The sequence below is a fragment of the Oncorhynchus masou genome, chromosome 5 (genome assembly GCF_036934945.1).
Source record: "Oncorhynchus masou masou isolate Uvic2021 chromosome 5, UVic_Omas_1.1, whole genome shotgun sequence".
Taxonomy (NCBI): Eukaryota; Metazoa; Chordata; class Actinopteri; order Salmoniformes; family Salmonidae; genus Oncorhynchus; species Oncorhynchus masou.
Genome location: NC_088216.1, coordinates 73,323,551 through 73,386,120, shown reverse-complemented (window position 1 = coordinate 73,386,120; position 62,570 = coordinate 73,323,551). Strand labels below are relative to the sequence as shown.

The following is a 62,570-nucleotide window of genomic DNA, read 5'->3' as shown; positions in this document are numbered from 1 at the left end:
GTCATTGTTCATTCATGTGTACAGTTTAGCTGCTGGGGTGACTTGTAGGGAAGAGATTTTATATTTTTGCTCGTAGAGGCAGCAGTACAGTAAGCCCCTGCAGAAACTCCATATTGATTGGAGAAGAGGAGATTGGTGGCTAAACGAGGGACTCACCGCAGCGTGCAGGAGGAGTGATTGATTCATCTGGCATGAATGGAGGAGTGCCGTCAACACAGCTCAATACCATCAGCTGCCTGCGTCTCGGGGGCGTGGAGCGAAAACAAACAAGGAAGCACATGTCAGGCAGATGGATGAGGGCTCTGTGTGTAGCGGAGCACGGTAGCTGTTCGTTTGAGAGAAAAGAGCTCCCCGAGTCAGCGCACAGATGGAGAAGCAGAGGGCCAGAGAGCAGGCAGAGACAAACCACCACTCCATACATACCGATGCACAGTGTGACTGGGATGAGACTCCAGCCCATTTTTAAAGACACCTCCATTCTGGGGACTGTGGGGCCCTGCGGGCTGCTTCTCCACTGTGGTTTCACATTGATTAAGTGACAATAGCTGTTTTTCATCTTAAAGTGGCTCGCGTGTCCCCCATAACCGCAGCCTTCTCAGAGCTCGATGAAGTATTAGTCTGAAATTCATACTGTTCACCCATGAGTTTTTCAAAGGACTACCCTGGCAGTATAAGTCATGTGCCTTATAAATTATACAAGGTGTTAATTAATTGAATGTGTATGCTGTGTTTTGACAGAGATGTAATTACTAGGCCTACTTTTCGGTAACCAAAAGATCTCTGGTTCAAATCCCTGAGCTGGCAAGATCTGTTGTCCTGCCCTTGAGCAAGGCAGTTAACACCCAACAACAACTACTCCCCAGGTGCCGATGACCTGGACATCGATTCAGGCAGCCAGCCGTGGGGTTAAATGCAGAAGATACATTTTTGTTGAATGCATTCAGTTGTGCGACTGACTAGGTATCCCCTTTCCCCTTCTGTGGCAGTGTGCTTGCCCTTTGACCCAAGTGAGGTCAACACACTGCAGTAATTACTCTCTTCTCTGGGCTAATGACAGAGATTTCCCCCTATAGCTGCCTGCCACTTATCCATCACTGCTGAAGATAGATAGGATAAGACCCGAATATAGTTGGCGAGTAAGTAAGTAGCCTTACACAAGCCTTGGGTGAACCAGAACGGCACATCGGAGCAGGAGTCTATCTCCTGTTTCTGTAGTGTGAGGCAGCTTAATGTACAAGTAGCCTACATCCCCAGGACAGGACGCTAGTCTAACGCAGGGCCTTACACCCAATCTATCTACTTAATGCTAAGTGCCACGCAGAGACATATCGGGTCCAATTTTTTGTCTTTGGTACGACACGGCCGAGGATTTTAACTCCAACCTGAGGGCGGACACTCTAACCACAAGGCCACTGAGTTGGCTTTGTGTGAGTATGTGGTCAACAGGGCTTGAACAGAGGATCTACAGTATCATGGATGTCTTGGGTCAAATGTCTCTGAAGACACGTTTTGCCAATGGTGGATACTTACAGATAAAGCAGCTTACTGTCACTGCTAAAGCTTATTTGCTGAGACCTTGTTGCTCCTCAGTACTAAGCACACTGCAACGGTGGAAATTCCTACATGAAATCCACCTTATAAGTATTATCCTGACAGAAAGCACTTTTTTTCAATGGCAGGGCAGGGGGGCAAGGACAGTATAGTCACAATCCTTCTCTCCCACACACAGAGCAGCGGCTCTTGGTTCATACTAATATAAAACTCAATCTTGTCTCCCCTTCCTGAGAGGCAAAGTGATTCTGGTGCTTGAAAAGATGAATAGCCCTCAAGAAGAAATTAATCAGGTGGTCTCCAGGACTTGACTCCTCCAATGGGTGTGCAAATCTAATTTATTTTGTGCTCACTTGGTGCTCTGTGGCGTGGGCAGGCAGGCATGCGGCTCCGTTCTCCCTTTGTGACCCTGGCCTACTGTATTATGTTTCCCCAGGCTGCATGGCGCGGAAACTAAGTGCAACTCCAGCTTCAGAGCACAGGAAAGGAGTCAGGTGTCCAGTCAACTACCTCGTTCTGTCATACTTTGTATTCCCACAAGACATGACTGACATGAGCATATGTGACCTCAGGAAAGTGAGGTGTCTGTCCCTCTCAGCCATTCTGTAGCCTTTCACAAGGTTTTCACTGTGATACCAATATGCTATACTTCAGTGTTGATATACAGTATAGGCCATGATAGAGCACTGAACTGTTGGCTTTCTACAAGTAAAGTTTATTGCACTTCTTTTGATTTAATATGGAATGTTGGTAACAGGATACCCCTATCCATTGTGTGTGTGTTTTGACAGGTCCTGAATACACTCGTCTTCCGCAGCGCTGCCTCACTGATTCACCCTAATTTGTGTGAGCAATGTCTGTTAGCACTCTTCCATTGAGAGTGGGGAGTGATTTATCAGGTCGCTTAATGCAGCAAATTACCTCTGCTTTTCGTCGGGTGTGCACTTGCACAGCATCTCACTCCTCTCTCATCATTATACCCCTTCAACACTGTCAATCTCCTTTAACACCATGCTTTGCCTGGCTGTTCCTGAGAAACAGACATGAGGTGGAGGTGCCAGCTAAGTTATTTTCCTCCAGGATAGGTCATAGGGTCATATTAACATTCTACCTGGAGTGTTTTAAATGTTGCCCCACTGAATATAATATCCCTCTTGTTTCTATTTTTGATATTCCCAGTCCTTATCTTAGCCTGTCCATAAATGGTGATGACAGTCTGTGTGTATTATCCAAAAAACTACCATCCTTTATTTGTTTTTATAGTTTTAAACAGCTGTCATATTTTAGCATGAGATACTACTGGGGGGAGCCAGTAAGTGTTGAGGGAGTTGGAAACAACAAACCAAAGCTGTTCCGATGTTCTCTCTCTTCCTTCCTCTGTCTTCTCCTCTGCTCTGATTTTTCATTGAACAGAGTGCTTCTTTTATGAGTCCTGAAATGAACTAGCGCCTATAAATGAACTATATTTTAAAAAAGGAGCTCTTGATGTATCACTTAATTTTAAGCTGAGCGCCGGATTTACAATCATCATAAAGGTGCTTACATGTTTCAACACATACTTCTCCCTCAAAGCAAAAACTCTGCTGGTAGCACTGAGCAAGAGCCCGGTCATGTCACATGTCAGCTTCAGAGGCAGCCAGCATAGCAGGGGCTGTGTTTGTTCTGTGGCTGGTGTGACCTCTGACCACTCTCTGAAGTGCCCTGCTTGTTTTCCCCTACACTCTGCGCTCAGCACAGACCTGCCTGCACTTTAATGATGCATCATGGACGTAAGCATGTAGCTAACAGACCAGGAACAAAGACTCTCCACACACACGTATCCCTACGCGCTCTGCAAACGAGATCCCTTGACACTCTAAACACAGGCTTTTGGTGTTGATAGCGGATTCTACACACATACACACTCTGTAAATCCGCTCTACAGTAGAGTCCATGTCTGTGCCACTGCGGAAATCAAATTAGCATAATAGCAAATGCCCTTACAAATCAGTCTGTTCAAGCTAGAGATGTGTTTTTTTTTTGTATGGGCTACTCTCAATCCATCATATCCGCCCATGTCGGTCTTTTGTATCTGCGTACCCGCCCATGTCGGTCTTTTGTATCTGCGGTGGGAGGTGGCAGAGCTACTGAGGTGTTTGTCAGGCCATGAGACATCCCGAAAATCAGTCTTCTCACAAAAATGTCTGAAGCGTCCGAACGAACTAATATGACCGCTCTTTGGAAAGATGAGACTCTCGAACACAACATTTTGTATATATGGAAGTAGTTTAGTACCTAAAAAAAGTGGTTAAATATGTATCAAAAAATATATGGTGCCTTCAGAAAGTGTTACAGCCTGAATTAAAAATTGATTAACACCCACATACATACAATACCCCATAATGACAAAGTGAAAACATATTTTTAGACATTTTTGCTAATTTATTGAAAATGAAATAAAGATATATCTAATTTGCATAATTATTTACACCCCTGAGTCAATACATGTCAGAATCACCTTTGGCAGCGGTTACAGCTGTGTGTTTTTCTGTGTAAGTCTCACTCTGATAATAATCCACATTCAGTATAACATGAGTGCTGTGTCTCTAGAACCTCACTCTCTAAACTCAGGCTGTCTCTCTCTCTCCCAGTCTCTCCCTTTTATTAGCCTCTCTGTATATCTCTCTCTATTTCAATTTAAGGGGCTTTATTGGCATGGGAAACATATGTTTACATTGCCAAAGCAAGTGTAATAGATCATAAATAAAAGTGAAATAAACAAAAAGAAGTAACAGTAAACATTACACTCACAAAAGTTACAAAATAAAAAATCAAATGTCATTATGTCTATATACAGTAGTGTTGTAATGATGTGCAAATAGTTAAAGTACAAAAGGGAAGATAAATAAACATAAATATAGGTTGTATTTACAAAGGTGTTTGTTCTTCACTGGTTGCTCTTTTCTTGGGGCAACAGATCACACATGTTGCTGCTGTGATTGCACACTGTGGTATTTCACACAATAGATATGGGACTTTATCAAAATTGGATTTGTTTTCGAATTCTTTGTGGATCTGTATAATCTGAGGGAAATATGTGTCTCTAATATTTGTCAGGAGGATAGGAAGTACAGCTCAGTTTCCACTTCATTTTGTGGGTAGTGTGCACATAGCCTGTCTTCTCTTGAGAGCCAGGTCTGCCTTTGGCATCCTTTCTCAATAGCAAGGCTATGCTCACTGAGTCTGTACATAGTCAAAGATTTCCTTAATTTTGGGTCAGTCACAGTGGTCAGGTATTCTGCCAATGTGTACTCTCTGTTTAGGCCAAATAGCATTGTAGTTTCCTCTTTTTTTTGTTAATTCAAGTAGTTATATTTTTGTTTTCTCATGATTTGGTTTTAGGCTGGGTTTCTGTACAGCAGTTTGAGATATCAGCTGATGTACGAAGGGCTATATAAAATCGATTTGATTTGATTTGATATGTTTTTGCTGTGCTTTGTTATAGAGACAAAAAGATTGGAGAAGTGGTTTATCCATACATTTCCGTCTTTGTTGTTTGTTTAGAGTTTTCCAATTTTCCCAGAAATAGTTAGGTTCTATGGATTCTTTAATTACATTGAGTTCCTTCTTTTTCCATAGTGTATTTCTGTACTGTTTTAGTGTCTCCCCATAGTGAAGGCGAAGGTACAGGTTTTCTGCATCTCTGTTTTTGGTTGGATAGAAAGAAATTTAGAAACCTAAGGTGTTTGTATTCTTCATCAAACCATTTGTCATTGTTGTTCATTTTCTTAGGTTGTCAACTTGACATTTTTGAGATGAGCGGTTAAATAAACTGTTTAGGTTTTCTACTGCCAGGTTTACACTTTCACTATTACAGTAAAACCTTTTGTCCAGGAAATTGTTTAGAAGGGACTGCATTTTTTGTTGCCTAATTGTTTTTTGGTAGATTTCCACACTATTTTCCTTCCACCCATGTCTTAATATTATTCAGTTCTTTTGACTTTGCTGCCTAAAGATTGAGCATAACTCTGTTCAAGTAGAGTGTGATTTTGCAGTGATCTGACAGAGCGTTCACAGTCAGTCCACTGACACCCCTAAGTGACCCCCTGTTTGACACCTGGTAGTTTGGTGGATGGGACTACCAGCTCTCTGTAACCTAGAGGGTAACCAGTGGGTCCGTCTCCTTTATACCATGTTTCTTATAAGATTACAATGTCTGTATTTCCAATTTCTTTTATAAAGTCTGGGTTTCTGCTCTTTAGGCCAAAGGCAGATGACCTTAGATCTTGTAAATTGCAGGATGAGGTAGTAAACTCTTTGTGTTCCATAGTGTCTAGTGTTGTTTTTTTGTGGTATAGGACCATCACAGTAGGTTTGAGCATAGCATGTTGAGCATCTGATACGTACCTCTTAGGCTAAGGGATGGGGCTTGGGTGGGTATAATAGCGGGGGTTGGGCCTGTTGTTCTGCTCACACACTGGGCATATATCCTGCTGTCATGTTGAGGTCCTTGCCGCAGGGGCGGGGGGCATGGTGTGGGCAGATGGGACATAGGTCTGATATGGGGGGGGGGCTATATAAGGTGTGCCCAGGGTTTGCTTGGGGTGTGGCTGGTGATGCTGTGTTCTGGGTGTAGGTCCTCTTGGCATGGGTTCTCTCGATGCAGGCCTGTGAGGGGGTCTCACTGGTCTGGGAAGGGTGTCCGTAGCTCCTGTGTGAGGCGCTGGGGCTACGGTTGAGGGTGACGTCCTTCAGGATCCTGGGGTTGGGATTGCCGCCTTGTAGAGGTGGACCTGGTCCTAAAGGCTGTTCAAGTCCAGAGTGGAGTGGTGGGCCAGGTTTACAGGTTTTGAAGCACAGTTGTTGTGCTGGTCTGTTTTGTGGGTATGTTCTGTCTGGATTGTGTGGACTAGCTCTCTGAGCTCTACAATGTCTCTCTCCAGCTCTGTGAATTTATCACTCTCAATTATGGAGGAGCAATGCAGTTGTGGTGCCTGTGTGTGTTCAGTGCTGGGGGTGACTATCCTCGTCTGCAGGACAGTTTGAAGAGGTGTGATCTGACTGAGTCAGGATGGGGGAGTCGTCACAGAGGGAGATCTTTTCCTGCTGTGCTTGCTCTTTGATCCTGTAATAGTTCTGCTGAAACTGCATGAGTATGCCCTGCACCATTACTGTCCCAGACTTGTTTCAATTTCCGCAATGTCTAGTATTCTGAGTTTCTACCCTGTGAAACTCTCCTGCCATTGTTAGGCTCAAGAGTTTTCACACATCTGACTTCACACTTCAGTGCTAATTGAAGGTGCCTGCAGGTCGGTTCTGTAATAGCAGCTGGGTAGCTTAATATGCGTATTTACTTAGCTTTATATAACAAAATTACCTAGATATTGTCTTTTACTTTTTGGCTTCAGAAGTAGCATCAGACTGAATATTACTCACTCAGTTTTGTGTTGGATGGTATTTCCAGGTTCCGCTGTGTTTCTTCTGCAAGTTTGTTAAAGGTTTTCTCTTGATAGTTCTTAGTAGTAATAGTCCATTCAAGTAATTTAGTCCAAAATCAAAGTTTTAGGTATGGAATTTTGATTTCGAGTGAAGGTTTTATTGTTGAGGTTATTATCCTGTATAAGTCCTTGCGAGAAAAAAACTACTTTATCTACATTTATCTAACTCTAATTCAATATTTTTTTGCAGAAGAACTCAGGAGCCCATGAGCTCACTCTCTCTCTTTCTCTCATGCTCGCTCTTTCTCAATGTCTCTCACTTTCTCTCACCCCTCCCTCTCTCTCTCTCTCTCTTTCATTCCCTGTCTCCTGGCCTCTCTCACTCCAATTCTCGACATCTCACACTGTCTCTATCTCTGTCTCTCACTCCCCCTCTGTCTCTGCACCATGCCATGAGTCTGGCTGTCACATGCCTGCAGAGTTCCGTTGCCTCTGTTTCACCCCTGTGCGCATCACAAGAGTCGCCATCACCGCAGTCCCCTGGGACACCATGTATGAAAGCAGATCTCCTTACGTGTCGCTACGCCAAGCCTGCCTGTCACCGAGGAGGCCACCCTCTGCGATTCATTGCTGCTCACAGCACTAAGAGGTGTAGATTACATCTGCATGGCATGCAGAGAGCCTCCCAGCTGACACACAGCAGCCGCGGAAAGGGGGAGAGTGGGAAAGGTTTAGACAGACAGAGAGAGAGAGAGAGAGAGAGAGAGAGAGAGAGGAAATAGGTTTAGACGGGGGGAGGAAATGCGGGAGGAAATGTGGGAGGGAGCAGCAGATTTCCATCAGCGTGACATGTCATTACAGCATGTCACATGACTGTCTGGGGCCTGCTGATGCTCATCAAAGGATTAGACCTGAGGCAAAATAAAACACTCAAATAAGCATGTTAGGAGAAAGACAGGAACGACAAAAAAGATTGGGACGTCAGCTCTTTAAGTATTCTGGGTGGTAAAGCACAGACCTCTGTTCATCTGAGTACAGTACTGTATGTCTACTGTGGTGTGATTGGCAGTTCATGAAATGTTCCTGACATCACAGGAATGGAATACCCATGTATTATGCTAATGGTGTTTGAGCCTACATTGTGTCACGCCCTGGAAAGTGTGTCAGATGAGATAAAGAGTACTAATGGGTAATAAAACTGCTCTGTTTGCTGTAAGAGCTCCACTGGGGGAACAGGCTCTTACATAATCAAACAATAACGTAATTGCCAGCTGGAACTGACCTTTAGATGGGCCACTCAATAGTGCTTGTTGATAATTAAATGGGCCTGTGGGTGATTCTCTTTTTTGTTTATGGGGGTAGTCTGAGGATTGCATTCCTCACTTGGACTATTGAATGTTTTAAGCTGTTTTTATCAGGGTGAAATATGGGTCAAAAGCTGTTCTATTTTCACCAGTCAGCATTGTCCAGCTGAGCACAGCGGATTGTGGTGTGATTGTGTTGTTAGAGGAGTATGCAGTGCTTGAGATCCAATGGCAGAGGTGGTGACTAAGCAGTAAGCACTAGGTAGAGCTGAGGGGAGAGGCAGGGCTGTGATGGTGGCAGGCATCACAGCCCACAGCTCTGCGATCTATGCAGTGGAATCCTCTCTGTATCCATGCAGCTTAACACTGTGCTACCACAGACACAAGTCCTACAAGTCCTTGCTGCATGGGACCAGACCAGTCCAACCTCTGAGCTGGAAATGGGAGGAATTTGTACTGTGGCTGAAGGGGTATGTTCCACTCTAATATATCCACTCTAATAAATCAAAATAAATTTGATTTGATTTGATATCCCATCCCTGAGTGTGTAACCTTAATATGCACTAATCAATTAGGTGCCCACCCACACACCATTCATCTCCTGTGGTGGTAGACTGTGGGCTCCCAGTTTAAAGTCAGGGGAAACTCCAGCCTCCTCACATCTGTACGGTGTTAGCAGCACTCCCAGATTTATTAGAACCACAAACGAACATGGACACACCATCCCTTCCCCCCAGTCCAGCTGCATGGGGTAACGCAGGGACACTTTCTACTGTACGTAGTACACACATTATGGAGCTTGTGGAAAGGTGCAGCATACAGAACAGGTGTAAATAATTTTGAATGGTATTCAAATGTCACATGCTGTTGTTAGATTGTTACACAGACAACAATGTATCTGAGTTGTGTGTCTGCTGAACAGATGATCTTAGTTAAGAGCATTAACATTATGTAGGTTTACTTTTGTCAAGGGTTCAAGATTTTGAAATACAACTGACAGCTACAATTCCAGCTCTTGGCAGGCTGCAGTGAGTCAATCCATGAGAGGATGATTGTCTTTGTCTGTGATAGATACTCTGTCAGAGGGTTTGGTGCCAGAAGTTGCTGTAGGCCTGGCGCTCTGACTGTCCCATTCTTGGAGGTGCTCAGCTTGTCAGCATTCGGGTCAGCCTGAACAAGAATGTGAAACACTGAGCACATTGTGACAGCCTCTAATCATAAACAGAACTGATTTTAAATCACTATATTGAGAGAAGACGAGGCATGTTGTCATCTGCCAAGCGGTGGGAATATCTATTTAACATCTATTAAACATGAATCAAGTCAATGACGAGCTCTGTCAATGTAGCTGATTGATGCTCATAGATTTCATTTGATGAATCTGGTTAGGCACTTGGCAGCAGCCATTGTTTGAGTTTGAGATTTTACAACTGCACTTACAGCACATGGATCAATGCATTACACATGACTTGCCCTAGGCACATGTTTTACTGTGAAAACACCCACTCCATTGGACATGCCACAACCCTCCCTGACTCCTCTGACCACTGGTCTGTGTAAAAAGCCCTTTTCTGTCTCCTGTCCAAATTGTGATGGTACGCTGTTCAAAATGAGATTTTCTTTTCACATTGTAACGCTATTGTGTGCATATATGCAATGAAAATGGGTGGAGAATGATTTGGGCCCTTGCTTTATTTTCCTTAGAAGAAAGGTTGACATTGGTCCAGTATCCATATACTGTTGAATATCCACTATCCTTCTCCATAGTTTGGTGTATTTGACAATTACCCTTTTCAGTGTGTATTCATTGTCCAATTCTAGACTCCAAACTCAGGAGTCAGTGGTAATAACAACAACTGGTGAATTGTATCATGTATCAGGCACACACACAGTGGCAAGCATCATTTCCCCTCACACAGGAAAGGGCAAACTATCACCTCAGGCAAGTAAATGCAGGTGTATTAAGAAGTCAATGAGAAATTCATGTGTGGATAATTTCACAGTGAGCCAATGTGACCTTTGCCAATGATGCCACTCAAAGCTGTAGGTGGTGTTTCACTGACTGCTAAATTAATTCCCAGGAGACCACAATGCACTTCAACACTACAGTGGCTCACACCTTTCATTGTGTAAAACAGAGTAACACGCAGGAACGTGGATTCAATCTTTAGGAGATCAAAATGAGAATATTGTCCAAGACGGGCTATATCTGAATTAAAACTATTTCTAGCAGGTTGCTTGTGAGGTGCTCAATTATTAAGATTTCCAACATTTTTATTCATACAGAAGTACCGAATCGACCTAATTATTCTTGACCCTGTTTTGAACAGTCAATTGTGCAAAGAGTTTTTCAAGTTTAGAGGAGACACAATGCTTTTTCAATTACTGCATATGCCACTTACGGGAGAACACAAAATCCTCTGTGCTGCTTTTGTGATGAATCACTCTTGAGATGATTATCAATTAGAGCTCACAATCTGTTAAAGCTGCATGCAAAGTCAACCATACACATCAAATAGTTTTCTGCTGAATAAAGATCTCCTCACACTCTATCCATAGAGCCTATTAAAGGAGAGGTAGAGGTCCATCCTCTGAACCTCATCCTCTCATCTCCCCATTCCATCTCCTGTACCTACCTCCTATTACTGCCAAGCGCTCAACCTCTAACTCTCTCTGCCCGTAACCCCTTTCCATCTCCATCTTCCTTTCCCAGCACCCTTCTTTCCTTACCCTTTCTCTTTCCCTCGCCTCTCCTCTTACTCTCAAGCCTCTCTGCATCGTGTCCAGTATCATAAGAATCTAATGTGAAGGCTGGTCACTCTCCCCCTGCTTAAATCTCTACATAATAGAACCCAAGGGTATCTGAAATTGAGTGTGAAGACTGCATCAAGGTCGTTTACTCCATCCACCCTGCTAGATAGTGATGGATGTCTTGTCTGATTTCTTGATTTGGCTGTCCTACTTGGGGTAGGCACACCCCTTAGCAGTTGGTGAGAAGGGGAGAGTGTTTAGTTTCAGAGGACAGCTAGATAGCCATTCCTGTGGGGGGGGGGGGTAAAAGATACAACACATGAGTGCCCGTGGAGGGAATCGTTCCTGGGTTACTGTATCAGTGCTTTAAGTAAACACTTAACAAGTATGCATTGATTGCTGGTTGGATGTTGCTCTGTCTGTCAATGCACTAATCTGCCAAATTGATTGCATCTCTGCAGCATTGTGTGTGACCAAACAGCTGGATCCAGTCTAAACACTGTAAACACTATCCATACTTGGCTGAAACCTCGCCCTAGGGCCGGTGATTTATAGTCCAGTAGATTGTGTGTACTTCTGGGAATTACTATATAAGAACATTGCAGAAAACCCTTCCAATCTCTCTCCCAATGCTTAGCCAGCGATGACCTGATGCACATACTGTACACCGGAGATGCATTGGTCATATTTTCATGTTTTGACATTTGACTATGGTTGACTATTCTACCTAAAATATGTGTCTCTCTTGGCTCATTACTCACCTATTTTTGAAAATGCAAATTGCATGATCTTGTGAATTTGAGATAATGGAGTAGATGTAATATTTAATCTCTTTGATGTAAGGGAATTTGGGAAACGCAAACCACCCACAAATGAAATCACCATCTTATTCTTTATCATCAGGGAGGTAATTGACAAGTGATGCATGATTGTCTTATTCTTTATTCACCATTTCTGGGTTAACAAACCGTGAGATTGGGCCGTGCCTCTGCATTGCACATTCTCAGCTTGCAGGCCTTTTGTACTGCTGCCTTTTGTGGAGGCTTCCCTAAATTCACTGAAACTCTCTATTGCTGAGTGAGCTGAAGAATCATTTTTTCACATTCTCACACACACACGCACGCAAGCTCGCGCTCTCTCTAAGATGCACAAAGACTGAAGCGCTGCCAGCATTTCATGGGATAATCTACCTTCCTGAAGGTTTGGCAAAGCCTCCCCCTTCTCCTTATCGGTGTAGTGTGAGCAGCATGTGGTTTCCTGCCAACATATTGGGCTGTGAGCTGCCTCTCCAAACAGGAACATGCATGGAGACATTCCTCTGCTGGAGGAGGAAACTGTCCTCAGCCACCGCCCCCGAACCCCCTCCCTGGACACATTGCACACAACTCTCAACACAACCCTCAACTCTTCAGGGTCCTGACCACACTACAATCTCCCCACACCCACACTGTCCGGGCATGGAGATGTCAATGGAGAAGGAAGGTGTGTGTGTGGGGGGGTTCTGGTTTCCATTTTGTGTGACAGCCATAAATAATAATAATAATAATATAATATATAATAATAAGTCCTGTCCTCTCACTGCCTGCAAAGATGCCCACAGATTTCAAGTGATCAATAAAAACATGCACTACCGTTCAAAAGTTTGGGGTCACTTAGAAATGTTCTTGTTTTTGATAGTAAAGCAAAAAATGTTGTCCTTTAAAATAACATCAAATTGATCAGAAATACAGCGTAGACATTGTAATGTTGTAAATGACTATTGTAATTGGAATATCTACATAGGCATACAGAGGCCCATTATCAGCAACCATCCCTCCTGTATTCCAATGGCATGTTGTGTTAGCTAATCCAAGTTTATCATTTTAAACGGCTAATTGATCATTAGAAAACCCTTTTGCAATTATGTTAGCGCAGCTGAAAACTGTTGTTCTGATTAAAGAAGCATTAAAACTGGCCGTCTTTAGACTAATTGAGTATCTGGAGTATCAACATTTGTGGGTTTGATTACAGGCTCAAAATAGCCAGAAACAAAGTGTCACGGTTTTCCTCCTCTTCGTCTGAAGAAGAGAGGCGAGGAGGACCAACACAACTACAAAAACCGTGAAACCTGAACCCAGTCCCGTGTGGCACAAACACTGACACAGGAAACAATCACCCACAAAATACCCAAAGAATATGGCTGCCTAAATATGGTTCCCAATCAGAGACAACGATAAACACCTGCCTCTGATTGAGAACCACTCTAGGCAACCATAGACTTACCTAGACAACTAAACTGAACATAACCCCATTAATCTAATAAAACCTCTAGACAAGACTAATAAACACAATAAATCACCCATGTCACACCCTGGCTTAACCAAAATAATAAAGAAAACACAGATAACTAAGGCCAGGGCGTGACACAAAGAACTTTCTTCTGAAACTCATCAGTCTATTCTTGTTCTGTACACAACACTGTGTACTACTGCCTTCACAGAACAACACAAACTGTTTCTAACCAGAATAGAAAGAGGAGTGGGAGGCCCCGGTGCAAAACTGAGCAGGACAAGTACATTAGAGTGTCTAATTTGAGAAACAGACACCTCACAAGTCCTCAACTGGCAGCTTCATTAAATAGCACCCGTTATAAAACCCACGAATGCTGATGCTCCAGATACACAACTAGTCTATAGAAAGCTAGTCTAAAGAACTAGTCTAAAGAAGTTTTATTGCTTCTTTTATATATATATATATATATATATATATATATTTACCTTTTATTTAACTAGACAAGTCAGTTAAGAACAAATTCTTATTTTCAATGACGGCCTAGGAACAGTGGGTTGACTGCCTTGTTCAGGGGCAGAACGGCAGATTTTTACCTTGTCAGCTCAGGGATTTGATCTTGCAACCTTCCGGTTACTACAGGTGTAAAGTGAAATGCTTACTTACAGGCTCTAACCAATAGTGCAAAAAGGTATTAGGTGAACAACAGGTAGGTAAAGAAATAAAACAACAGTAAAAAGACAGGCTATATACAGTAGTGAGGCTATATACAGCAGCGAGGCTATAAAAGTAGCGAGGCAACATACAGACACCGGTTAGTCAGGCTGATTGAGGTAGTATGTACATGTAGATATGGTTAAAGTGACTATGCATATATGATGAACAGAGAGTAGCAGTAGCGTAAAAGAGGGGTTGGCGGGTGGTGGGTGGGACACAATGCAGATAGCCCGGTTAACCAATGTGCGGGAGCACTGGTTGGTCGGCCCAATTGAGGTAGTATGTACATGAATGTATGTAGTATGTACATGAATGTAACCAACACTCTAACTACTAGGTTACCTGCTGCCCCTTTAATTAGCACAACAGTTTTCAGCTGTGCTAACATAATTGCAAAAGGGTTTTCTAATGCTCAATTAGCCTTTTAAAATGATAAACTTGGATTAGCTAACACAACATGCCATTGGAACACAGGAATGATGGTTGCTGATAATGTGCCTCTGTACGCCTATGTAGATATTCCATTAAAAATCAGCCGTTTCCAGCTACAATAGTCATTTGGTGGTGAAGCCCACGTGGTGAAGCCTGATTTCATAGAAGGTGGGGTTATTTTCAATAGGCCAATCATTTTCTTAATTACCATGTAAGAAACAAAATAAAAAGAGGCCAATAATTTTATCAATTACCATGTAAGAAACAAAATAAAAAGAGGTGCTATAATCTCAGTGAGCATAATTTAATATATAAGTGAGTGATCATGGCAGAACACCTGCTTTTTATGTAATTGAGCCCTCTGTAATCCCTACATATCCGTATAGTAAATGAAGTAAAAAAAAAAACAGTTTGATGTCTTCTGTGCCCATATGAATGACCCCTGTGATGTAAACTGCAATGATGAGACAGATGTTCTTCTTCTTTGTTTTTATACTGTCATACTGTGTTCGATCTTACCTAGCCATCTTGTTTCAAAAGAGGACCACAATGGAAATAATTCCCAGACTTTATTGTGTGTTATCGTCCATGATTTCACTCATGTGCATGTTTGGCATTTTAAAGTTATGTGTGCTTGTTTTTTTAAATGGTCAAATGAATAAACTAAACTAAATAGTCTCTTATCACACTACAGTAAACTCAGAGTTAAACACATTTTACTGATCAAACCAGAACTCCCGTGTTTAATTGCTAAATTGTAATTACTTTGTCACTACGGCCTATTTATTGCCTTACCTCCCTGATTTGCACAAACTGTATATAGATTTTTTTCCTATTGTGTTATTGACTGTACGTTTGTTTATTCCATGTGTAACTCTACCAACTCTACCATCAATAACCTACTCAACAAATTGGATGCAGTCTATCACAGCGCCATCCGTTTTGTCACCAAAGCCCCATATACTACCGACAATTGCGACCTGTACGCTCTCGTTGGCTGGCCCAAACTCACTGGCTGAAGGTCATCTACAAGACCCTGCTAGGTAAAGTCCCCCCTTATCTCAGCTCGCTGGTCACCATAGCATCACCCACCTGTAGCACGCGCTCCAGCAGGTATATCTCTCTGGTCACCCCCAAAACCAAGTCTTTCTTTGGCCGCCTTTCCTTACATTTACATTACATTTAAGTCATTTGGCAGACGCTCTTATCCAGAGCGACTTACAAATTGGTGAATTCACCTTATGACATCCAGTGGAACAGCCACTTTACAATAGTGCATCTAAATCATTTAAGGGGGGGGGTGAGAAGGATTACTTTATCCTATCCTAGGTATTCCTTAAAGAGGTGGGGTTTCAGGTGTCTCCGGAAGGTGGTGATTGACTCCGCTGTCCTGTCGTCGTGAGGGAGTTTGTTCCACCATTGGGGGGCCAGAGCAGCGAACAGTTTTGACTGGGCTGAGCGGGAACTGTACTTCCTAAGTGGTAGGGAGGCGAGCAGGCCAGAGGTGGATGAACGCAGTGCCCTTGTTTGGGTGTAGGGCCTGATCAGAGCCTGGAGGTACTGCGGTGCCGTTCCCCTCACAGCTCCGTAGGCAAGCACCATGGTCTTGTAGCGGATGCGAGCTTCAACTGGAAGCCAGTGGAGAGAGTGGAGGAGCGGGGTGACGTGAGAGAACTTGGGAAGGTTGAACACCAGATGGGCTGCGGCGTTCTGGATGAGTTGTAGGGGTTTAATGGCACAGGCAGGGAGCCCAGCCAACAGCGAGTTGCAGTAATCCAGACGGGAGATGACAAGTGCCTGGATTAGGACCTGCGCCGCTTCCTGTGTGAGGCAGGGTCGTACTCTGCGGATGTTGTAGAGCATGAACCTACAGGAACGGGTCACTGCCTTGATGTTAGTTGAGAACGACAGGGTGTTGTCCAGGATCACGCCAAGGTTCTTAGCGCTATGGGAGGAGGACACAATGGAGTTGTCAACCGTGATGGCGAGATCATGGAACGGGCAGTCCTTCCCCGGGAGGAAGAGCAGCTCCGTCTTGCCGAGGTTCAGCTTGAGGTGGTGATCCGTCATCCACACTGATATGTCTGCCAGACATGCAGAGATGCGATTCGCCACCTGGTCATCAGAAGGGGGAAAGGAGAAGATTAATTGTGTGTCGTCTGCATAGCAATGATAGGAGAGACCATGTGAGGTTATGACAGAGCCAAGTGACTTGGTGTATAGCGAGAATAGGAGAGGGCCTAGAACAGAGCCCTGGGGGACACCAGTGGTGAGAGCGCGTGGTGAGGAGACAGATTCTCGCCACTCCACCTGGTAGGAGCGACCTGTCAGGTAGGACGCAATCCAAGCGTGGGCCGCGCCGGAGATGCCCAACTCGGAGAGGGTGGAGAGGAGGATCTGATGATTCACAGTATCGAAGGCAGCCGATAGGTCTAGAAGGATGAGAGCAGAGGAGAGAGAGTTAGCTTTAGCAGTGCGGAGCGCCTCCGTGATACAGAGAAGAGCAGTCTCAGTTGAATGACTAGTCTTGAAACCTGACTGATTTGGATCAAGAAGGTCATTCTGAGAGAGATAGCGGGAGAGCTGGCCAAGGACGGCACGTTCAAGAGTTTTGGAGAGAAAAGAAAGAAGGGATACTGGTCTGTAGTTGTTGACATCGGAGGGATCGAGTGTAGGTTTTTTCAGAAGGGGTGCAACTCTCGCTCTCTTGAAGACGGAAGGGACGTAGCCAGCGGTCAGGGATGAGTTGATGAGCGAGGTGAGGTAAGGGAGAAGGTCTCCGGAAATGGTCTGGAGAAGAGAGGAGGGGATAGGGTCAAGCGGGCAGGTTGTTGGGCGGCCGGCCGTCACAAGAAGCGAGATTTCATCTGGAGAGAGAGGGAGAAAGAGGTCAGAGCACAGGGTAGGGCAGTGTGAGCAGAACCAGCGGTGTCGTTTGACTTAGCAAACGAGGATCGGATGTCGTCGACCTTCTTTTCAAAATGGTTGACGAAGTCATCTGCAGAGAGAGAGGAGGGGGGGGGGGAGGAGGATTCAGGAGGGAGGAGAAGGTGGCAAAGAGCTTCCTAGGGTTAGAGGCAGATGCTTGGAATTTAGAGTGGTAGAAAGTGGCTTTAGCAGCAGAGACAGAGGAGGAAAATGTAGAGAGGAGGGAGTGAAAGGATGCCAGGTCCGCAGGGAGGCGAGTTTTCCTCCATTTCCGCTCGGCTGCCCGGAGCCCTGTTCTGTGAGCTCGCAATGAGTCGTCGAGCCACGGAGTGGGAGGGGAGGACCGAGCCGGCCTGGAGGATAGGGGACATAGAGAGTCAAAGGATGCAGAAAGGGAAGAGAGGAGGGTTGAGGAGGCAGAATCAGGAGATAGGTTGGAGAAGGTTTGAGCAGAGGGAAGAGATGATAGGATGGAAGAGGAGAGAGTAGCGGGGGAGAGAGAGCGAAGGTTGGGACGGCGCGATACCATCCGAGTAGGGGCAGTGTGGGAAGTGTTGGATGAGAGCGAGAGGGAAAAGGATACAAGGTAGTGGTCGGAGACTTGGAGGGGAGTTGCAATGAGGTTAGTGGAAGAACAGCATCTAGTAAAGATGAGGTCGAGCGTATTGCCTGCCTTGTGAGTAGGGGGGGAAGGTGAGAGGGTGAGGTCAAAAGAGGAGAGGAGTGGAAAGAAGGAGGCAGAGAGGAATGAGTCAAAGGTAGACGTGGGGAGGTTAAAGTCGCCCAGGACTGTGAGAGGTGAGCCGTCCTCAGGAAAGGAGCTTATCAAGGCATCAAGCTCCTTCCAGTTCTCTGCTGCCAATGACTGGAACGAACTACAAAAAGCACTGAAACTGGAAACACTTATCTTCCTCACTAGTTTTAAGCACCAGCTGTCAGAGCAGCTCACAGATTACTGCACCTGTACATAGCCCATCTATAATTTAGCCCAAACAACTCTTTCAACATCTCTTTCCCTACTGTATTTATTTTATTTATTTATTTAGCTCCTTTGCACCCCATTATTTTTATTTCTACTTTGCACATTCTTCCACTGCAAATCTACCATTCCAATGTTTTACTTGCTATATTGTATTTACTTTGCCACCATAGCCTTTTTTTGCCTTTACCTCCCTTAACTCACCTCATTTGCTCACATCGTATATAGACTTGTTTCTACTGTATTATTGACTGTATGTTTGTTTTACTCCATGTGTAACTCTGTGTCGTTGTATGTGTCGGACTGCTTTGCTTTATCTTGGCCAGGTCGCAATTGTAAATGAGAACTTGTTCTCAACTTGCCTACCTGGTTAAATAAAGGTGAAATACAAAAATACATTTGAAAAAACTTCACCACCATGTCTATTTGCCACCATGTGAGATTCAGTCAAAGGAAATGTATGTCAGAACTATGGTGCATTTTTGGATGTTGACAGTTTAGTAACATGACAAATAACAGATGATTTTTCTGAACAATAACAAGATTCGGTGAAGGGAATTGGAACACTGATGTGGGTAGAGCTGTTTCAGTCACACTCTTGTATTGCCTAATGCACAGTACTATTTATCGTCTCTGTTTGGTATGATTCCTCATCCTCCCCTCCCCCCAATTCTCTTTTCACTGTTTCTTTATCATGTCTCCCTTATTGGGGTGGCAGGTAGCCTAGCGGTTAGCACATTGGGTCGGCAACCGATAGGTTGCTAGTTCACAAGGTGAAAAATCTGTCGATGTGCCTGCCCTTGAGGAAGGCACTTAACCCTAATTGCTTCATGGTCTCTGTTGATAATGGAAGGCCGTGACTCCACTCTCAGGGGGAGTTGGGATATGCAAAAAACACATTTGAAATAGTACAACTATAAGCACCCACATTATTATTGTTACCGTATGGTCAAAAAGCCAAATTTTCACTTGAATTAATGACAGAATCAACCAGGCAACACTTAATGTTGTTTTGATTTAAATCAGGTTATCAGTAGCATGATGACCCTCTATTACAGCGGCATGCTATGAGCTAAGCAGACAGCAGTACATATACTCTTCTCTCCTCTTGGTGAACAGAAGAAGGGAGGGCTTCACAATAGGTCCTGGAGCCGTAGCAAGAGGCTAATGAGGCTACATGATTCACGCTTCATCTCCCCCACAGAGAGCCTTGTCCTGAGCAGGAGGGAGGGAGGCCTCCAAAGAGTGCAACGTTTGCCCCCACACATTCCGTGATGAAGTAGCCCACTAAAGCCAGGAGCACAGGCAGATTATATCCTCCAAGATGTCTGGAATTTTGATGGAAATTAAGAGCAAGAAGGACATTTGTATCTGAATACAAATGTTAATTCAAGGTCAATGTTTAGTATCTGCAGTGCTTGACTTGGACTGAAATAGTTTCCAGTACTCATTTTGGGTGCTGCTACTGTTTATATTTAGGTGCAGGAGCTCCACAATACTTTTGAGCTAATATTGTATAAGAGAAACAGAAGCTCAAGCAGTAGAAAATGTGAGGTGTCGGTACTCAGCTCTGGTGAGCCCCTGCCCAAGTCAAGCACTGAGTATCTGAGATTCCTTAGCATTCCTTCCTTCCATCTCTGAAACATTAGACAATCACTAGTATCTTGAGTCCTTTCAAATGTTGTCAAGTGGACACTACAACCACAGAGAATGAAAAAACTGAAACATTTCCGTCTAAATGCAATGACAGTAGGCTAATTATTGGAACAGGTGTTTGTCCCATGCAGCCCTTACTACACAGTGTGTTACATCTGATATTTTATTTAACTCGTCAAAGTCAGTTAAGAACAAATTCTTATTTACAATGATGGCCTACCAAAAGGTAAAAGGCCTGTGGGGATGGGGGCTGGGATTAAAATGTATTTATATAAAAATAAATAAAAATATAGGACAAAACACACATCATGACAAGAGAGACAACACAACACTACATAAATGGAGATCAAAGACAACAACATAGCATGGTAGCAACACAACATGACAAAAACATTGTAGTGACACAACATGGCAGCAGCACAAAACATGGTACAGACATTGTTGTGCACAGACAACAGCACAAGGCCTAAGAGGGTTTTTATAAATAAGCAACAACCAGTGTGTCTTGCGACGTTTATACAGATGACCAGTTTACAGAAGAGTATAGAGTGTAGTGATGTGAAGTGTCCTATAAGGAGAATTGGTGGCAAATCTGATGGCCGAATGGTAAAGAATACCTAGCAGCTCGAGAGCTTTCACTTAACAATTACTTTTGCATTTGGTTAGTACACAGACAGCAGTTAGATTGAAAGGGGATGGTGATGAATAACTTTCTATGCAGCAGTGTCCCAATATAAACTTCACCACCATCTTCAGTACGAATCTGCATAAAATACAACTATATTCAGTACGAATCTGCAAAAAATACAACTATATTCAGTATGAATCTGCATAAAATACAACTATATTCAGTACGAGTCTGCATAAAATACAACCATCTTCAGTACGAGTCTGCATAAAATACACAATGACATACGACCCAGCTCATGCTGTAGCACAGGAATGTATGACACGCATAAATCCTGAGAATGCGCTATTCTACATTTCGACTATGTAAACCACATAATCTAATTGCAAAATGGGATATTATGGGAATATTCTAGCAAGCTACCCATTTTTCTTATTTCCAACCAGACTTTTAAACCGAGGCATGCGGTGATTGGGCGTCATGGAGTCACGCGGTGTTCAATCGCTCTGCCCTACCTCGAGCAGTCGCTGAACGCGATCTTGTCTGCCAGCTTTAGCAGCGGTTCTATCTGGATCCTCCGTACACAACCTACGACAATCACTGATAATTACTGAAGACCTTTTCTTCTTTTGGAAGACCGTTCTCACCATGGGCGACAAGAAGAGCCCTACCAGGTATTTAACCGTGTACCCCAGTCCGTTTTGTGTCGATTTAGACTTGTTTTGCGAGAATTCCGTGCCGTTTGGGGTTGATATTCGGATGCTTTCTCAAGGAGTGTTTCTCCTTTTTTCAGTTTGTATGCCAGAGCTAGAATAGTGCACAGGCACTATGGCGGCTTCTCGCTCCCTACTCTACCAGACACTCTCAGACAAAGGGAAAATTTCTGTGGATACGCCTGGCATTCTAGGAAATGATATTCAGTGTCAACAGAACTCGTTCGAAGCTCAATGTCGAATGGACATTATTTGACATTCGTTTTGCGAGCTAACATGCTTAGCCCCGAGCTAAAATATGTAGCTAGTCTGCTTGCTAGCCAGACTAGCGATGCAACCAAATGTTGTATCTAGCTAGCTAACTGGCTAACCAACATCATCTAGGTCGCTTGATTTTAGCCAGTGATGGATTTATTCAAGAAGCTCGCGCTGGTTAACTATTATTAGGAATTCGAATGGATAATCTGACAACCAACCAATATTTTTATGTATTAGTTTAAGTTTGCTCATGTAAAGGTGGGGGCACTGCATGTCATCACCACTAACAGTCATAACTAATCATATAAATGATATGTAATCAACTCACTTGACATGTCTCTTTTTCTAAGGCCGAAAAGACAAGCTAAACCAAGTGCTGACGACGGATTTTGGGACTGTAGCGTCTGCACCTTCAAGAACAGTGCAGAGGCTTTTAAATGCAGCATCTGTGATGTGAGGAAGGGCACATCGACAAGGTACGTCTAAGGTTATTTTCTTTACTCCTGCTGTAAAGCATAGCAATTTATTGAAATCGAATTTAATCGGTTACCAATTTTTGTATTAATGTTTGGACTTTTTGATTGTTGTTGTAGACATGTTCCAGGGTGACCATGCAATTCATTATTGTATGGATACTAGTGACTGAATGTAGTCGGCTAGGTGTGCTGCCGGTTGCCTCCGTAGCACAGAGAGGGGTGGGAGGAAGATGAGGGACCTTACTTTATAATGGCTGTAGAGCTGCTACAATGAAAGCTCTGAATTTGACTTCAATCAACGGGTCGAAACAAGAATTCTGCTGCTTTAAATATCTGTTAGAATGTATCACATACCAGTAGGATTAAATACCATACCATGGAAACTGTTATTAAGTTGTTGGTACTCTCTGATTGATCTATGAAATTAATGCATTTTTCTTGACAACCAATTAGTGTTACTAACTACTACATTGCCTACTTGAGACCTATCATAGATCTAAAATATCACTGCAGTACATGTCTTGATTAGTATTTTGCTGGCTGGATATTGGTGTTATGAGTATTTTTTTAAATTTATTTCACCTTTATTTAAGTAGGCTAGTTGAGAACAAGTTCTCATTTACAACAGCGACCTGGCCATGATAAAGCAAAGCAGTGCGGCAGAAACAGCGATACAGAGTTACACATGGAATTAACAAGCGTACAGTCAGTAACACAATAGAAAAAAGCAAGTCTATATACAGTGTGTGCAAATGGCATGAGGGGGTAAGGCAATAAATAATATATGATTGACATGTTAATTACTTATTAGAAATCCTTTCCTTTAGTTGTCATACTTCTGATCAGTCATATGCATACCACAGCTGTACAAACCCCTGATGGTTTGTTGTCGACCCCCCCCCCCGACAGAACCAATGTTTGAGTAAAATAGAGCCCCTCTGAGGAGTCACAGTGAGAAACCTATTTCATGGCTGTCAGAAGGCCCTCTGTTATGGGAACCTGAGATGGTACAAACAAGATATGCATTCTGTATTTGACATGATTTCATGTTTACCACTCACACTTGTGTTCTGGGGAATGATACTGCCGATAAGTTGTCTGTGTCAGGGTGTGAGTTCAGTCACTTCTAATCAGCTGCCTGATGAGATCTAGAGATGGATGAGTCATTTGTGAGCCTGCAGAAGAGTCCCCTACCTTTCCAGCTGTGTTAGAATGAGTGCTCTGCTGACAGCTTAAGTCTGCCACTGGTAAAACGCTGACTGGTTTTACCACTAATCGAAAGTTGTGGGTACTGTATTTACATTTTTTAAATGTTTTGTCTCCTTTGATTTATTTATTCTAACTAAATTGTTGCCTGCAGCTGATACTGGTAATATGTCACAATGTGGGTTAGCATGCTTTGTTGTTAATGGCAGGAAATGATGAGAAGCATGTCAAAACCCCTTACTATTGAGCTTTTGGCAGCAGCCCAATTGCCTCTTATTTGTTAAATGGAATCGCATGACATCACTGAAGTGGTTTGTGACATCCCCATTTGTTCTCAATTGTTCACCTTTGATGCAATTGTTTGCTATTTGTAACTCTGTCTCTTATTTATAATGAGCACTAATTGGGCATATTTTCTCTGTTTGATGTAATCCAGTGGAGCATGGGGAGAGCAGCTTGCTCTCAGCCAAGTGATCCACACTTTAGGAGTGTGTGTGGTGGTGGTTTGTCTTTACTCCTTTTATCTAGCTAGTTAGTTTGCCTGAAGGGGCCTTTGTGTGAAGATGACGTAATAATCTGCTCACTAATTACAGTATATCTTTGCTGGTGTCGAGAGTTCAAAGAAAGCAGGCAGACTTATTTGCTTGGATGCGCACACTCATTCAGATTGTCGTTATTTTGTTTGTTTTAAAGCTAGAATCCTCGTCTTTAACTTATAAATAGCCATTGATTCTTGAGGAATATAACTTATAAATGCCTCGAGCTTAGTTCAACTGTCGTATTCCTTAAGAACCCAAAAAACAGTGCCTTCAGAAAGTATTCATACCCCTTGACTTGTGCTACATTCTGTTACAGCCTGAGTTCAAAATGGATTACAATTTTTTTAAATTATTATTATTTTTTTAACCCATCTACACACAATACACCATAATGAAAAAGTGAAAACATGTTTTTATAAATGCTTATAAATACATATTTAATTTACATAAGTATTCACACCCCTGAGTCAATACTTTGTAGTCACACATTTGGCACCTGCGAGTCTTTCTGGCTAAGAATTTTCCACACCTGGGTTGTGCAACATTATTCTTTTCAAAACTTTTTGTTCTGTCATTGATTTTTTATCATTGCTAGACAACCATTTTCAGGTCTTGCCATACATGTTCAAGTATATTTAAGTCAAAATGTAACTTCGCTACTCAGCAACATTCCCTGTCTTCTTGGATAGCAACTCCAGTGTAGATTTGTTCTTGTTTTAGGTTATTGTCCTGCTGAAATGTGACTTCATCTCCCATTGTCTGGTGGAAAGCAGACTGAAGCAGGTTTTCCTCTAGGATTTTGTCTGTGCTTAGCTCCATTCCATTTATTTGATCATGAAAGACTCCCCAGTCCTATACGATTACAACCATACCCATAACATTATGCAGCCACCACTATGCTTGAAAATATGTAGTGGTACATATGTTTATTTGAATTTGCCCAAACATAACACATTGTATTCAAGAGAAAAATGTATTATTTTGCATTATTACTTTACTGCCTTGTTTGCAGTATGCATGTTTTAGAATACTTTATTCTTTACTACTATGCACTCTGTCAATTAGGTTAGTATTGTCGAGTAACTACAATGTTGTTGATCCATCCTCAGTGTTCTATCAGTCATTGAACTCTAACTGTTTTAAAGTCACCATTGGCCTCATGGTGAAATTCCTGAGCGGTTTCCTTCCTCTCCGGCAACTGAAGTAGGAAGGGACGCCTTTATCTTTGTAGTGACTGTGTGTATTGATACACCATCCAACGTGCAATAACTTAACCATGCTCAAAGGGATATTGAATGTCTGCTTTTTTCTTTACACATCTACGAATAGTTGCCATTGGAAAATCTCCCTGGTCTTTTGTAGTTGAATCTTTGTTTGAAATTCACTGCTCGACAGAAGGACCTTAGAATTATCTGTATGTGTGGGGTACAGGGATGAGGTAGCCATTCAAAAATTATGATAAATACTATTGCACACAGTCAGTCCATGTAACTTATGTGACCTGTTTAGCAAATTTGTACTACTGAACTTATTTAGGCTTGCCATAACGAAGGGGTTGAATACTTAACCTGTCTAGGACTGGGGTTCCGCTAGCGCCATTGAAAATGTAGGGCGCCAAATACAAATCAACAGAAATCTCATAAATCAAATTTCTCAAACATACAAGTTTTAGGCACCATTTTAAAGATGCAATTCTCGATAATCCAGCCACAGTGTCTGATTTCAGAAAATGCTTTACAGCGAAAGCTCCACAAACGATTGTTAGGTCACCACCAACTCACAGAAAAACCCAGCCATTTTTCCAGCTGAAGAGAGGAGTCACAAAAAGCACAAATAGAGATGTAAATTAATCACTAACCTTTGATCTTCATCAGATGACACTCATAGGACTTCATGTTACACAATATATGTATGTTTTGTTCGGGAAAGTTCATTTTTATATCCACAAATCTCATTTTACTTTGGCGTATTATGCTCAGTAGTTCCAAAACATGCAGTGATTGTGCAGAGAGCCACATGAATTCACAGAAATACTCATTAGAAATGTTGCTGAAAATTCAAGTGTTATGCATGAAACTTTAGATACACTTCTCCGTTACCTCTTATGGCTGCATCCCTTGTTCTCAATTCCTGCCTGAAGACACCCTAATCTAACTGCCTGTAGCTCAGCCCCAGAGGCAAGGATATGCATATTCTTGGTATCATTTGAATGGTAACATTCTGAAGTTTGTGGAAATGTTAATTTAATGTAGGAGAATATAACACAGTAGATCTGGTGGAAGAAAAGAAAGAGCATACATTTTCTGTTTTTTATTCTTGTAGCATCATCTTTCACATGTACTAGAATAGGATGCTGGAGATAATTAGAAAATAAATATTTAAAAAAAACAGTAGACCCTTGAAGTCCTCTACACAATATTTTGCTGCCTGTGCCATGTCCCATAGCAGTCTCTTTCTGATGTAAAGCAGAGGCAAACTGAACAAGTGGTGCATTTCATGCTGTGCCCTTTTGGCCCTGAGGCAGTCATGCCTGCAGTAATGAACTGTGGCATATGAACACCACTAGAGGTAGAGCGGGCAGCTTGGCACCGGGGGCTCCCAGTCGGAGTTGCTATCACTGTGAAAGAAAACATTTTAAAAAATGTATTGTGTTTATCATCACATAATAAACATTAATGTATTGTATAGAGCAGAGGGAGCAGTCACTAAGGTGAACTGCTGTTCCATTCAACTCCGGCCATTGTTGTGGGCCTGCCCTCCCCCAAACAGCACCCAATGACTATTTCATATGGAAATTGAGAGGAATAGCAGGCGCAGTGGCCATGTGTGTGTTTGCTGTTTTACTCCATTCCATTTGAATAAAAAAAATGGAAAATATATATATATATACATACACACACACACACACACACACACACAGGTTATGGGTCGTACACATACACACTATAGCCAATGTGTACTTTACACATTTCATTGATATATATATATATAATAGCTCAAATAAAAACACTTAAACAACACAATGTAACTCCAAGTCAATCACACTTCTGTGAAATCAAACTGTCCACTTAGGAAGCAACACTGATTGACAATAAATTTCACATGTTGTGCAAATGGAATAGACAACAGGTGGAAATTATAGGCAATTAGCAAGACACCCCCAATAAAGGAGTCGTTCTGCAGGTGGTACCACAGACCACTTCTCAGTTCCTATGCTTGCTGGCTGATGTTTTGGTCACTTTTGAATGCTGGCGGTGCTTTCACTCTAGTGGTAGCATGAGACGGAGTCTACAACCCACACAAGTGGCTCAGGTAGTGCAGCTCATCCAGGATGGCACATCAATGGGAGCTGTGGCAGTCAGCGTAGTGTCCAGAGAGCATGGAGGCGCTACAAGGAGACAGGCCAGTACATCAGGAGACGTGAAGGAGGCCGTAGGAGGGCAACAACCCAGCAGCAGGACCGCTACCTCCGCCTTTGTGCAAGGAGGAGCACTGCCAGAGCCCTGCAAATGTGCATGTCTCTGCTTAAACGGTCAGAAACAGACTCCATGAGGGTGGTATGAGGGCCCGACATCCACAGGTGGAGGTTGTGCTTACAGCCCAACAGTGCAGGACGTTTGGCATTTGCCAGAGAACACCAAGATTGGCAAATTCGCCACTGGCGCCCTGTGCTCTTCACAGATGAAAGCAGGTTCACACTGAGCACGTGACAGAGTCTGGAGACGCCGTGGGGAATGTTCAGTTGCCTGCAACATCCTCCAGCATGACCGGTTTGACGGTGGGACAGTCATGGTGTGGGTTGGCATTTCTTTGGGGGCCTCCATGTGCTCGCCAGAGGTATCCTGACTGCCATTAGGTACCGAGATGAGATCCTCAGACCCCTTGTGAGACCATATGCTGGTGCGGTTGGCCCTGGGATCATCTGAATGCAAGACAATGCTAGATCTCATGTGGCTGGAGTGTGTCAGCAGTTCCTGCAAGAGGAAGGCATTGATGCTATGGACTGGCCTGCCTGTTCCCCAGACCAGAATCCAATTGAGTACATCTGTGACATAATGTCTCGCTCCATCCACCAACGCCACGTTGCACCACAGACTGTGCAGGAGTTGGCGGATGCTTTAGTCCAGGTCTGGGAGGAGATCCCTCAGGAGACCATTCGCCACCTCATCAGAAGCATGCCCAGGTGTTGTAGGGAGGTGATACAGGCACGTGGAGGCCACACACACTACCGAGCCTTATTTTGACTTGTTTTAAGGACATTACATCAAAGTTGGATCAGCCTGGAGTGTTGTTTTCCACTTTAATTTTGAGTGACTCCAAATCCAGACCTCCAAGGGTTGATAAATTTGATTTCCATTGATCACTTTTGTGTGGTTTTGTTGTCAGCACATTCGACTATGTAAAGAGAATGATTTAATAAAAATATTTCCTTCATTCAGATCTAGGATGTGTTATTTTAGTGTTCCCTTTATTTTTTTGAGCAGTATGTGTGTGTGTGTGTGTGTGTGTGTGTGTGTGTGTATATATATATATATATATATATATCTCATTTTTTGGGGGGACAAAAATAAATAAATATGTATATTTCAGAAAACGGCATTAGCACTTACCCGTCAAGAAGTATGTCCTGTCCTTGCAGAAACAGCTCCTCAGCTCCTGTTTGAATCATAACACTCAAAGATTCCTCAAACAAAAAATCTCACTTTCCTGATCAATGTCTTCCATAATCTGGCGCAAATCTGTATACATAGACTTGGACTTTGCTTGTCCTGATTTATTTGCCATGATGTCTTCAATGAAATTGTTGAAAAAACACTTTCCAAAATAATACTTTCCCAAACACTGCTGTGCGTGACGACAACTACTCTGACGGTCAAGGCGAGAATGGAGTTCGTTACGCGTGCGTTTACAAACAAGGAATGGTGGTCCAACCCATAACGATCACATACTGGTGTTTACCTCGGCTCATTGGCTATCTACCCAGCTAGATTTCAAGAAGATCTGTGGTCATTGGGCAGAAATACAGTCAATCAACTAAGCCTCGCTAAAATTATTGGTGCGCAATGATGTCATTGCTCGTTGTCTTCAAATCAGTTCACTTCGGTCAATACTCCCCTCAAAAAAAACATTCAAGTTTGGCTGTGTTGCACACATCCAGAGGAATGCACTGAAACCGACCATGACTAGATAAACAATTGTTTACTGTGTGTAATTACGTCGAATGTCCCGTAAAAAATTGATAGCGATGGAATTCACGACACAAACGGTTTACAAAATGTTTCGATTTAGGCTATAAAAATGGATTTTATCAAAGAAAATGGCATTTCATTTGATCACTGGGACCCTCGAAGAGAAATAAGAGCAAGATATCAGAATGTAAGTCATAATTTTACCTTCAGGTGTGAATGTGTAAACTGTCATGGCGGAAAATGTTTTTGTTGTTGATCGCTCTTCTCAAACAAAAGCATGGTATTTGTTCTCTGTAATGGCTATTTTAAATCGGAAAACGTAGTTTGATTACCAAGATTCTAATCATTTGAAGAATGTAAGATACTTGCTTTTTCAAGAATGTTTAATGTTACGACGTTGTATTTTTAGTTGTCACTCTGAAATTTCCCCTGATGTTGATCCCTGTACCGGGATCTCTGGGGGTAGTATTTCATTTTTGGATGAAAAACGTTCCCGTTTTAAACAAGATATTTTGTCACGAAAAGATGCTCGACTATGCATATAATTGACAGCTTTGGAAAGAAAACACTGACGTTTCCAAAACTGCAAAGATATTATATGTGAGTGCCACAGAACTGATGCTACAGGCGAAACCAAGATGAAATTTCAAACAGGAAATGCCCCAGATTTTGAATGCGCTGTGTTCCAATGTCTCCTTAAATGGCTGTGAATGCGCCAGGAATGAGCCTTACACTTTGTCGTTTCCCCAAGGTGTCTGCAGTGTTGTGATGTATTTGTAGGCATATCATTGGAAGACCATAAGAGACTACATTTACCAGGTGTCCGCTTGGTGTCCTCCGTCAAAATTATTGCGCAATCTCCAGCTGCGTCCACTTTTGGTTCAGAGGAGAAAGGCAACTGCTACGAATGATTTATCATCGAATAGATATGTGAAAAACACCTTGAGGATTGATTCTAAACAACGTTTGCCATGTTTCTGTCCATATTATGGAGTTAATTTGGAAAAAAGTTTGGTGTTGTAATGACTGAATTTTCGGGGGTTTTCTTAGCCAAACGTGATGAACAAAACAGAGCGATTTCTCCTTACACAAATAATCTTTTTGGAAAAACTGAACATTTGAGTCTCGTCATTGAAAACATCTGAAGTTCTTCAAAGGTAAATTATTTTATTTGAATGCTTTTCTTGTTTTTATGAAAATGTTGCCTGCTGAATGCCAGGCTTAATGCTATGCTAGCTATCAATACTCTTATACAAATGCTTGTGTAGCTATGGTTGAAATGCATATTTTGAAAATCTGAGATGACAGTGTTGTTAACACAAGGCCAATATATTTATTTCATTTGCGATTTTCATGAAATTTTCATGAATAGTTAACGTTGCGTTATGGTAATGAGCTTGAGGCTATAATTACGCTTCCGGATACGGGATTGCTCGTCGCAAGAGGTATAACAACGTAAATGTAAACAAATACTGTATATCCTCAACATGGTTAACTATACATTTGAAATCATGGATGGTCAGTCCTTGAATCGATAGCTCTATGAATTTGAGTGGTTTCTCCTGCCCCATCCCTTCGCCCTTTTATTGAAATGGGCGGGGGAGAACTTATTGTTTAAATTTAGGGTTCTAGCTTTAAAGGTGTATTGATTTTTGTATGTTGTTATATAGACTTGGCACACTCAGCAGAGAGGATGAAGTGAAGCTGCCTCTAGGTAGTTGAGAGACTAAAGGATATTTACGAATGCATTTTAAAGGAGACGCAAATGTTTTTCAACCATCCATTTCTTACAGAGTTGGATACTGGGAGTATAAGCCATCTTTTTCAGCCGCAATAGAAGATGGGATATGTGGGACGGTAGCGTCCCACTTGGCCAAAAGCCAGAGAAAATGCAGAGCGCCAAATTCAAATAAATTCCTATAAAAATCAAACTGTCATGAAATCACACATGAAGATACCAAGTTAAAGCTACACATCTTGTGAATCCAGCCAACATGTCAGATTTCAAAAGGGCTTTTTGGCGAAAGCAAACGATGCTATTATCTGAGCATAGCACCATAGTAAACAAAAGAGAGAACATTGCAACCCTGCAGGCGCGACACAACATGCAGAAATAAAAATATAAATCATGCCTTTGACGAGCTTCTTCTGTTGGCACTCCAACATGTCCCATAAATATCACAAATGGTCCTTTCGTTTGATTAATTCTGGCCATATATGTCCATTTATTTGGCGCGTTTAATCCAGAAAAACACCGGTTCCAACTTGCACAACATGACGACAAAGTATCTCAAAAGTTACCTGTAAACTTTGCCAAACATTTCAAACTACTTTTGTAATACAACTTTAGGGATTTTTAAAGTAAATTATCGATCAAATTGAAGATGTGATGATCTGTGTTCAATACAGGAAGAAAACAAACCCAAGCATGCTTTCTGGTCTTGCGCCTCTATCAAACAGAACACATGACGTGACACTCGTACAAGATGGCCATACTTCTTAATTACACAGGAATAACCTCAACCAATTTCTAAAGACTGTGAACATCCAGTGGAAGCGGTAGGAACTGCAAGCAAGTCCCTTAGAAATCTGGAATCCCCATGAAAAATCATTGAAAAGAGGGTGACCTTAACAAAAATGTATAATTATCTGAATGGTTTGTCCTCTGGGTATTGCCTGCTACATAAGTTCTGTTATACTCAAACAGTTTTAGAAATGAATAATATGCATATCTTCTGGGGATGAGTTGCATGCAGTTGAAATTGGGCTTCCACTAGATGTGAACCGTCTTTAGGAATTTGTTTGAGGATTCTGCTGTGAAGTGGGGGCTCATAAGGGCTGTTTGAGCCAGGTGTCTGGCAGATTGCCACAGGCTCTGAGGCGCGGTCACGAGAGAGTTAACTATCGTTCCATTGCTTTTCTACAGACATAGGAATTCTCCGGTTGGAACATTGACTTTTTGTGTTAAAAACATCCTTAAAGATTGATTCCATACATCGTTTGACATGTTTCTACGGACAGTAACTGAACTTTTTGACATTTCGTCTGCAACTAGGGAACACGCTTCATGACTTTGTATTTGTTTACCAAACGTGCTATCAAAAGTAGCTCTTTGGACATAAATGGACATATTTCGAACTAAATCAAACATTTTCATGTGGAACTGGGATTCCTTGGAGTGCATTCTGATGAAGATCAAAGGTATGTGAATATTTATGCTATTTCTGACTTCTGTTGACTACCCAATATGGCGGATATCTTTTTGACTGCTTTGTTGTCTGAAAGCTGTACTCAGATTATTGCATGGTTGGCTTTTTCCATAAAGTTTTTTTTTTAAATCTGACACAGCGGTTGCATTAAGGAGAAGTGTATCTATATTTCCCTGTCTAACAATTGTATTTTCATCGACATTTATAATGAGTATTACTGTCATGATGTGGCTCTCTGCATTATGACCGGATGTTTCTGGAACTAGTGAACGTAGTAACACGGCAATGTGTACTGAGATTTTTTTATACATAAATATGCGCTTCATCGAACAAAACATTCATGTATTGTGTAACATGAAGTCCTATGAGTGTCATCTGACGAAGATCATCAAAGGTTAGTGATTCATTTTATCTCTTTGTGCTTTTTGTGACTCCTCTCTTTTGCTGGAAAAATGGCAGAATTTTTCTGTGACTTGGTGGTGACCTAACATAATCGTTTGTGGTGCTTTCGCTGTAAAGCCTATTTGAAATCGGACACTTTGGTGGGATGTCTATAGTTTTTTTGTGTCTTTTCCCGCAGCATTGTCCCAGCTATATCCGCGGCAGTCTGTCCTAGCCACTCGGCAGCGCACCAATAAGACACTTCTAGCCCCTTCTTATTAAAGTGGTATCTGTTGCTTATGTGTATCAAATACTTGTTCTCGTGTGTGTGTGTAGATCGCCAGTGTATCAAATAGACAGACAGACTATTTTTGCAGGTTTTCCTACTTACAAATCATGTTGAGGTCTAATTTTTATCATAGGTACACTTCGACTGTGAGAGATGGAATCTAAAACAAAAATCCATAAAATCACATTGTATGATTTTTAAGTAATTAATTTGCATTTTATTGCATGGCATAAGTATTTGATACATCAGAAAAGTAGAATGTAATATTTGGTACAGAAACCTTTGTTTGCAATTACAGAGATCATACATTTCCTGTAGTTCTTGACCAGGTTTTGCCACACTGCAGCAGAGATTTTGGCCCACTCCTCCATACAGACCTTCTTCAGGTTTCGGGGATGTCGCTGGGCAATACAGACTACAGCTCCCTCCAAAGATTTTCTATTGGGTTCAGGTCTGGAGACAGGCTAGGCCACTCCAGGGCCTTGAGATGCTTCTTACGGAGCCACTCCTTAGTTGCCCTGGCTGTGTGTTTCGGGTTGTTGTCATGCTGCAAGACCCAGCCACGACCCATCTTCAATGCTCTTACTGAGGGAAGGAGGTTGTTGGCCAAGATCTCGTGGTACATGGCCCCATCCATCCTCCCCTCAATACGGTGCAGTCGTCCTGTCCCCTTTTGCAGAAAAGCATCCCCAAAGAATGATGTTTCCACCTCCATTCTTCACAGTTGGGATGGTGTTCTTGGGGTTGTACTCATCCTTCTTCCTTCAAACACGGTGAATGGAGTTTAGACCAAAAAGCTCTATTTTTGTCTCATCAGACCACATTACCTTCTCCCATTCCTCCTCTGGCTCATCCAGATGTTCATTGGCAAACTTCAGACGGGCCTGGACATGCGCTGGCTTGAGCAGGGGGACCTTGTGTGCACTGCAGGATTTTAATCCATGACGGCGTAGTGTGTTACTAATGGTTTTCTTTGAGACTGTGGTCCCAGCTCTCTTCAGGTCATTGACCAGGTCCTGCTGTGTAGTTCTGGGCTGATCCAGCTCTCTGGTCTTGGCCATTGTGGAGAGGTGTCTGTCTGTGTGGGTCTGTCTGTCTCTGTCTGTCATCTTAATTCTAGCAAAATAAATTCCCCTGGCTTATTTTTCAAACTGGCATGTTGTTTCTAAATGTCTGCGCAAGAGTGAAGGTTTTGAGATAGTACTTTGCACATAACACACTGGCTGAGGAAAGGCACAACTCCCAATATAAGTGAACCCCAAATAAATGTAGTTATCATATTTGCTCCTCTTCGATGGTCCAACTTCCCTGTCTGTTATTCAGTGCTTTCCCGGGTAAGGGGGAAGTAGCTCTTCAGCTGCATCAGATTCATAACTGTCACTGTCCATGCTAGCTGGGCTAACAAATGTAGAATTACTGATGCCAGCATTGGATGTGCTCGTGGAAGCAGAACAGCTTGTCGTCGACAGGTGCAGGCGTAGTACCGCTAGTAGTTGCAGTACTACCAGTAGAGCTGGTATGTGTCTGGACACGAGACTTACTTTTTAAAACCATTTTCGAGCAAACGGAATGAGCAGCAGCTACGTTTGTACCGTTGGCGAAATTCCCGCAAGTGTGTAACGGTTAATGTGATTGGATGTTAATTATTTGCCTAGGGTACTTGTATTTGACATTGCGTTATTTCGCTGAACACTAGATGGTTTAATTTGATTTTTGGCAGTGAAACTAAGCTACTCAGGCGAGAGAATAAAGGAAAAAAACTCACCCAAATGTATAGCCCCTTTGGAAGACACATGGACTGTTTTTAAATACATTATCTTTATTTTACTTTTAAATGTGAAATCACATTTTTATTTCCCGTACCCCCAGTTTGGGAATACCTGTACTACATATTTGATAAGTTGTTTACCCCAACTACACTACTTTTAATACGCATCAGCGGGGATTAACGTCATTGGGATAGGGGGCAGCATTTTCACTTTTGGATGAAAAGCGTGCCCAGAGTAAATGCATATTATTAGTAGTTTTGGATAGAAAACACTCTGAAGTTTCTAAAACTTTTGAAACAATTACTGCTTCGCTTACAAGCCAGTGAATTCTATGAGTGACAGCTGGATGAGTCTACAGACGTGGCGGGTTTGGGTACAGCTCCTGGTATATGTCCGTTTACGTTTATGGGGGGTAAATTAAGGAAGACCTCCTCTTTTGGAAACCGGGACGACATGAGAGGATATTTACTGGACAGCTTTGTGACATCAAATCGACTTTGGTTGTCAAGATGTGTTGTTCTCTGTTAGAGGTCGACCGATTATGATTTTTCAACGCCGATACCGATTTATTGGAGGACCAAAAAAGCCGATACCAATAATCACAATTACAACAATACTGAATTAACACTTATTTTAACTTTAATATAAAACATCAATGAAATCAATTTAGCCTCAATTAAATAATGAAACGTTCAATTTGGTTTAAATATTTCCAAAACAAAGTGTTGGGGAAGAAAGTCATTTGCCATGTAAAAAAGCTAACGTTTAAGTTCCTTGCTCAAAACAAGAGAACATATGGAAGTTGGTGGTTCCTTTTAACATGAGACTTCAATATGCCAAGGTAAGAGGTTTTAGGTTGTCGTTAATATAATATTTATAGGACTATTTCTCTCTATACCATCTATTTCATATACCTTTGACTATTGGATGTTCTTATATGCACTTTAGTATTGCCAGTGTAACAGTATAGCTTCCGTCCCTCTCCTCGCCCCTACCTGGGCTCGAACCAGGAACACATCGACAACCGCCACATTCGAAGCATCGTTATCCATCGCTCCACAAAAGCCGCGGCCCTTGCAGCGCAGGGGGAATAACTAGTCCAAATCTAAAAGCGAGTAACGTTTGAAACAGTATTAGCGCACACCCAGCTAACTAGCTAGCCATTTCACATTGGTTACACCAGCCATTAGGCTGATAGGCTTGAAGTCATAAACAGCGTTGTGCTTGCGAAGAGCTGCTGGCAAAACGCACGAAAGTGCTGTTTGAATGAATGATTACGGGCCTGCTGCTGCTCAGTCAGACTGCTCTATCAAATCAGACTTAATAATAACTTAACACACAGAAATACGAGCCTTTGGTCATTAATATGGTCGAATCCAGAAACTATCCTTTCGAAAACAAAACGTTTATTATTTCAGTGAAATAAGGAACCGTTCGGTATTCTATCTAACAGGTGGCATCCCTAAGTCTAAATAGTCTTGTTACATTGCACAACCTTCAATGTATGTCATAATACGTAAAATTCTGGCAAATTAGTTCGCAATGAGCCAGGCTGCCCAAACTGTTGCATATATCCTGACTCTGCGTGCAATGAACACAAGAGAAATGACAATTTCACCTGGTTAATATTGCCTGCTGAACTGGATTAGTAGATATAACTAGTGATTATGATTGTTTTTTTATAAGATAAGTTTAATGCTAGCTAGCATTTTACCTTTGCTTCTACTGCATTCACGTCACAGGCAGGCTACTCGTGGAGTGCAATGGTTAGAGCGTTGGACTAGTTAACTGTGCGGTTGCAAGATTGGAACCCCTGAGCTGACAAGGTGAAAATCTGTCGTTCTGCCCCTGAACAAGGCATTTAACCCACAGTTCCTAGGCTGTCATGTCTAGTTAAATAGAGGTGTAAAAAAAGCGTTTTATTTTTATTTAATATAATCGGAAATCGGCCCCCCACAATAGTGATCGGCCGTAATTAATTGGCCATTCCGATTAATCGGTTTACCTCTAGTATCTGTACGGATAGCGCAAAAGCCACGACAGGGAGACATAGCGGAGTGGTAACGCGCATGCAAGCAGTTGCTCCCCACGCCACTTGGGTACACTGCAGGATCCACCAAGAGGCTCTTGCTGCCAAGGGGAATGCCTGACAGATTGAAATATGATTTGGAAACTACAGTGAAAATGGGTAACTTTGTTAAAGCAAGGTTGCTAAACTCTTGTGTATTTTCTGTATTATGCAATGAAATGGGCAGCGACCATGTAAAGCTTTTACAACATACAGAAAGAAGTGCGCTGTTATCAAGGGGCAAAGTATTACCACGTTTTTTTAAATTGAGAGATGAGCTTAAAGTTTTCTTAACTGACCATAATTGTCACTTGAATAATGCGTTTCTCACACGACTGGGTGATGTTTTTTCTCGCCTGAATGATCTGAATCGAGGATTACAGGGACTCTCCGCAACTATATTCAATGTGCGGGGCAAAATTGAGGCTATGATTTAGAAGTTGGGGCTCTCCTCTGTTTGCATTAACAAGGACAACACATAGGTATTTCCATCATTGTATGATTTTTGTGTGTGCAAAGGAACTCAAGCTTTCGGACAATTTCAAATGTAATATAGCGAATCACCTGAATGAGTTGGGTGCGCAATTACACAAGTACTTTCCTGAAACGGGTGACACAAGCAACTGGATTCGTTATCCCTTTCATGCCCTGCCTCCAGTCCTTTTACCGACATCTGAACAAGAAAGCCTCACCGAAATTGCAATAAGTGGTTCTGTGAAAATTTAATTGAATCAGAAGCCACTACCAGACTTCTGGATAGGGCTGCACTCAGAGTTTCTTGCCTTGGCAAATCGTGCTGTTAAGACACTGATGCCCTTTGCAACCATGTACTTATGTGAGAGTGGATTCTTGGCCCTCACTAGCATAAACTATATACATGCACGGACTGTGTGTGGAATATGATTTAAGGCTGAGACTCTCCAATGCATCCCAACATTGCATGAGTTATGTGCATCCTTTCAAGCACACCCTTATTTAAACTCACACTCATTCTTATGTTTTAATAAATGTATAGTGTGTGTGTGTGTGTGTGGAAGGCTTACAATGATGGCAAGAAAACATTTTGAGAGTGCGCTGACCCTGGTGCTAGAGGGGGTACGCAGCTGGAGGTTGAATATTTGAAGGGGTACGGGACTATAAAAAGTTTGGGGACCACTGATGTAGTACAGTAAAATTATGCACAAAGTAGCCTACACAATTCTAAAGCAAGTGAAATGTGTTCACATGCGCGGGGCAAATACAGTCTAGTTTCAGCGGAATATCATCTGCACGCTGCAAGATTGTGCAGCTCTCAAATAGTTTTAGCATGGAGCAGCTCACAGAATGGCATCAGTAGCCGGAAGGAAAAACTTCATCTCATATCTACCAGTAATGCTAAGGCAACAATGGGTGTGCAAACAAGATATTGGACATTTTTTAGTCTGAAGTGTTGGTTAGTAGGTTAGTAGGTTGGGCAATTGTCATCATGCGCTGTTTGCTTCAGGGGCATAGACATAGATGGGCCTGGGTGGCCGTCATTGTAAATAAGAATTTGTACTTAACTGCTTAGTTAAATTAAAGTTTAAAAAAAACAACAACAAAAAAACACTAGGGAGCCAGGACCTGACATGCCCAACCAATCAGATTGATGTGGTTTAAGCATTGTTGTGGACTTAGGCTATCAATTTGCCTTTTTTCAAAAAATAAATTGCTTTTAGAGTTAGAAAAACTCATAAGCCCTAGGAAACATGATTTTTCACACAGGGTGCCTTTCCTTTGCTGGGTGGGCAGTTTGGGAACTTTTAGGCAAAGTTAGAGTATACACCACTGCATCGAGCCTGATGGGAAGACCGCAATCACATACAGCATGATGTTAAAGGATAACAATCCATAAACTCTGACATCATAATAAGCCAGTAGGTCCCAATCATAAGAATACAAAAACTCAAATCAATCAAATATATTTCTAAAGCCCATTTTACATCAGCAGATGTTAGTGCTTATACAGAAACTCATTCTAAAACGGCAAACAATGCAGAAGCACAACCATTAAGCACTTCCCAATCGAAATGTACTATGACTTCCCATTGGACAAAGCATGTAATGTTTAGCAAAGTTGCCTAAAGTTTTTAAAGTGGAGCTGACAACGCTTTGAACTATTTTGCCGATATGGAACAGTTAAAAATATATAATTCCCAGTTTATGCTACAAACCAACTTTATAAGAGGTTTTAAAAATAGGTTTTATTTGACTTAATGTTCCATGACTTTCACTAAGGCATTGTTGGCAGAATAGATGGATGCACTTCAATGCATGATTAATCTAATTCACCAATACCTTTCTTGGTAGTCCAAAAAATATTGCTATCAGATTGTAAATCACAGCTGGCCTGGTACATTGTTTGCTGCTTCTATTCGGGATGCACTGTTTCAGTTTCAATGACACTCTTCTGGACAAAAACGGACGAATGTAACTTATGCTGGGAATATGAATTTAATCATAAATAGATACGCTAGCCTGTTAGCAGTGTTATGTGGCAAGTTAAAAACACAGTGCCTAACATTAGCTAGCTAGGCCTATTGTTCTCCGCTATACTTGGATTAGTAATAATTTGTGGAGTATCTTTTTTCCCTCAGCATGCATTTTTTTCCACTGAATGTCAACAAAAATCTATGTTTGAAAATATGAACACAGAAATACTTGACATTTTGAACTCATTATGGTGATGATTTGACAATTACAACCATGGTCTTGAATTGGAGTTGCATTTTTCTGGTCTCGGCCATGACTCGGTCTCAATTTGCTTCGGCCTTGGTCTCGAAAAAAATATAAGCCGACTAAATTATAATTTATCCTCTGGCTGTCATATTCAGATGTAGCCAGCACCTGAAACCAATCACTCTGCTGCTAGAATGTGATGCCTTGCGGATTGATCAGTTTTCCTTATGACTGTGCTGTGTTTATGCTGCAGGTTGAGCTGTTCCAGGGAGAATCAATCAGGGCCTTTTTAACTTGATTAATGGTTGGTATCAGGGACCCGTGCCGTTTGGCTGTCTGTGGTTTTGGGGATAGGACGTTCCCTGTGGCTTGTTGCTTGCCACTTTATTCCAGACATGTTTAAAAGGTAGGAATTTTTGCTTAGTGCTGTTGTGCATAAAGCTGGTGATTCTTGTGTTCCAAACCAAATGATTGGTATTGTGTTAACTCCGCTGTTAGATATGTAACCTGTTGATGTGTCATATCGACGTTGTGATGTTTGTGAGTCTGAAGTTTCTAAAACTGTTTGAATGATGTCTGTGAGTATAACAGAACTCATATGGCAGCCAAAAACCTGAGAAAAATCCACAGGTAGTGGGAAATCTGTGTAAATGGGGCCATCTTGCACTTCCTAAGGCTTCCACTAGATGTCAAGTCTTTCGAACGTTGTTTCAGGCTTCTACTGTGAAGTAGGGGCGAATGAGAGCTGATTGAGCCAGGTGTCTGGCAGAGTGCCACAGTCTCTGAGGTGTGGTCACGAGAGTTAGCTCTCGTTCCATTGCTTTTCTGCAGACAATGGAATTCTCCGGTTTGAACATTATTGAACATTTATGATAAAAACATCCTAAAGATTGATTCTGTACTTAGTTATATAACTTTTTGAACTTTTCGTCCGACGTTCGGCTGGACCTGAAGGATCGTTTGGATTTGCTATTTGGACATAAACGAACGAATCAAACATTTATCTTTGAACTGGGAGTCCTGGGAGTGCATTCTGATGATCATCAAAGGTAAGTGAATATTTATAATGCTATTTCTGACTGTTGACTACACAATATGGGGGATATCTTTTTGGCTGTTTTGTTGTTTGAACGCTGTATTCAAATTATTGCATGGTTTGCTTTTTCTGTAAAGTTTTTTTTTTAAATCTGACACAGCGGTTGCATTAAGGGGAAGTATATCTCTAATTCCATGTACAACATTTGTATTTTCATCAACATCCTTTTGGCTGGAAAAATGGCTGTGTTTTTCTGTGAGTTGGTGGTGACCTAACATAATCGTTTGTGGTGCTTTCGCTGTAAATCATTTTTGAAACCACACTGTGGCTGAATTAATGAGAATTTTATCTTTTTAAAATGGTGTAAAATGCTTGTATGCTTGAGGAATTTTAATTATGAGATTTTGGTTGTTTTGAATTTGGCACCCTGCACTTTCACTGGCTGTTGGCGAGGTGGGACGCTACCGTCCCACATCCCAGACAGGTTCAAATGATGCAATAAGGTCATTATAATCTCTGGATTTTACTACTGTCACATTAACACATTGTCAGGGATAATGGAATTACATGAGTGGGACATGCTAGCACGGACTCCATTTGTATATCCTATCCCCGCCACACCACCAGCCCCACTCGCTCAGAGGTACTGCTTTAGCTTATCCAGCATTATCAGCATCTGCACTAAACTTTAAGCATGAGTGGGTAGGTCCTAGTCTTAATGTGTTAATTGGCAGATTTAAAAGTACTTAATTACTTCATGGGATTTGAGAGAATGTGATGCACTATGGGATGCACTGGCTATACAGTGCATTTGGAAAGTATTCAGACCCCTTGACTTTCCCACAATTTGTTACATTACAATCTTATTCTAAAATAAAAATGTACCTTATTTACGTATGTATTCAGACCCTTTGCTATGAGACTTGAAATTGAGCTCAGGCGCATCCTGTTTCCTTTGATCATCCGTGATGTAACTGCAGCTTCATTGGAGTCCACCTGTGGTAAATTCAATTGATTGAATATGATTTGGAAAGGCACACCTGTATATATAATTTTCAAAAGTTGACAGTGCATGTCAGAGCAAAAACCAAGCCATGAGGTCGAAACATTTCTGCAGAATTGAAGGTACACAAGAACACAGTGGCCTCCATTCTTAAACTGAAGAAGTTTGGAACCACCAAGACTCTTCTGCCAAGCCATACTCATCAATGGAGGGAGGGGGTCTTGGTCGGGGATGTGACCAAGAACCTGATGGTCACTCTGACAGAGCTCCAGAGTTCCTCTGTGGAGATGGGAGAACCTTCCATCTCTGTAGCACTCCACCAATCAGAACTGTATGGTAGTGGCCAGACAGAAGCCACTCCTCAGTAAAAGGCACATCACAGCCCACTTGGAGTTGCTAAAAGACAATGACCCTAAGTACACAGCCGAGACATTGCAGGAGTGGCATCGGGGCACGTCTCAGAAGTTTCCTTGAGTGGCCCTGCCAGAGCCCGGACTTTAACCCAATCAAACATTTCTGGGGAGACCTGAAAAATAGCTGTACAGCAACACTCCCCATCCAACCTGATAGAGCTTGAGAGGATCTGCAGCGAAGAATGGGAGAAACTCCCCCAATACAAGTGTGCCAAGCTTTGTAGCGTGATACCCAAGACTCGAGGCTGTAATCACTGGCAAATTTGCTTCAACAAAGTCCTCAGTAAATGGTCTGAATACTTGTCATTTATTTTTATAAACATTTGTAAAAAATGTCTAAACCCGTTTTTGGTTTGTCATTATGGGCTATTGTGTGTGTGTGTGTGTGGATTGATAAGAAAAAAACAATGAATTTAATCAATTGTAGAATAAGGATGCAACGTAACAATATGTGGAAAAAGTCAAGGAGTCTGAATACTTTCCGAATGCACTGTATACATTATTAGGAGAGTGTGTGTTTCCAGGCTGTGGGAAGGAGGGGGGTGAGTTCTGCTGGGTGTGATGGATGGCGGCGGGGGGGACATGTGTTCACTCAGCCAAGAGTCTCCTGGGGGATGACAGAATGGAGCACATCATTACCCAGGAAGGGAAGCGCTGGGCAGGCCCTTACACATGCTGCTTACCACCACAACTATCTCTCTGGATCACAACTCAGTGGGTGTCAGTCACTTAACACGAGACAGGGGAGAGGAACAGCTCAGGAGTAGTCATTTAGGAAATATATTGGATTGTGTTTATTCAGTCAAGAATGACATTGAATAGGTCACATGTCAATTTGTGTGTAGAATAATTAGTTATTAGGAGACTATAGCAGTGTTATTTCCATGAAAGCAAATTTGTAGTGTTTGTCTAGGCATTAAGCAGTGTTGGGTTTCTGTAATTGCATGCTTTGTTTTTGTTTTGGTCCTGTTGTTTAGTCTACTACATGAAACACTATAAGATACAACATGCTTCCTGAGCAGTGTTGCTTGATAACTTGTTGAACTAATTTGAATCAGGCCAACCAAGGACGGCAGCAGCAGGGTTACTGGGTCCAGCAGACTCTGGCAGACAGAGACAGACATAGAGGAGAGAGGAACTTGAGGTGAGAGCAACTGAATGAGGAATACCAATGGACGGAAGAGTGAAACGCAGTGAGTGAAATTGCACCGAAAAGGTATAGCAGGGAAGAAATGGATGCATATGGAAAAATGGGATTGAAGAGGAAGTAGGTGATACCATAGAGGTAAAGAGAAGGAGAGAAAAGGATACCACAGAGGGGGAGAGAGAGTGATAAACAGGAATGCGCTATGGAGCCGCTGATGAAGGGAGCGCATACATGCCTAGTGCTTTCACGACTGGCTGTCAATCACCCTGATGAGGCAGTTTGTAGCCTGAAGGTCAGACATGGGAGGGAATGTCTATCAGTGGGAGGTCAGACACATGAATACATTCTTCATTGAAAAATTGCATAATTTTTTCCTTAAATAAATGATATTTATGGATCTCTCTCACCCCCCCCCCCCCCTCTTGTCAACTGTTCCGAATAGTGTTGTCTCCCCACATCACCGTGGGAACTAAAATGTCACGCTCAGATGCCTTGTTGTGCTCTTCTGAGGGAACATAATGGAGGGCTGTGTTTGTGGAGGAGGAGGGGTTTCTGCTGGGGCCCACTTTGTACACTGAGTACCTGGGGCATGGGGGACACGCGGAGGCAGGCATCCCCCTTGGGGGGGGGGGGGGAGCAGTATCCTGTGTCTGGAGGGGATGGATTAATGTTTAATAATGTCCTTGACTCTAGCAGGCAGGCAGTGCTGCAGCCGGGAGCTTCTCTCCACTCCAGGTGCTTTCTGAATACTCGTACACAGTATAGTACTGTACTGTATTCATCACCGGCTGGAGCCAACAGGCACAGTTCGCAGACTGGTTTATGGGAGCTAGGTCCCACAGCTTGTTTAACATATTACGGCCAGCTTTGCTTCTCCACTCCGCTCTACCAGTCCATCTCTGTGCTGAGGGGTTACTTACTCATAGTGATCAAGGCACCGACTGCAGCAGCTTGTGAACGTTGGTGCGGAACAAAATGTTGATGCTCTGTTGCCATGGTGTAGAGAAGTGTTCTGATCAAACAGAAGCCCAATGGATCATACCATGTTGAATCTGAAGCCTGCGCACGATGTGGCTGTGACAGTAGACAATCCGGTCATGATTAGGTCTACACTGAGGAAGGAAACGCAACCTTTTTATACCAAGAGAAGTCAACTTGCAGATGTAACGCTCTTGACTAAGAAAAAGGCTATTACATAGCCTGACATTAAAAGAAAATGAGTAGTTTTCGATTCTGATGTCTTACTGTCTGACTGCAGTTGGTAGAGGAAACATTTTTGTCTGTCTCCTCCCTCTTTGAGCTGCCACTGCTGCATGCTCCTGGTCTATTACTGGCTGGGAGTTATTGCCTGTCCTCCGCACAGCACTCGAAATAAAGAGCTGTGTTAATGAGGGCTTTCCTGTGGTCATCTGTTTCTGTCAATCTGTCACAAACTGTTCAACCGTATATTATTTGTCTCTATCTTCCACTCTCTATGTGCTCTTTCGGTAGGAGGCTAATATTGACATGCAGGACTAGTTCCTGTGAAGTCCAGAACTCTTATGATTGGGACAATATAGTGGGTGTGGCTGGCAGTGTAACCATAGTTCTCAGTCCACCTGGACTTAGTGTTTTGTGCTGATGACAGTCATTCCATTGGCTCGTGCTGAGTTAGACTCCACACCACTGTATCAAGAAGAATTGAAGTGTCAGTCAGAGAGGCGACGATGTCAATCATTATCTATGGAGGTGTGAAAAGGAGGAAGGTTTTTGATCTAGGCTTATCTGGTGTTTCCCAGTGAGAAGTGGCTTGGTACAGACTCCTTGGTTATGATGTCCTGCATATTTAAATGTATTAGTCACACTCCAGTCTCCTTTTCACCTCATTTATCACCCGTTTTACTTAACATAGGCACTTCTTAAAAGGTGCTCAAGGTGTCCTCATAATATGACACAAGTGGGGGGTTTTATCTCTTGTGTGCTCTTGTTCCCGCAAGCAAGGGGGGAAGCTGATGACATCAGAGGGAACCATCAGACCAAATCCTTGAATGGACTACACCATGAAGTTTCAACTGGTTTAAAAAAAAAAAAAATTTGTCTGTAGATTTATTTATATGTGCGATATTGTTTTTCAACGGGAAGAGTAAATATAGCTGGAGTGCGTATTTAAATCTGTTGGCGAGTGTGGCCGGCCCATGATCTGGATCCAGCAAGCAGTGTTAATGGGACACAGTGGTGGTGTTCAGAGCAGCGGTGACATAACTGGTAAATAAATAATATACTGTACAGTAACAGCACCACGGGGCAGGCCAACTGGGAGCTGCGCTCCTATCATGCCAGCAACAACTCCATGGCTGAGTTACAGCTGGCACTAAATCATAGCTTAACTATTGGGGCTGTTTCTACTGCTTCTCTCTGAGCCGAGCTCTGCTGCTGCCTCTGACACACATCTCTGGGACTGGGGTGACGGGCCGAGAAGGCGTGAGATTATCAATCAATCACACTCACTTTCTACCTCCAGCTCTCTGCTAAAAGCTTACCCTGCCACAGGAAATTATTTCTGAGCCCGTCGGACACGGGAACCTGAGAACATGTTTACGAGTGTTTGGGCTACATGCATCCTGCCAAATCCTGTGATTGATCAGTGACACTTCATGGGGTTACTACTGCAGTTAGAGAGACAAATTGTTTTGTGTGTTTGAGTGCGTGTTGCAAAGTGACCTGTGCTAGTCAGACAGTAAAAGCGAGGCTCCTCGGGGCAGGGGGATTGAAATTGATATGAAGTTGCTCTAACCTTATCATGTCACTAGGTTGCTATGAGTGTCTTATCATCCAGATGTTGCTGAACGTGAGCATGTCGATCCCTCTCCTCTCTTCTCTGGTGTGTGACATGCATTGACTCTGCTGATGGAGTGAGTAGGCTAGCTACATGTTGTAGTTCCAGAGCTGTTGCAGCTGTGGTGGGTGGTGCCACTGGGCCCTGCTCATCAGCATTCATCACAGTCTGCATGTTTTGGAGCGTGTCACGTGCGCTACGTCATGACGCCTTAAGCGATTGATTGCCTTTTTATTGGCTGGAGGGATAGAGGGTGGGTTCTCTGTCTGTTGCAGAACGGGGATAGATAGATAGTTTGTGGGGATATGGTGGGAACACGGGGAATTAGAAATATGTGAGATGATATCTGGGACGTGCGATCTCGGAGTTAAACCACTCCAGCAGCCTTGTGAAAACCACTCTTCTCTCAACAGACCTCTTCAGCCATGCATCATTAACAATGTACCCAACCAAATTGGACAGAAAAAGAACTGTCTCAAACCTGAGGGCCATATTGTCTAAAATATGTCTTAGCCAGCGCCAGCTGTAACAGCCACACTCAGTTATCAGGTTTCTGCTCATGTTTTACCTTTTTAAATGTAACCTTTATTTAACTAGGCAAGTCGGCTAAGAACAAATTTTTATTTACAATGACGGCCTAGGAACAGTGGGTTAGGTGCAGAAGGACAGATTTTTACCTTGCCGGCTTGGGGAGTCGATCTAGCAACCTTTCCGGTTACTGGCCCAACGCTTTAACCACTAGGCTACCTCCCGTCCCTGAACCCGATCCACTTAAAGATACGACAGAGAGAGCCTCAGTCAGTACCTCATCTGTATTGCAGTCAACAGGTAGGCTACATTTTCTATGAGCCAGACAGAGCTTGTTTATCAGTTCAGTCTGAGGCTTAGAGAGAAGCATCAGAAATTATGGAAGTCCCCATCTGTCCTCAGACCTGCAGAGTTCTTTTAATCATGACACCCTGAACAGCTAGACAATAAGGAGGACTTCCTGCCAATGCATTAGATGAGATGGGGAGGCTATACCATCTTTGCCATGGGTGGATGTGCCTCCCGAGTAACTGGCAAACCATGCACCATTCTGGGGTGGGTGGGTCGGTGCATACGTGTCTGGTTTACGCTGGTATTTCTCACGGAGCTGTGATTCTCTGGCCTGTCGAGAGTCAGGTCTTTGGAGCCTGTCTGTCGCTCTCTGGTCTTCTGTCTCTTCCCCCTGAGACCCTGCTCTGATTTTAAGTAGGGACTTAAAATATGCTGTTCTTACAGTTGACTCGTGTTTTAGGAGAATAAACCGTTTTTCATGAAACACCCGTTGTAACCTCTCCGGTGGAAGAGTGATGAGCTTCCACTGAGCCTTTCATCCTAGAGCTTTGTATTCATCCACGGAGACACTAATTGTCTCCCTCTCTGATTTAGGATGCATTTGCCTGCTGAATGTGAATGGTTGGGCTCAAAAATAATAGGCTAGGTGTGTGTGAGAGAGACCACAGAGAGCAACAATGACTTCATTCTGCTTGCTCTGGTTGGCGCGCCAGCTTGAGTGAGTGGCTGCACGTCCCTGTGGATCCCAGTCTGACAAATGGGGCCAACGCTGCAGTAATCAGATTAGAGGACGTAAATGACGGGCTGCAAATGTCCCACCTTGTGATCCCCCACATTCATTTTATTACAGCACTGAGCTAATGAGATTACCCTTCAACCAGACTAGCCGACCAAGAGCTGTCACTTACACCCACCCAGCCAGCCAGCCTGTGGCTCAATCCAGCCAACTCCTTATAAGATGATGCAGTGTGTGTTGCTATGTGGTCAGGCAGGGGCTGTCATCATGTCAGCCCTGGCCCCGTGTGAGCCCAGCCTAGAGACGCTGCTGCCCGCTAATCCCTGTTTGTTCCCTGTTTTCTACAGGAAACCCAGGATCAACTCCCAGCTGGTGGCCCAGCAGGTGGCTCAGCAGTACGCCACGCCTCCCCCACCCAAGAAGGAGAGGAAGGAGAGGCCTGAGAGGGAGCACGACCCAGACGGGGAGCTGGTGGATGTGGAGGGGGAGCACCATGAGGGAGTGCGCCCGGAGAGAGTGAGGCCAGATGAAGGAGAATCTCCCCTGGATAACGGCAGGAAGGAGACACCAGACAATGACAAAGCAGAGAAAGTGAAAGAGGTAAAAGCGGAGGAGGAGGAGGAGAAAGAGGAGGAGGTGAAAGAGGATGAGAAAGAGGAGAAAGAGATCAGCCCAACCAGGCCCATCACCAAGAGACCCAGCCTCAAGGAGATCAGCCCAACCAGGCCCATCATCAAGAGACCCAGCCTCAAGGAGATCAGCCCAACCAGGCCCATCACCAAGAGACCCAGCCTCAAGGAGATCAGCCCAACCAGGCCCATCACCAAGAGACCCAGCCTCAAGGAGATCAGCCCAACCAGGCCCATCACCAAGAAACCCAGCCTCAAGGAGATCAGCCCAACTAGGCCCATCACCAAGAAACACAGTCTCAAGGAGATCAGCCCAACCAGGCCCATCACCAAGAAACACAGCCTAAAGGAGATCAACCCAACCATGCCCATCACCAAGAAACCCAGCCTCAAAGAGATCAGCCCAACTAGGCCCATCACCAAGAAACCTAATAACAAAGAAATCAGCCTAGCCAGGCCCATCCTCAAGAAACCCAACATCAAAGAGATCAGCCTAGCCAGGCCCATCACCAAGAAAACCAGCATCAAAAAGATCAGGTCAGTGTATAGTTAAAGAAATAACATGTCTGTACAGAGGCAAGTGTTTGTTTAAGCATCATCTCTCTATAGACATGAACTTTACTAATATAACTCATGTGTTTGCCTGTGCAGACCCAAGACAGACATTCACCAGAGTCCACCTAGTGATAAACACAGTGTACAATCTGGGAAGTCAACAACCAAGACCAACAACTCTCACATCTCCAGGTTGGTCATTCTTCTCTCTGCTACTAGTACTGACAATATCTTGCCGTTGGACATTGTGAAAACCTGTCATGGCATTTAAATTGACACTCGTTCAAGCTATTCTTAAAGGCCACTTGGAAAAAATCTAGTTATTCATAAATTATATTTGTATGTTCTACATCCACTCTCACTTTCTCCCTCTTACTTTTGGTTGATCTTGTTATTGCTCACGTTGTTGTTGGAATGAGCAGTTGGCTCTAATCACCCACACTGGGCTGGCCACATCAATGGTTGTATCTTAGTAAGGCATTTTTATCAATGTAGTTCTAACCCTGTGTTTTCCCCTGCTGACTAGGCCCAAACTTAAGAATATTGACCGGAGCACCGCCCAGCAGCTAGCGATAACGGTGGGAAACGTGACGGTCATCATAACAGACTTTAAGGAGAAGACCCGTTCCTCCTCCACATCCTCGTCCACCGTGACATCCAGCGCAGGCTCTGAGCAGCAGCATCAGAGCTCCGGCTCCGAGAGCATGGACAAGAGCTCGACTCGCACCTCCACTCCCAAAGGAGAGCTCTCTGTGGGGCAAGATGAGTCCTTCTGAGCCCTCCAGTCCAGGTGCTCTGAGAGGACTCTGTGGATGGGATCCCTTAGGGGGAGATATTTCACCTTCCTACTGCTGCCCTACCCCCTGCACCCATCTCCATTCCATCACCATCCCTGGATGCTGAGAGAGCTCGCTGATTGGTGCGGCCCCAGCGCGTGCCTGATGGTTAACGTCTAACCATGGGTACACGTTGTGCATGGCCCATGCGGGAGAGTGGGGCTGACAGGAATAATGTATTGTTTTATATTTGTATGTGGATATGTGGCTGATTCAACATTTTTGTTTTTGTATAAAGAAATTATCTGCACAATAACCACCATTTTAACAACTCTGAAATATTATTACCCTTATTTATTACTTGTTTCACCTGTATACTTTTAGACTTTTTTTGTTGAGGCTTTGCTTTGTAGTGCTACCTATCGCTTCCTTTTGACACTAGTTTTGATGGTTGTACTGGTAGGATAGGACAAGGCTTGATACACCCACACAATGGTGCTAGATAGAGACAGACTGTGAAACAGTTTCCAACGTGGGACGGTCGTTCACACAATACAACAAAGTGCTAATAACCCAGAAATGTTCTCTTTCTCTTGTCTACTCTTTCACTCTCCTACAGTGAGAGTGTGGACCTCTGTGTAGTCTGGTCTTTCAGGTTGATATGTAGAGGTCTATGTGCAGCATAAAAAGGTTACCTGTTTGATTTGAAAATCCTACGATGTAAACTCAACACACCCAAACCTTTTCTTCAAGCTTTCTTTGGCTATGATTTATTTTGATATAGAATTGATGGCCTGTCTTTAACTGTATGGTGTAGGCGATAGTGAAAAACACTAAAGTTGTTGGATGTTTTGCATTCCGTCGCTTCAATATTGGTTAGCCATTTGAGGGATGGAGTGGGACCCTCTGCTTTGAGACAGGTTTATTTCTGTAGGGACTGAAGGAAAGTTTAGATCCACCTGTTAAGACCAGAGTTTGAACTGTAATATAGTGATTCCCTCTACGGTTTATAATATCCAGCTGACGCTAAGGGACTTCAGCTTGTAATAAGTCCTAGCTAACGTTTAGCCTACTAATCTTCTTTTCAAATTCTGTTTACAAAGTTGTAATTTTCCAGTCCGTTTTGTGCAAATGCCTGGACAGATTGAGAATTGATTTGAGTGACTTATTCTGATAAGATATATTTAAGACTCCCAATATGTAGGCAAATGAAGGCAGAAACATTGCAAGTAGATATAATAGAATATTGCATTTTGTTTTGAATTTTCAAAGCAGTTACAGCTTACCTAAATAACCAATTAAATGGTTCTAATTCTCCTTTAGACAAATCTAGACAAACACAATTTCCTCTTAACTGTAATAAATTGTATAAAGAATAAATGTGTATATGATATCTTAGTTTTATTTATTGAAGGACCAAAGGAATTTCATAATGACATGATACATAGACAAATAAATAACAATTTGAGATGCAATTATAAAATGTGTGAAATGAAATACATTTTAAATAAAGACTAATATAATCCATTTTAATGGTGTAATTATTTTCCACTTTTTTAACAACTCAACTTTTACATAAACCTGAGGATCAGCAAAACTTGACATGTTTTCTGAGCTGTATTGAACACCTAACCATTATTTCAATCACAAGTGTCTACTCGGAGAACATAAGTTAGTTGCTCTGCTCAGTGAACACTAGACTGGAGGCAATGAGAACCAGTCATTAAGCAATGAGCTGTATTGAACTCTGCAGTGTTTCCAGAAGTTCTTGGAGCCATGGAAAACCCTGTTATCTGAGGCTCTGCTCTGCTCCACTGTCCTCTGTATAGTATCTGCCCCTGCAGAGAACCAATTGGCCTTAGCAGGCCAGTTTAATCTCTCCCTACAGACCTCTGAAGCAGGTCAGGCAAGTTGGGCATGCCCTTCTAATTTACTATGACCATGAGTCTATAGGGCAAGTGTTGAGGTAAAGGCCTTACTGTCTATTTTCAGTTGTAGAGAATATAATCATATTTGTGTAGTGTGAATAAGCAATGTTTGTTGTCCAATAAGCATACGTTGTAACTTCAGACTCTTCCATGAGTTTCATTTTGCTGTTCAGCCGTATGATTATATGTAATGTATTTAAACTACATTTTTTGCAAATATATGGAGTCTCTAGACTGAATGAGGGAGGATATGCAAAATGCAATGTGAACAGGATTATTGAGGTGTCTGGCTGAGATATAAAGAAAATTATGTTATCAATCATTTTTAATGAGAATATTAACTCTTTGCTTTGTAATGCAATCTAGAAGAAATTGGCCTAAAAAGCTATCTTTCACATGCCTTACCCGTAACCATATTCACTTGACTGACTTCTGTGACATTATATAATTGATTAATTGTATGTTAAATTATTGAAAAATGGGCATTTTGTCAACTTTGCTTGTATGTATAATTTAAAATTGTGCAAGAGCCATCGTGAGAATAATGGCATTGAAGCTGAACAGTTTTCTTTGTTTCTTTTACGCGCAAGCAGTTATGTTCTTGTGTGCGACCAGTAACCTTAATTTACTGTGTAAAGATGGTTACATTTTTTAGCTTTGTTTGTCAGAGACCCAAATATAGAATGCTTGTTTACTGACTATATAACATTAATCTTGTGAATTTCCAATTTAAATGTATTATACAAGCTCTTTTCATTTTCCTCTATTACAATGTCTTGTACAATGCTTTTAAAGTTAATGCTCAGTAAAAGTATGTAGGGTCAGTATATTTATACATTTTTTGCTTTCTGTTTCCTTTCTTACTACTAGCTGATGTGTCATTGGTCACCCTGTGAGATGGTGCCATTACTTCCATAATGTGGAAATGTATGGAGTGAATTTCACAGGATCACCGCTTCTTGTCTACTAGCTTATACAATGTTGAATAATACATGTTACCTGGCATGTGCACGACATTATGCTTATTGGCTACCTTATAATTTCCTCTGCTTCAAATAGAAATGTCTATTTATGCATTTTAAGTGTAGTTTTTCACAAATAAAATTGTTAAAGTTGTCTATTCCTTGGGTGTTTTTGTAAAATGTTTCTTCCTCAGATTGAGCAAGGTGACCTGAGCTGTAGCTTCCATGTTTTATCAGTCATATCTGGCTGCATTCACAGATCAGCCGTCAAGACCGTCTCCCGCACTGTCACTGATTGAGATGTCTAAGTGTATGAGGATGGAGGGAGGTGACAGTGAGGCTGTTTGAGGGGGACAGTGCAGTGACACGAGACATGGTGATCCTTACACGTAGACGGTCCCAGGAAAGTCTGCTAGGGAGCACCTTCCTCCCTAGAGGCTGTTTCGCAGAGCAGCAGGTCAGTGAAGCTCTTTCAGACAGTGGGATGAGGCTGAGCTCAGAGCAGAAGTAGCAGCCCTCTGCTGTCTGTCATAACCTGGATGACAATATGTTACGAATTTGCAAAACGTGTTAGGAATTCTAACGTTAGCTACCTGGTTAACCATAGCTAGGGTAGTGGTTAGGGGAAGGGTTAGCTAAAAGGGTTAAGTTTAGGCAAGGGTTAGGATTAGGTTTAGCTAACATGCTAAGTAGTTGCAAAATACCTAAAAATAAGTAAGTAGTTGAAAAGTTACTCATTAGCTGAAATGCTAAAGTTGTCCTTGACGAGATTCAAACTTGCAACCTTTTGGTTGCTAGACATTCATGTTATATGCCCAACCATCCACTGACCAACCAACCTACTGTAGTTTTTGCCTTAAGTAGCCATCTGTCTTATGTAACCATACCAACCATAACATATCATACAAATTTGAATGTCCCGGATTTACGTTTACTATGTTATGTCTACTCTGAGACCAGGCTTCTCAACTAAGTATAAAGAGCAACTAAGTAGAATTTTACACATAAATCATAAAACCTTGCTGCCCTTTCTCCTATTCCACCTGTTGTGGCTCTAGTCTCAGATTGTGCAGTAGCTCTTGTTGTTCAGTACAGTCCTTGTAAATACTTTGGGCTATCCAGTGACAGGGTTTGGGCTTCCCTGCTACTTACTCCACTCTGCCTGTCTTCCAGACTCTCCCCTAAAGAGAGAGACTCTCTTCAGAAGGGCTTCTGCTACACTCAGGTCCCAACAGATGGCTCTCTTCCCCTGGAGAACCTCTCCTCCAGCCAAGACTTCACTGGGCTGCACTGCACTGTGAATTCATCCATATGGTGAGGAAGGGGAGAACATCTGCAGATAAGAGAGCAGCTTTTATGCGCAGAAGAAATCATGAGACCAAATGCTGAACAATTTGTTTAACAGAAAGAAAATGTGCCTGATGTTTCTCCAATTCCAAATATTTTGATGGCACAGTAATGGCTAATTTGTCATGTAGAGATTAGGCAGAAAATATGTTGTATTTTAATGATTCTCAAGACATAAAGTGTAGTCTGTTTAGCGTGTTAGCTAAACGGGGGATCCAGAGCTTTGGTAGAACACCAGTTTGATTAAGTGGGTATGAGACAAAGTATTGTCCATGATCTGCAAAATGTGATAGCACTAATCTGCTTCCAAGCATAATCAGTGGTAGACTCGTCTTAAAGCAAGGCCATGGGCAGATTGGCTGTCTGGCAATTCTGGCAAATGCTAGAATGGCCGGACCATCTTTTAGTAGGGTGGGCTGGTCAAAATGTACCTAAAAAATGAGATGTAAAAAACGATAATTGACACAGCTGGCGGCCCATGAGCCTGTTTTTTCTAAGTACTTTTGTGCTATTTCTCTATTGTCATAATAACCTATATTAAGTACATGGCTGACCAGTAGGCAACGGCCGGCCTTCCGCCAAGATCGCCTGGCCCAGTATTCTGATTGGCTGAGTTAAAGTGGTGCAAATTCACATTCAAAGTCAAACGCATATCATCAAAGAGAGTGAAACCTGCTCTGACTGTCAGTCGCTTAGTCAAAATTTTAAAAAATTGTGTTGCCAAAAAAGTTGGAGATACCAAAGAACATCTCTTGAGGCAGACACTGCTAAATGTGTGAAATTAACCAACTTATTTGCTAAAAGTTCTGATTCTGCTGGTCCGAGTACTGTGTCTGTGTCTGTGAGAAATAATAGATCATCTGCTGTGATGCAGTCAAAGTAGGAAGAAAACAGACAAAGACACACTCACGCACACTGACACAGATCATGTAGCGTACTACTGCCAGTTAGGCCTAATATTTTGGCTGTATATGCTAATTAGGGAAGTGGCATTCGGGGGAACATTGCAATATAGCTTAACAAGTCTTTTGATTGGCTTTTATAACACATAGGTAAGACAATAGTATCTACTATACATCTTTCCAGTGATTTTTACCAAACACAAGTCATCATGTATTACAATCAGTGACGAAAAGTACTTAAGTAAAAATACTTTAAAGAACTACTTAAGTATCTGTACTTTACTTTACTATTTATATTTTTTGACAACTTTTCCTTTAATTCCACTGCATTCCTAAAGAAAATAATGTACTTGTTACACCATACATTTTCCCTGACACCCAAAAGTACCTTTTACATTTCAAATGCTTAGTAGGACAAGAAAATCATTCCATAATGTAAGGAATGTGAAATTATTTATACTTTTACTTTTACAACTGAAGTATATTTTAGCAATTACATTTACTTTAGATACTTAAGTATATTTAAAATCAAATACTTTTAGACTTTTACTCAAGTAGTATTTTACTGGGTGACTTTCATTTTTCTTGGAGTCATTTTTTATTAAGGTATCTTCAGTTTTTTTAATCAAGTAAGATGTTTGGGTACTTTCCCAGCACTGATTACAATAAAGGTCAATTTGGGGACTGTGTATTTTCATTGTTTTATCAATATTTATTAGCTTTTGTATCTCAGTCTCTTCAGCTCAGCAAGTGAGTTTATGAGCTGTAGTAACTCTAGTGTCGGATTACATTACATAGCCACTAAACTGAAGGCTGGAAAGTCCCGCCTATCTCCCGCTTATTTCATTCGCTGGAAGGCCCGTCAAAGCTTTTTAGATTAACATAGAATGTTGTATATTGAATTCAATAGAAGAAAACAGAGAGGGAAAGAGAGAAATGACCCATTCCCATAAAGTAGCTGTGGTGAATGAATAAACACATATATTAGACAAAGAAGAAAATCACTATAAATGCCTTATAGATGACCATTGGCTTACTGTATATAATACCTTATAACAGCCTAAATACATATTTCAAATAGTGCATTTCAAGTGTTCCCTCCTGCCCACTTTAGATCCCTCAACTTAACCAAGACTAAGGAGATGATTGTGGACTACAGGAAAAGGAAAAGGAGGACCGAGCACGCCCCCACTCTCATCGACGGGGCTGTAGTGGAGCAGGTTGAGAGCTTCAAGTTCCTTGGTGTCCACATCAACAACAAACTAGAATGGTCCAAACACACCAAGACAGTCGTGAAGAGGGCACGACAAATCCAATTCCCCCTCAGGAAACTAAAATGATTTGATATGGGTCCTGAGATTCTCAAAGGTTCTACAGCTGCAACATCGAGAGCATCCTGACTGGTTGCATCACTGCCTGGTATGACAATTGCTCGGCCTCCGACCGCAAGGCACCACTACAGAGGGTAGTGTGTACGGCCCAGTACATCACTGGGGCTAAGCTGCCTGCCATCCAGGACCTCTACACCAGGCGGTGTCAGAGGAAGGCCATAAAAATTGTCAAAGACCCCAGCCACCCCAGTCATAGACTGTTCTCTCTACTACCGCATGGCAAGCTGTACCAGAGTGCCAAGTCTAGGACAAAAGGGCTTCTCAATTGTTTATGAATTGTATATGAATTGTGTCCTTCCACCCACTACCCGCCAACCCCTCTTTTACGCTACCGCTACTCTCTGTTCATCATATATGCATAGTCACTTTAACCATATCTACATGTACACACTACCTCAATCAGCCTGACTAAACGGTGTCTGTATGTTGCCTCGCTACTTTTATAGCCTCGCTGCTGTATATAGCCTCACTACTGTATATAGCCTCGCTACTGTATATAGCCTCGCTACTGGTTTTTTTCACTGTCTTTTTACTGTTGTTTTTATTTCTTTACTTAGCTGTTGTTCACATAATACCTTTTTGCCCTATTGGTTGGAGCCTGTAAGTAAGCATTTCAATGTAAGGTAACCTGTTGTATTCGGCGCACGTGGCAAATAAACTTTGATTTGATAAGTGTTTAAATATTAGGCTTCATATAATTAAATGGAAGAAAACAGGGTAACACTTTATTTTAAAGGTAATATACCATTTATAAGGCATTGTCAGTAGCATTACTGCCTGTGTGTGTAAGTAGCGGTGATGTGGGCTGGCATGGCTGAAATGCCTGGGCTGAATTTCTGACCCAGTCTGCCCCTGAGCAAGGCCATCCTCTTTGTCACTATCTATGCAGACCTTACTTCAAGTTTGCATTTGTCTCAAGGCAATTAGTTCAGCGAAAATGTGAAACGATTTTTCTCATGTTTGTTTCCCAGGTTGCCCCATGATTCTAGCATTCTCATCCACTAGATGTTGACATTTTGCAGAATGCACGTGTTATCTATGTGTATGTATGGCAGGTTGGAAGTATGGTTACCAGTGTGTATTAAGCAGGTAATGCAGCAGGAGAGGGGACCACCTGGGGGTTACCGCCACCTGCATCTCCTCAGACAGCCAGGCCCTGTACTGAGCTGCAGCTCTCAACCCACTCAACACACTCCCTCCCTCCTCACAAGTCAGACCCCTCTGAGAGCCTCTCCGTGTACCAGCCAGGAGCTGAAATCAAAGTACTCTTCTTGTTAAGCACCCCCGCTGAGATAAACAGTTTCTTCGTGCCTCGGAATCTCTTGAGTGCAATCTCTGCTGCATTTCTTTCATTTCCTGGTGGATTATTTTTTACAGCGGAGTGTTAACACCTTCATAAGTGCAGTGGCTTGGAGTGCATTAGAGGTTGTTGACTCTGCCCAGTTCTACAAGCCCCCCCCACTGGGCACTGATCAACGTCTAGTTTAGATTTACATTTGGTTGAGTTGTCAACTAACGTGAATTCAATGTGAAATCACTTGGATTTAGGAAAAACGTTGGGTGAAAAAAAGTCGCAATTCCCTGACATTGACGACTTTTTTTCAAATCCAATCAGTTTTCCACGTTGATTCAACATCATCACATTGAATCGTTTAGTGGAAATGACGTGGAAACAATGTTGATTCAACCAGTGGGACATGCCCTTCGAACAGCTGACAGAAAAGATGATTATAGTCCATTTGATACATGTTGTTGTTTGGTGCACAGACAAATCACTTGAGAAAATTGAACTGAGCGCATGCTTACAAAGGACATTTTGCTCCACTGCTTCCTTGAACATCATTAGGTTTTCTCACTCCAACAGAAGACTCCAGCAAACATGCTAAATTCTGCTGGCCCTAATGTAGTTGCTGAGATATTCAGCTGAAAAGCTTTGCATTTCTTATTATGAATACATGTCACACACACCACACACACATGTCATTTATCTGCTGCAATCAGCAAGGATAGGCATTTAGTTTGATGGGCTAGAGTCAATATGACACTGATCTCTAGTCTGAGGACAGGAATTCCCCTCTGATGACCGAGAATAATCATGACTGGCAGAGATGGTGGTTTGTTTCGTGGTCTTATTTCCAGACAGATAGTCTCTGCAGCTTACATTTGGCATATGAATGTTGATGATGATGATGAACGATGCTAATAACTGTTGCCAATTATCTTTTCAACACTTTTCCCTTATTATGCCAGCAGCAACAGCTGAGCTGGTGAGAAAAAATGGATTGCAACCCGTTCCTCATGAGTTGACAAAAACACAAGTAGCATATTAAGAGCAGACATGATTTGTGATAGATGCGTAACTACTAACTATATTGCAGTTATTGCTATTGTCTTATAGTGCCCATCTACATGGATTGGTCAAAAGTCAAAACAATTTTAACGCTGTCTCCCATCTGTCTGTTGAGATCATAACAGCCATTAAAATCCCAATGATAAAGGATTTATTGAGCAAAGCTGGGACTGTAAATCTCTGTTCAAGAACATGTCTGTGTTTTGTTCATATTTGTGCCAGGAACTGAACTGATATTGAGTATAGAGTTTATTTCAGACAATCCATACTTTCTAGGATACTTGACTCTGCCTTGAATCCTCTTTTGCCCTCACTTGTACACTGACCATAGTGTATCGTCTTTGCCTGCCATTATTGTCCCATTATACCTACCTTATCATGATGACATGAGATAATGAGGATCATTTCATAACATTCACATTATCTCTGTGTGTGCGTGTTCGTCCGTGCTCATGTGTGCATGTGTGCGTCTGTGTGTGTTTCTTATACATAATGACTGCGTTTAAGAATAGTGTTAACGCCAGCGGCCGTGCGGTAAATTATTGATGAACTCTGGTGCCTTGAGAGGCTTGTAAAGCAGATGTACCTGGAAGTCAGAAACCCAGCTTCTGATAGTAGTCACGTCTCCATCTGTCTGCACCTCAGGGCATGGCTTCGCCTGCTGTCTGGGACCATTTACACAGCCCGACAACCTGATATCTGGCTCTGTCACTGTCTAAGCAGTCTTACACAACGCTAGCCTAAAGGTTTTACGATACACGGTCTCTTTTTATAGAATCCTTTTTGATTGATGTCATGTGGAAATGAACTCGTTACGAACCAATTCTGGACTAATGAGTACCCAGTGCAATTCTCTGAAACTGCTGTTGTCTTACCGTGATCGGAGGGTGAAAAAGATTGTGTTGTCTTCATTCAGATTGTCTGACCTTTATTGTCTATTATCGTCTTAATTTCCCAGTGTTAAAGTGGTTGGACATGTTCTATCCTCTTTCGTTTAATGTAGTGCATTGCTCTATCATTGGGGCTAATTACTACTGAACAAATGGCTGCTCACCGCCTGTTTGATGCAGTGTATAATCATTGTTGACCTACTCACTGAACCTCACTTATACATGTATGTGACCTGCATAAGACTCCACATCGCAGACTTAGTAATTAATAGGATTTAATTGCAGTGGATGCACCATCCATTTAGTCTTAAGCCTTAATCACTGTAGTCACACAGCTTGGTTCATTCTGGAGAGAAAGCGTCTGTGCAGGCCTTGGATTTGTGTTGTGTTCTCCAACCTGCCTTACTGCTGGATGGACTAGGTCCTAGGTCATGCTTTCATGTGTGATCAGGGTGTTTTTCAGTATTACTACTAAATCGCTCTTACTGGATGTATGATGTGTACATTTAGAGAGGTTGCGATGAACTGTCTGTTTTAAAGCCTTGTCTTAGAATCAGGAATTCGTCTTCACAGTATTCATCACCAGGAAAATGTTTAAACTCTGCCTGAGTTGACTCAGAACTTTCTCTGTTACACTATTGGAGGATTTGGATGGGTTCCTGTGACAGCCCTGTACTGTATGTCGGGCCTCTCGCCAACAAGCAGCCATTATTCACACTGCAAATCATGTAAGAAGCTGAAAGCCTGGCACCACTCCAAATGTGTGTTTCCATTTGGGAGCCATCCAAACAAAACTCTGAGTGCTTGGCCAACCAATCCTAATGATCGATCTAGGAGGGGGAGGAGGAGGAGGTGGGAGAGAATGAGGAGAAGGAGGGGGATGAGGAGAAGTGGGAGGGAGAGGGAGAGGGGGAGGGGGAGGGTAGGATGAGGAGAAGGAGGGGGACGAGGAGTGGGAGGAGGGGGGATGAGGAGGAGGAGGGTAGAGGGAGGAGGAGGAGGGATGAGGAGAGGGGGGCAAAGGCTTAAGAGAATTCCCTCTGGAATCAGCACATCACAGCAGAGGAAAGGCGAAAGGCCAGGTTAGCGAGGGGGACTTCTTTGTGTTATTTACATATTCTTCAGATCTACAAAAATGTAGAAGACTTTGAAGGCTGGTGTCACACCCTGACCATAGTTTGCTTTGTATGTTTATATGTTTTGTTTGGTCAGGGTGTGATCTGAATGGGCATTCTATGTTGTGTGTATAGTTTGTCTGTTTCTGTGTTTGGCCTGATATGGTTCTCAATAAGAGGCAGGTGTTAGTCATTGTCTCTGATTGGGAACCATATTTAGGTAGCCTGTTTGGTGTTGGGTTTGGTGGGTGATTGTTCCTGTCCTTAGGTCTGTAGTGTGTTAGTTTGCACCAGTATTAGGCTGTTTCGGTTTTCGTGTATTGTTTATTGTTTTTTCATATTGAGTCGTGTTTACTTCAGTTTTATTAAACATGAATCGTAATAGACACGCCGCATTTTGGTCCGACTCTCTTTCACCTACAGAAAACCATGACAGCTGGTTTTAAAAGTATTCAAAATAATCAATTAGGTTTTCCAATCAATGATATTTTGCCCGTATTTAGTCACACAAGAGGTTGCATGGCTAGTGCACACATGCAACCTAATGTCACGCCCTGGTCGTAGTATATTGTGTTTGTCTTTATTTATTTGGTCAGGCCGGGGTGTGTTTTGTCTTGGGGTGTTGTTGGGTGTGTGGCTTAGTGGGGTTATCTAGCATAGTCTATGGCTGTCTGGAGTGGTTCTCAATCAGAGGCAGGTGTTTATCGTTGTCTCTGATTGTGAACCATATTTAGGCAGCCATATTCTTTGAGTATTTCATGGGTGATTGTTCCTGTCTCTTTTTGTTGTCACCAGATAGGCTGTATAGTTTTTCACGTTCCGTTTGTTGTTTTTGTATTGTTCGTTTTCTTCATCATTAAACATGTCTCAAAAATACCACGCTGCATTTTGGTCCGCTTCTCCTTCGACAGACGAGAACCGTTACAGAATCACCCACCAAAACAGGACCAAGCGGCGTGGTAACAGGCAACAGCAACAGCAGGAGCAACAAAGAGAGGAATGGACATGGGAGGACGAATTGGATGGAGAAGGACCCTGGGCTCAGCCTGGAGAATATTGCCGCCCCAAAGAAGAACTGGAGGCTGTGAAAGCGGAGAGGCGCCGGTATGAGGAGGCAGCACGGCGACGCGGATGGAAGCCCGAGAGTCAGCCCCAAAAATGTCTTGGGGGGGGGGGGCTCAGGGAGAGTGTGGCAGAGTCAGGAGTCAGACCTGAGCCAACTCTCCCTGTTTATCGTGAGGAGCCAAGGAGGAGACCAGAACCAGAGCCGGTGTTGGAGGTGAGCGAAGCAGAGACTGTGAAGGAGTTGATGGGGAAATTGGAGGAGAGAGAAATGAGGGAGTTGCTGTGTTGGTGCTTCAAGCATGGAATTCGCCCGACGGAGCGTGTCGGGGATTTGATGGCAACTGGGTCAGCGCTCCATACTCGTCCTGAGGTGCGTGTTAGTCGGCTGGTGAAGATGGTGCCAGCCTCACGCACCAGGCCTCCTGTGCACCTCCCTAGCCTTGCACGTCCTGTGCCAGCACTGCTCTCAAGATCTCCAGTACGCCTTCACGGTCTAGCCCAACCTGTGCCACCTCCACACACCAGCCCTCCGGTGGCAGCTCCCTGCACCAGGCTTCCTGTGCGTGTCCTCGGCCCAGTACCACCAGTGCCAGCACCACGCATCAGGCCTACAGTGTGCCTCGCCTCTCCAGCGCTGCCGGAGCTTTCCTCCTCTCCTGCGCTGTCGGAGTCTCCTGCCTGTTCAGCGCGGCCGGAGCCTTTCTCCTCTCCTGCTCTGCCGGAATCTCCCGCCTGTTCAGCGCAGCCAGAGCCTTCCTCCTCTCCTGCGCTGCTGGAGTCTCCCGCCTGTTAAGCGCTGCCAGAGCCTTCCGCCTCTACAGCGCTGCCGGAATCTCCTGCCTGTTTAGTGCAGCCAGAGCTGCCAGCCTGCATGGAACAGCCAGAGCTGCCAGCCTGCATGGAGCAGCCAGAGCTGCCAGCCTGCATGGAGCAGCCAGAGCTGCCAGTCTGCATGGAGCAGCCAGAACTGTCAGTCTGCATGGAGCAGCCAGAGCTGTCAGTCTGCTTGGAGCAGCCAGAGCTGTCAGTCTTCATGGAACAGCCAGAGCTGCCAGTCTGCATGGAGCAGCCAGAGCTGTCAGTCTGCATGGAGCAGCCAGAGATGGCAGTCTGCATGGAGCAGCCAGAGATGCCAGTCTGCATGGAGCAGCCAGAGCTGTCAGTCTGCATGGAGCAGCCAGAGCTGCCAGTCTGCATGGAGCAGCCAGAGCTGTCAGTCTGCATGGAGCAGCCAGAGCTGCCAGTCTGCAAGGAGCTGCCAGTCTG

General features: G+C 42.9%; 1 protein-coding gene across 1 annotated transcript; it reads left to right on the top strand.

The window, feature by feature from the left end:
- The first annotated feature begins 21,156 nt into the window (after nt 1-21,156).
- LOC135540228 (RING1 and YY1-binding protein-like) lies at nt 21,157-52,404 on the top strand. Its single transcript, XM_064966730.1, has 5 exons — nt 21,157-21,305; nt 21,953-22,078; nt 47,742-48,560; nt 48,675-48,770; nt 49,105-52,404. The coding sequence occupies exons 1-5, from the start codon at nt 21,280-21,282 to the stop codon at nt 49,352-49,354; spliced, it is 1,317 nt and encodes a 438-aa protein (XP_064822802.1). The 5' UTR covers nt 21,157-21,279; the 3' UTR covers nt 49,355-52,404.
- The last annotated feature ends 10,166 nt before the right edge of the window (nt 52,405-62,570 follow it).

Excerpts from the sequence above, each read along its gene's own strand:
- LOC135540228 (XM_064966730.1), top strand. The coding sequence starts at position 21,280 with ATGGGCGACAAGAAGAGCCCTACCAG. Across the intron at positions 22,079-47,741 it reads AGGAAGGGCACATCGACAAG|GAAACCCAGGATCAACTCCC; the intron begins GTACGTCTAAGG and ends TGTTTTCTACAG. Across the intron at positions 48,771-49,104 it reads AACAACTCTCACATCTCCAG|GCCCAAACTTAAGAATATTG; the intron begins GTTGGTCATTCT and ends CCTGCTGACTAG.